The 72089-nt window shown below is 36.3% G+C and overlaps 2 protein-coding genes and 1 pseudogene across 2 annotated transcripts; 1 reads left to right on the forward strand and 2 right to left on the reverse strand.

The window, feature by feature from the left end:
• Positions 1-17791: 17791 nt before the first annotated feature.
• LOC132104409 (lysophosphatidylcholine acyltransferase 1) lies at positions 17792-39635 on the reverse strand. Its single transcript, XM_059509867.1, has 14 exons — positions 39315-39635; positions 30426-30565; positions 28627-28841; positions 27753-27865; positions 27529-27589; positions 25593-25651; positions 25117-25151; positions 24797-24851; positions 24328-24410; positions 24017-24142; positions 20840-20993; positions 20598-20690; positions 20283-20424; positions 17792-18301 (listed from the first exon to the last, which is right to left on the reverse strand). The coding sequence occupies exons 1-14, from the start codon at positions 39432-39434 to the stop codon at positions 18105-18107; spliced, it is 1593 nt and encodes a 530-aa protein (XP_059365850.1). The 5' UTR covers positions 39435-39635; the 3' UTR covers positions 17792-18104.
• A 3791-nt stretch (positions 39636-43426) lies between these two features.
• On the forward strand, positions 43427-47782 carry LOC132104410 (NADH dehydrogenase [ubiquinone] iron-sulfur protein 6, mitochondrial-like; annotated as a pseudogene).
• Positions 47783-51627: 3845 nt separating this feature from the next.
• LOC132104751 (iroquois-class homeodomain protein irx-4-B-like) lies at positions 51628-55820 on the reverse strand. Its single transcript, XM_059510301.1, has 5 exons — positions 55346-55820; positions 53745-53984; positions 53497-53609; positions 53055-53374; positions 51628-52719 (listed from the first exon to the last, which is right to left on the reverse strand). The coding sequence occupies exons 1-5, from the start codon at positions 55388-55390 to the stop codon at positions 52115-52117; spliced, it is 1323 nt and encodes a 440-aa protein (XP_059366284.1). The 5' UTR covers positions 55391-55820; the 3' UTR covers positions 51628-52114.
• Between the last annotated feature and the right edge of the window lie 16269 nt (positions 55821-72089).

Consider the following 72089-nt stretch of genomic DNA (forward strand, 5'->3'; position numbering starts at 1 on the left):
AAGGCCTTGGCATCCCAGAATCTCACGGTTTTGTAGCAAAGTCCATCACATCTGACACAAAGTTGTTGATGTTGTTTTTTTTTGCCACACATTTTGACATTTTTCTTGGAAATTATAAAAAATGAATGATGACCTCAATAGTCTTTTACATCTGCGTGAAGATCAATACGTTGTGGGCGAGTAGGTTATGAGGTCTCCAGAGGTTGTTGGGAGAGAAGGAGGGGGCTCCTCCAAAGCGCTCTGCTTGTACACGAGCTGCCGGATTCACTAAGTACTGTGTTTAATTGGATGCCCGAGTTGAGGCAGGCAGATGGGGTGCTGAGCAGGGCTGTCAGTGCCGAGTGGTACAGCAGAGCGGCAGCAACGCAGGAGCTCCTCTCCATAGAGAGCCCGGGAGTCCCATACATTATTGATTGCTCCTGAGATAAAAGTGGATGCAATGCCATGCACCCTGCTTCTCAAGGAGGAAAATGAAAAAGGGAGACACAGGGAGGGAGGCAAAGTGAGAGAGTGATGCCCTGGCTTCCAGCACTGTGTCGAGGATGAAAAACAAGACCTTGAGAATTTGATTCTTTTCCTTTTACAGTGTTAGAGTATCAAAGTGCTTCTAATATTCATTATTCATAGGTAGGCTCATCACAAACGGTATTCTTTCACAATGCTGCATCTTTTGAAGCATTTCTTGTACATACCACAAAAGAATAGCAATTCCCGCAAGACATTTTTAGGCATAATGAAAAATTACAAGTGTTGGGTTGTGAAAATAAATGGCAAAAATAAAAACAGGAAGTCATTTGATGGAGCCAGTGTTAAGCAATGTTGGGCTTGTTGCTTATAGATCTGGTCAGTTGAGGGTTTTTGGGGCTTATTTTTAGAATTTTTGGGCTTGTTAATGGTTGACACCCACATGACAAAACGTATGACTGCATTATCATTATTTATGTGGACTATATTAGGTTAATGTTACATTAGATTACATTTAAAGACTACTTAACTGAACCCTCAAATTGACTGTCTTACAAAAGGATATTTTGACATTTGAAATCATTTGATTCAGCATCAGCCCTTAAACTTGTTTTTGATGCAGCAGTAAGAAATTACTTCAGTAAGGTCAAATTGACCTTACAGCCTAACAATCAAGGCAAATGGCACAAAACGCCTTCCACCCTTCACCCAGAGGAGTGTGAGCGGTGATCGCTGACATGGGTCATGCTCTCAGACACCACTATGATTTAGCAGAGAGACAATAGTACCCTGCCGCATGGTGTGGCTGCCGGCCTATGCTGCTGTTCCCTGGGACCCAGGGGGCCTCTGCATCCGTGCAGCCCACGGAAGCAGCAGATGTCAGGACTGCTGTGCCGCCGCACCCCCTGCTCCTGCCCTGGGGCTGTGTGCAGAGCGAGCTGCGTGTGTAGGACACTGGGACAGATGGCAGGGGGTGCAGGCAGGGCTGAGTAAGGATGCGAGCAGTCCGCCGTGCCAACACTGGATTCATAGGCAAGTATGACATGTTTACCTCTGTGGATTGAAACCTATAAATGTGCCCTTTGTTGGTGATGAGTTTTACGCTTCTGGACTGTTAATGTGGCACTGCAAGCATTCGACTGATAGTCAAATCCTGTCTGAGAAGAATGTTTTTAGGAGTTAAAATAGTAAAAGTAATAGGAATGTTTGTTATATAGTATGACAAACAACATTTGTTCACATACTGTACATTCCAGAGGACTTGTCTGCAAAATGTAACTGTACCATCAGGCACTTCTAGATGACTGTGTCTCGTGGACAAAACAAAGCCAAGAGCTGCTCTGTCAGTCTGGGATGATAGCGCCATCTAGCGTTCAGGTGATTTAAAACTTTAACTCAACACATCCCCCCAAGTTGTGCAAGCAGCATCACTCAGACACAAATCACCATGTGTGAAATCTAGGCCACTGTGTCTGGAAAAGAGACAGAAAAAGAGAGAAAACAATATCCTTATGTAACCAGCAATGAGAAAAATGGTGAAGGATTAGTGAATATAAAATCTTAAGACTGAAAGAAAACAACATTATCTTGGCAATAAACTTGAATCATACGTTTTTTTCCTACTTGTTTATTTATGGGTAAAAAAACAACTTTCCATAGTTTGAACAAAGCAGACACTTAAACATTGCAGAATATACAGAATTAAAGAGTTTTTTGACCATTGGTGAAAAACATTCAGTATTCCCCACCATGCTGGCACTGACATTTGACACATATGTTCTTTTTTCCTTTTTTTAAGGAAGATATTTGCATGTAATTAATAAATATTTTTTTTATACAGTGAGAAAAATTGTGGTTTTATAAAGACAAAATGTATCCAGAAAATGTTATTGTCATTATACAAAAGCCTAAAAAAGAATGATTGAACCATTACTTTGTATTAAGTTAACACCGTTTTATTTATTATTTTTTTCAGTCCACTGTTACAGTAATGTTAGATGTAACCCTGAAGAAAATGTTTTAAATTTATTTGCATACCGATTTACATAATAAATACTGTTCTAAAGCGCCACAGTGAGCAAGAGAAAGGCATTGGTTGCAAGGTGAAACTCTATACACGACACAAGTGCAAACGATTCATATTCACTATTTACTATTAATTATAATTAAAATCACAATAATCTCTTGGTTTCCAACCAGCCTTTAGAAAGCAGAATGAAGCTGCAATAATGTCAAGTTTGCAAATGTGTTAATAAAAGAGTGCACAACACATATTTCATTTATATTGGTAGTTCACCCAGAAATGAATTCGCTGAAAACGTACTCACCCTCAGGTCATCAAAGACGTAGATGAGTTTGTTTCTCCATCAGAACAGATTTGGAAAAATGTAGCATTACATCACTCACTCACCAATGGATCCTCTGCAGTGAATGGGTGCCGTCAGAATGAGAGACCAAACAGCTGATAAAAACATCCTCCAACTCCTCTCAGAATAAGGAAACAAACTCATCTACATCTTGGATAGCCTGAGGGAGAGTACATTTTCAGAAACGTTTTGGGTGAACTATTCAGTCAATACTTCGAAAGCCTTAATAAATCCATTTTATAAAATATTTTGCAACCCCCAGACCCCAGTTTAAAACTACCTGACTTCTTACACTTAAAAAGAGCTGTCTTCACCATTTTTTTATTTTTTAACTTCTCAAATGTAATGTTTCTCAGCTTCAGTTGCCTCATATAATAGCAAAATTTCCTCTGGTTGCGCACAGGACTGTGCACTAACTGTATCATGACCACTTCGCATTCTGACACCCATTTGACATACTGCTTTTGCATACTATTGCATACTCAGGCGCGGGGTTTACCTCAGCCCTCGTGAAATAGGCTTGGCTTAGGTTGAGATGACATGTATTATTCATCGCAACGCCCCATTGTTTGACCATTAAGATGATGTAACATCGCCATTTTGGCACGCAGGCAAACTGTCTGGGTCCCGCTACATCAGGCGACGCGTCTCTTGACTTTTTGAACTCCGTTGGCTTCTCCACACGACGCCAGCCGTGTAAGCGCATCGTATATCACGGGTGAGAGGGAAACGGTGGCATTGCCATTGATAGTGTTTATGCTTCGCCGCCTCACCGACATAATGAGCACATTATCTGCGCGCTCTAGGACTGCTGTGCTCGCCCCCGCGCTTTAAATATTCATGTCCTATGTGTAGGGGGGAAAAAATATGAGACAGTTGTTGAAGAAAGTTTTTCTCTTCATCAGTGCGCATGTAACAACTCAGAATATGTGTTCATTTTCAATATTTAAATCTGCTTTACCATAGTTCATTAGCGGAAAGTTAGACAGCTGTCATTCTGGAGCTTCAGCACCATGGACAGCTCTAATTATCTTTTCAATATAAAATTTGACATGGTTCTGCCTTTCTCCAGTGTGTTGCATAAAGCTGTACTTTGTACAACAAGACAAACATGCAAAACAAGAAGCAATACTTGGTGAATGGTAAATGGTCTGTGACTGGTTCAAAGACACACACACACACACACACACAGACACACACACACATACACACAAATATATATATTTGTGACATTTTGTCTCATTTGAAAGGAAAGATTTAAATATACATGACAGATGTAAGCTTTTTTTAAAGTACTCTCTCAGAAATAAAGGCACAAAAGCTATCACTGGGGTGGTACACTTTTGTTCATATTAGGTTTTAATATGTACACTTTAAGTACTTATATGTACTAAAGGTTATTAATGTACCAAAATGGACCCTACAAACATGTACATTTTTAAAAGTTACCACCAGTGACAGCTTTTGTACCTTTATTTCTGAGAGTGTACTGAATGCCTCTTTGTAACCTCTGCTTCTCTGCCTCTGCTTGTGTAGCCATGGTAATAACACTTACTGACTGAAGAAGGAAGAGTGTATGTTAAAATGAACATAGTCTGTCATGTGAGGACATGCACTTTTCTAAGCATTCCTGACCACAAAACATATCCCAAGGCTAGTGATAATGAGTTGGCATAGAACTACTTGAAGAGTTTGTGGAATTTCTACAAAAATGCAGTTTCCATCATTCAGAGCCTCATAATAGATGCACAACCTTGAACATGGCTTATGGTGTTGCAAAACTGCTAACAAATGCTCTGAGAGCACTTACAACTTTGATTTTTTTTCTTTCTTTCTTTAAATCACATCTCTCTATATATATGTGTGTATACATGGTTCTCCAAGTTGAAGGCAGAAATCAAAAACCAATCATATTTTCACAACTTTAGGCTTAGATAACTGTGAATGTGTTTTATTGGCACATCCTGTATTAAACATTAAATGGCATAGACAGTCACCACACTATATGAAAAATACAAAATTTTACTATGTTCAAAGTAAAAAAAAAAAAAAAGCCAATAAGTCCATGGTGTATAAATATACTTTTATAAATTTTTTGGTGTGGAAAAAAAGAATATCTGCAGGACATTAAAATAACCTATTTATATTATTTAAAAAAAGAATATATATATATAGATAGATGTAATCGAAAAAGGTGATTACGTATTTACACATTATTTTTCATTACATTAATATTATTTTTTAGAAAGTAGAAGGAAAGTAGAAGGCGAATACTGTGTAAATGCTGATAAGGTCAGCTGTGTATGTGTATTGTGCGCGCTGCAGCAAATGGAAACTTTGGCTGATGAAGACACGGAAACAAGCAACAAGGATAGATTACTCAACATTCGGTAGTGGCCTCATTTATTTGACCAATTTTATATTAAAGGAGCATTGCGTAGGTTCTGAAATTTCTAACCGTTACTGACACCAGTGGCCGTTAGAGGAACTGCAGCCAGTCTCATGCTCATTCTCAGTGCGCACGCTCTTTTTTTTTTTTTTTTTTTACTTACGAGGAGTGTCCGTGGGTGTCTGAATTGTGCTGGAGGCTGGTCGCTTCTTTCCATCCGCAGAGTCTATTTGAAAACACTATTGCCGCTGCTTACTATAATGGCTGGTGTGCCGTACGGTTGTAAGCCCAAGTAGACGAGAACGCGCATGACGTCACATTTTGTGAATTTTCGCGCCAATTTGGGCCCGACTTCTCCACACACAATTGAGCCTATAGGCTGATAGAGGCAACCGTGGTGGACAGTCGATGTGTCATTCTTTTTTTTTTTACATCATGGTTGGCTCATGTACAAATGAAAACTCTATCTTAAAGATTTTTTTTAAGTAAAAACCTCCACATAGCTCCTTTAAAACCAATAAGATACATTTGCACAGAAACGTCGTTTTGCCTGGCGCCGTCAAAACCGACTATGAAAATGAATATATTATGAGGGAAGTCATTTAAATGAGTTTTAATAGCGACGTATCTGCAATATACTTTGTCTGTGGCACTTTAATGTTCCATTGCCATTGTGATTTATATAATAAGGCAGACTCGTTAAATCCTCCTTACTGACTTTGCGTTTATTGACATATTTATTGCTGTCGCCAACATTGCATCTCCCCGCTTGATTTAATGGCAGCAAATTAAATAATTCTGTGCAGCTCTATTTACATAAATGGTGCTTAAAAGACATTGGGTTTGATCGTGTATATATATAAGAAAATAACCAAAGTGTTTTGAATTTCGCGGAAGCAGATTAAGTCGTTTGATTGATATTCGTATAATCATGCAGTGGTGAGTTGAGTTTTTATACACTATCACACTGTAGATGGTTGTGTCTCTAATAAGCGCATGTTAGACATATGTTAGACCAGTTAGTCTGCGAAATATGGACTTTTGTAAAGGCTTAAGGGGAGTCGACTTTTGAAATTAGTACATTTATTTAATTTATTTATTTAATATAAATTTATTAGTATTTTTAAATTGTTTTACCACCCTTAGCACGATTAGACAACGTCAGATTAGACTTTTTAATGGTTTGTGGTATGTGAATTTACTTTATGATAAGTAATGACAGATTTTATGTTCGTTGATTGTCTGATATGACTGCGGTCTGCTGTTGTTGCTATGGCTACCTCCTCAGTCCATCTCCATTTCTAAGCGACTGTTTACCGCCAAATAAGAGCTCTTTGCAATATATTATTAAACACATTTTTCAGTTACAGAAACGTGTGAAAATGCTTTTGAAGCATATGTTTATATGTAAAAACTTTGTAGCTTTGTTTTCTTCCACCACCACCACCAAAAACTCTGCATATTGTGATGGCCGACAACGTGGCCACACAGCAAGGCGGTAACTAAACCACACACACAGACATGCATCTTTTTCTTTCATTTGTTTACATGCTATTTTGGTTGTCCTTTAGTATATTTCATAATTAAACATTTTAGTTGCAGATCACCCTATATATATTTTCATAATAAAGACAGACACAGCTTTGGTTCATTTTCACCACTTTATTTCTAATTTACACTTTTACCATACATGACTAGTTTGGGTGCACACTTTCTAGTTATGAGTGGTATATTGTTATAACAGTTATTTCTTTTGAGTTTAAGTTACCTATGTGTGGAAGGCGGAGGTTTGACGCTGTCTGGGCAAAGCGCTGCACTTCAGTGGAGGTCCGTTCTAATAAAGGACCGGCTGGCGCCAGTGGCCGCCATTTTGTTCCAGTGGTTGAGCCCATGTTGCAGATTAGCTGGGTGGGATGTAGGGTTGTTTGTTTGTTTTTGTTTATTTTAATTGTTTGTGTATATAATTAATTTGTTTATGACCCATTTCTTTATTTTTGAGAATGAATTACAGTATTCATTCTAATTGGATTTAATTGGTGTTTGTTGTTCCTGGTGTGCGTAATGGACTAGTCCTTTGTGTTTATGTTTCCCTATGTGTGGCATTTGGGAAGCCATGTTTTCTTTGTCTGGGTTGTTTGTTTGATTATTGTTCAGTTTTGATTCTCTTTAGTTTAATTTTTTTTATGGGCCCAGACCTGACTTTATTTTCATTCAGTTTTCCAAGTTATTTAATTTGTAACTTTGTTTGGCATTTAATTATTTTTTGGTCGGAAATCCTGTGTTCTTTGCCCTTGACTGCTTGGTCCCTCACACATATGAACGACTAATCTGCAAATGATTAATGAACTAATTTGCATTATTCTCTTTTTAAGCCTTTGTGTTCATTATTCTGATCTTCAGTTTTAGCTAATGAGGCATTTATAGTGCTTCCCGAGTATTCAGAATATGAAGGGCTTGATTAAACTTAATTATAGAGTAAATAAAACATTTGTGTAAACTATGGTGGAAATTATGATTCTTTCAAGAGATTCGTTCATTTTCAGTTCGTTCACCAAAATGATTAGTTCAGAATCGTTCATTGATTTGTTCAGTTCTCATTTATTTGTATTACACAAAATATGCCAGCAGGTGGCAAAAAAGAGTGTATTATGTGTTATGTCTCAAGTCAATGAACGTATTCACTGGTTACAAAAACTGATCTGGCTTTATTAAAATGTGTGCAAAATCGCATTCAATATATAAAGTCTAATTAACTTGTTCAGATGAACAAAGCACGAGGTTTTCTTGCCTAATTAGCATTTTAATTGTTTGGTCAGATGGGTTGTATATTCATAAATCTGGGATTAAACGTGGAGTTCTGTATGCTAAATATCAAAACAAGCGTATGTGCACAGTACCTGTAACTGCGCTTTGCATTTTGCGAGATTGACATGCTAAATGGCAGACTAACCCGGTTTACTCTCATTCATTTCTTTCACGAACAATTTATCCGTTCATTCAACTCTTTCATGGATGTTAAAGTTTCCACGTTCCATGGATGTTAAAGTTTCTTCACAGAACCATCAATGCAAATGAAGAACCTTTATTTTTTAAGAACATATTTGGTTGTGTTATGCACTTAGCTGTAAAACAAATGCACAATCCTCAATTATATATTGTTTTAACAATTGGCATGTTTGCTTGAGTTCAAAACCAAATTCGAATTGATTCCACTTTGCCCCCTCTGGCCATTCTGAAGGTGTTATGTTTTGAAGCCTGGTACATTTTTAAAACACTTCTATTATTAAAATGAATACCACTGAAGATCTGTATTGCCTAGAATATACATAATCAGCAGCAATTCAATTCACCAACTGTCAATCACATCAAGCAGAAGAAAGAGTCTTGACCCGTCTTTACTGGTCTCTTCATCAGGATCATTAAACGCACAGTATGGAATTTTTGGCCACCAGGGGTCATCAATCAAAATAATAACATAAGACGTACTTTGATGACGTCGGGAAAGAGCGTAGGCTCATGGGAGTTGTTGTTCATTGGAACACGCGCTCTGTCGCTCCCCACATTCCTCACTCATTTTAACTGAGGCCGCGACACACTGGATGCGTGGCGCAAGCGTCTCAGCTGCGTGGCGTGTCAGTTTTTAATTCGGCTCCCATGTTAATAGGTTAGAGCTTGCAGACTGCCTGTGTGAGCCGCGCGTCTCAGGCGCGGCTCAAGGCGCGCGGAAAACGCGTGCTTGCTAGAAATAGAACCGACGCCTATTTTTCACGCGACACGCACGCGTGTTGGAAGCGTTTCCAGGCAAAATATAATAGGAAAATATGTTTATATGTAATTTTGAACACAAATACATATTAATTCATGACATTTTGATGTTTGAAGTCTATAGGTTGACATAAATTCAGATATAAATGTAATTTAAAAAATAAATAAATAATTATCGATTTTCAAATATTGCACCTGTCAAACATCGTCTATTTTGCCGTCAATACTGTTGACGGTGTCCTTTATCAGTAGGCTTTATATTTATGTTCAACATGAAGTATAGATATTGTTGTCATGAAGACAAGAGCCTGGTCTGTCAGCGGTCTCCCTTCACCTACAGCAGGAGCAGCCTAGTATTTTGACAATCACGTCTTTTCGAACGGAGAGATATATGAATTATCAGACCCCTATCAAATCAATATTCCATCTAGCTAGTAGTAATATATGTATAAAACACAATATATGTTTAAAAAAAGCTACTTTATCCAGCTAGATATAGAACACATGTAGATTTACATTATACTCTACATGAGAGCTAGTCCGTCTGCGTTTTACACAAGACATCATCGTTTCACAAAATATACGGATAGATATAGTTAGCTGAATGGATGCATACCTGTTTATTAGAATGCAAACATCTCTCTGTAGTTTCAGCTTGTCACGAAGCTCTCTCTATCTTGGAAATGCAACTCCAATATTTACCCGTGTCTCGTTTCTTCTTCGTCCCAAAACCTTCTCAGGTCATTTATTTCACCCGTACGTTTGCGCTTCACAGAACGTGCAGGCAAAGCATAATCATGATCCATAACTAAGTTATTGATTGAAGTATAAATACGAATATAAACAATATAAATATAAAATATAATAGTCTCGATCAAGACTAGCTACTACTTTTTCTTCTTCGTCTCGTCTTTGCTTCTGTTCACCTTTGTATTTGGAGGTTCCGCAGGAAGTTAGATAAACTAGAGGGGTCAAAGTTTATATGACGCCATAGACGGGCGACAAAACGGAAATAAAGAAACGTGCCACAAGACCCAGTGCTGAATAAGGCTTAATATAACTTTATGAACAATTACACTGACCAGTGTTCACCTGCTCCACATTCTTCAGAGTTGAAACAAACTGTCTATAAGAAATAAAGGTAGTCATTTTCAATGATTTCTGAAGAAGGTTCCAGGCAGAAGGTGCTGCAAACATAAAGGCTATTTTCCCTATTTCTGTTTTGACACGGGGTACCAACAAGTGTAGTACATCATTTGAACGTAATCCATAATGGCCATGATTACTTGTTAAAAGGACACTCAAATAAGTAGGAGCTAGTCCAAGAAGTGCCTTGTAAATGAAACATAGCCAGTGAGTGTACCTTCTTGCATAAAGAGAGGGCCATTTTGCTTTATAATAAAGGATACAATGATGTGTCCTATAACCACAACCAGTAAAAAAACGTTATGCACAATGATACACAACATCCAGTTTCTTCAAACATTGGGCAGAAGCATTCCTATATATCAGATCACCATAATCTAATATGTGTTTGATAATTATATGCTAAGCTAATTAAATTGACGTACTTGTGCCATCTGTTGTCAAGCACTTGCATAATTATTGTCAAAATAGTTTTTGTATTTTTGTATATTACAGTATTGATCAAAGGAAGAGCCAAAGTTCTGAATCGTTTGGGGTCAGTAAGTGTTTTTTTTTTTTTTTTTTTTTTTAAATAATACTTTTATTTATCAAGGATGATTCCAACTGACAGTAAAGACTCTTTACATTCTTAACTTTGTATTTATCAATGTATCACAGTGTCCATGAAAATATGAAGCAGCACAACTGTTTTCAACATTGCTAATAATAATAAATGTTTTTTTGAGCAGCAAATCAGTATGTTAGAATAATTTCTGAAGGATCATGTGACACTGAAGACTAGAGTAATGATGCTGAAAATTCAGCTTTGATCACAGGAATAAATTGCATATGAAGATATTTTCAAATAGCAAACATTAATTTTAAATTGTAATAATATTTCACAGTGTTAGTTTTTACTGTATGTTTGATTAAATAAATGCAGTCTTTGCAAGCAATAAAAATCTTCTAAAAAATCTTACCCAACTTTTGAACAGTAGTGTATGCATATAAAATATTAAAAGTCATAAATAGATAAATATTGAAAGCATCTTCTGTGCCCGGTATGTATCTTTTAAAGTGTAAAGATGATTTCAGAAAGAGAAGACCAGTTACAATTCAGGATGTAAATATGCAATTATAAAACCAATTGGAATTCAGAATGTCATCGCCGTTGGAATCTGAATGCTGAAGGTTCTAAACAAAAGTCTGAATGGAGTCTGATGTTAAGTTGTTCAGGTTGACTTAATTCAGGAAAAGGTTTAAACATTAGCATTATTAGTTTAGAACAAACCCTGTGGAGAATGTTTGAGCAATAATAATACAGCACTGCCTTGCAAACACAAGAAATGCCAGTCATAATAATATACAAGATCTGGCACAAACCTACTCTCACTGTCTCTATTTCTGGATCCCTGGTATCTTTTTAATCAGATATTCAGCTCTTATGCATTACAAATCAGGTAATAGTCTTGTTCTCACACCATTTTTGCTCTTTACTCTTTCATGAGCTGCAGTTGTGTGAAAGTCTAAATGGGATTTACTGTACACAACATCATAATTGTCTAGTCTCATTGTCTCATTATGTTAATGTATATTAATGCTCTTCTCTGAACAAGCCCAATAAATAAATGTCAGCATACTCAATCCACTTGACGTTTTGTGTATTGTTATTATTAATTTATTTCTGAAAGATCATGTTCATTGACACCTTTTCATTCATTGATGATGTGAACGAAAGAAAACCATACCCAGAAAGGTGTGATCTTGTAAAAACAGCAGTCTCTTTTCATATTGTCTGTCAGTAGGCAGTTTGAGTGACTGCAAATAGATGCAGGAAACACGATGAGTCATCCCAGCCTTGTTCCCTGCCGCCACTAAACCACTTTCTCCCTCTTTCGCTCTATCACGAGGGCTCACTGTGAGTCACCTTCCCTCAGATAAGTCATAGCTCACAGTACGTGGGCTGTTAACAATCAATTAACCAGCGCTCCACACGTAGAGCCATCATCAAGAATCATTCACTACTCTGAGGCTACACATATTCAGAAAAGGAAATGTTGTTTGTTTTCAGCTTTAGAAAAGCCACACCAGATGAACACTACAGTGTGTTGAAGTGTGCCTGGTTGTGCTGAAAATATGCCCTAGCCCTCAGGATGACCTGCCTATATGCTTCGATTTAATGTTGGGCATAGGGTTTAGTGGTGAAGGAGTGGGTTAGTCTCGGTATCAGTGGTGACAGTACATCCTAAAATGTTTTTGATGTTCCCGAATGTGTTTGAACGTCATGACAATGTACTAACATTTTCATTCCATTTTTGCAATGGTAGTACTTTTTTCTCCCTAAAGAGATATTTACCCAATGACAAATGACAGCTCATCCAAAATATTAATATTCTGTAATCATTTACTCAACCTCTTCTGATGTACAGATTCAAATGTACTTATCATTCAGACATTGCACTTAAAGACTACATCAGATTTGGCAAACCATGAACATCTTGACATATGGTCATGTGGTGGTCAAGAACCAATGTGGTTTGACATTAAAAGAGTCGTTCACCTAAAGAAGTGAACTATCTTGGAAAAACGCCATCCAAGATGTAGATGAGTTTTTTTCAGAAATGTTGCATTACATCACTTGATCACCAATGAATCCTCTGCAGTGAATGGGTGCCGTCAGAATGAGTGTCCAAACCGTTAATAAAAACATCACATTGATACACAAGTAATCCACATGACTCCATTCCATCAGTTAACGTCTTGTGAAGTGAAAAGATAAATTAAGTGAAAAGACACCAACATTTATTATGAACTGTTTTGACTTGTACACAGTGCTTGATCTGTGCATATTTCGCTCTTGATTCAGACAAGATGACTTTTTAGCAGAGTTGTATTTTAGCCGAAAGCAATGATTTGTGAAGACAGAAACACCTGGATGGATTTGTTTATTACAAACACGCAGCTTTTCATTTCAGAAAGAATTGATGTAGTGGAGTCAATATGGATTACCAAGGACTTCTGTAGTATAAAAAAGGCTATGGCTACCATCAACTGTTTGGGTGCCAATGTTCTTCAAAATATCTCTTTTTGTGTTCAATAGAAGAAAGGAGCTCACATTGAGGGTAAGCAAATAATGACAGAATGTTCATTTTTATGTGAATTATGAGAAATGATATTTTTCAGACCTGGAACAGCCCTGTGCACTTCCTGCCATGCACACACACTACAAGTGACCAAAAATGCGAGTGTTAGTGTAAGGTATTGGGGCAGGCCCATACTTTGGACTTCAGATAAAAACAGCTGAAACATTATTCTTTCTTTGTGTGTGTGTGTGTGTGTGTGTTTGTGTGTGTGTGCTGCAGAGGAAAGAAAACCATGCATGTTTGGAATGACATGAGACTCAGTAAACAAGAACAGAATGTTTATTTAGGTCATCCTGAGAGGGTAGGTCAGTTTTTCAGTACATCCGTCACTCATTACATGTCACTGACCGACAACTCAATGTGTGCGAGTTTGAGTATCTAACCTCAGACTGCATGCAGTAGAGAGCCAGATGGATACATGGAAGGTCTGTGACACCAGAGAGGTCGGTTTGCTGTGTGGTGGGGGTTTGGAGAAATGAGACGAAACTGACACGCTTCATTGACTGAGCTGTGGAAAATGAGTCGCTGCTCTGAGAAACTGCACACAGCAGAAATTCAATCAACCTATGAGCTCTTGCCACTGGTGAGTGATGCTGATACGCTCAAGGTTTCAAACCACAATTAAGAGCTTATTGCTGTTTACCCATGAAAGACTAAAATGCAACATTACTGATTCTTTATTTTTTAAAGAATGTGAGATAATTGAGGTCTCTGACACCTATTATCCAGTAAGTATAACGATTAACTGATGCAATAGCGTGTAATATATTAATAGATACAGTGTTATACTTCATACTTATATTATATTTTTACATTTTTATTACGTTAAATATGGAAAACTGTGAAAAAGCGTTTGTCCTTATTTACTGTACTACAGATTTGTGACTGTCTTTAGTAATTGTGCAAACAGTAATTTGCAGAAGTACCATTTTTGGGCACACAACAGAAATGTATTATTATTACTATTAATTTATTTATTTGTATTTATTTATTTTAATTGGTGGTTACCAGATAGTGAGATAAAACAGCTAACGAATGTGAACCAGGTTTTTTATAGTTAACTAAAAAAAACTATATACATATTATAAAATATATATATATACAATAAAAATGACAAAAACACAGAACAAAATTTAAATTAAACAAACTGAAATTAAAATGTAAAACTGACTTCAAATATGAATCTAAAAAATGTATTTTTATTTATCCTGTGAAAAGCAAAGCTTGGTAACTTTAAAGATTTTTTATTAGAATGTTTTATTAGTAGTTTTCTTTGTTTATTGTTTTTTTGGTCACTACAACATTCCCATATTTTAATTTGTCCCATTTCTGACAACTTTATGTTGTCTATGTGTCAAAATTTTTTACTGGAAGTGTACCTGTTTGTTTTTTTATTTATTTTTTTTTTTTTCATTAACTGTTGTGTTGGACAAAATAGTCTCTTTTGGTTTAATTATAATTTATTTTTATTTTATAGGCTATAATTATAAATAATTGATCATATGATCACATCACACAGAGCACACCTGTCAGCAAGTGTCATAAAGACAAACACTAACTAGACACGTTCTGGCAAGCAATCACTAAAGCTAATTCAATGAATGAAAATCTGACTTCACAATAAGAGCCCTGACATCCACTGTCACCACAAAGATACGGAAACAGTTTTCGGCTTTTGTTTTCTGACAGCCGCATTTGTGTCATTGCGGGCCACATTTAAATCTTGCCTGTCATGAAAAAAAAAAAAAAAGTTTTATTGCAGCAAGTTCAGTATCTTTGAAAGCCCCATTATAAGATTTCACAGTCTCGCAGCCCTATTCCTATTTGCCACCGTTGCAGTTTGTCAAACATATAATGTTAATTGGATTGTTAAGTGAGAAATATCGCATCCAATAGAATCCACCTCCAGTCAAAATATTGGCAAAAAGCAATATTTCAAATGAGATTTTAATTTGGATAATCTTTTGAACTTTAATAGAGCCCAAGCCAGTGGGCATATTGAGATTACCACATCATTATTAAACAAAGGTGACACAAAACCATCAATTCTCAGTCTGTGACAGATAAAACGCTTTCCACTGCACAAATAATATTAGTTCTGCCTACTGACGCCAGCTCTTATCTGCCTCTGGTTTATTAGGTTCACACTGCTGTCAGGTGCTGAGAGATTTGACAGAAATGCTTGCATATGAATTGCGGCACACACATAGGCCTACATGTTGTCAGATCCTTGGAGGAAGCCTGAGGCACGGCGAATGAGACAAGCCCATATCGGCGATTTAATGAAATTCTCCCTGCTCATCAAACACAGGCAGAGAGTCATTATACATGGAAAAGGACACAGACGAGATGAAACGTATGCTTTCCTAATGTCACCCTCCATATTCCATATCATTATCATAATGCATGCCATAAGGATGGACATGTCTTAGGGTCTGACTGATAGGACTACACGCGTGTGTGGATTCAGATGTAGACACAAGCGGTCATTCATTCAGATTGATTGAGAGACAGTCATGTTATTTTATAACCTTTATAGCCCATAATGGGTGACTTTTTTCAGTTTGGAGATTGACTAATTCACATATTGAATCAATAATGTCACACAATCTGTTTTACAATCCCAGAAAGATCATTCATTAGGATCTCAACAAGACTGAAGTACTTCGCATGAACTGGGTGCAAAAGCTCTGAATAGTCCTGAGTCCTCATAAAGGCTACATCTTAATCCACAGATTGTACAAAAACTACCTTGACCATAATGAAGAATATGAAAAAGCCTTACAGAAATCACATTTGACTAAGTCACAATTTCTGTCTATATAGGCGCAATTCAGACCATACAAATGTGACTCCGCTCCATCCATTCATATAAAAGCAAGGCGAAGAACACATAATTAGCCTACGATGGAGGAGAATTTCAAGGGCACTTTGGCTTATTCAGACGACCGGGTTGCATAGCAACTTCATCCATTCAGACCATCCGAGTGTCAAATCCTGCTTTCCATGAGCCATTTCAGATGATGCCATTATCTATTAACAGCTTGGACACAGGTGGCAAAATGCTCCACTTTCAAGAACCCAAGAAGCAATCCTTGGTTTTTTTTTTTTTTTTTACAACGGAGTGATGTAATGCTTTTCCTCACAGTATATCCAGAGGATTCGGGGCATTTTGTTAATGTTATAGCGCCACCCTATGGTGCAGCAATACTATTTTATGTAAGTTTCTCCAACAAATGACATCATGTGTTTACATTGTAGGCTTAGGTGACATCAGAGAGGAGTGGAAGGAAAAGGTGGGTGAGGGAAGAAAAAAACAGAGCAAGAGCAGAAGAAAAAAAATTTAAGAGATTGGGAGGCTGTCCGAGTGAATGTGAAAATCACAAGTCATATTAGAGAATAATGAGCAACAAATCAGGTCAGGTTAAAGTGCTGGAATTTTGTTTTAAAAATCAACACCGATATTTACTCCAATACCTCTCACAAAACCCACCAAAGACTTTATAACGTGTTTAGATAGGTAATACCATATTTAAATCATTAAGATGTACAAAGTACCGTGTCCAATCATTTATTTTTAAATATTCAGTTGTAGGCTAATAATACTCAGGCTCAGTGAGTCTATTTCAGAAAGAGATCCCAAAAGCCACATCATAAAATGTCCTACAAGACCAGAAGCTGAACCGTTCTCTAAAATACCATCACAAACATTTGCCTGAACCAGCACAATGTCCTAAGATGATTCTCTCGATTCTCGTGGCTATAGTGCGCCCCCTTGTGTTGGAGTACTACACTGTTCTGAGATTTACAGGAGAGTTTACTGTAGAAATGTGGTCCGTTCTTCATGTTCTTATTTTTGAGAGTTGTCAATAGATAACTGTGAGAAGTTGCATACTCATCTTTTAATATAAATCACTAACCAAATAAATAAAGAGAAAAGCTATTATTTCCTCCATACAGAAGTGAAATGGCACAGAGTCATAGTAGGAAATATAAACGTATATAAAAGAAACTTGATTTTTTTTTTAAATTATTATTATTATAAATGTTTTATTATATAATAAAAAAATATTTGAAAATATTTGAAAAATTTTTTCTTGTGTCAGAAAATATTTGCTCGTATTTATTTACCTTTTAAAAATTATTTTTAAACACGGTTCTTGTTTTCATGGAAAGGATTTGAGTTAATTGATAACATATAAAAATGGATGTATACTGAATTCTACTGATAACACTAGTGATTTTAAACAGGACAGGCTTATACAGTATTACTGTGATCTTAAACACAAATCCATCACAAATAGTGTGAATTTGTTTGTCAGAGATCTTTAATTGTCTAGCACCACAGAGCATTTTCTGAAAAAATCCTTTCATCTAAAACCCAATCAGAGACTTTCACAGGTTCACTCATTTTCTTTATACTAATAATTTGTGAAGCATGTGGTGGTACGTGTTGAAATATCACTTTAATATTGCACCCCGAAGAACATCAGCCAAGACTTTTGTTGTTTTGCGTATATTAAAACCACACTCTCATGTTATAAAGCAAACAACACTTTATATAGAAAATCTATTAAAATGTAAAAAAAAAAAAAAAAGATAAACATTTTGTCATTGGTTTCTATTTGTAAGAACTGTCAGAAAACTAACTGCCCTGAAGACAGGTTCTTCAAAAGGGCATAAAAAAAAAAAAAAAAAAGGATTTTGAACAGAACTCTGGAAGACTCCCTAGGGTAATGTACCCAGATGCAAATTACAATTCAACTTCAAGATTTCATCTGTCATCATCTCTCCTGCGCACAGAAGTACACACACAATGAGGATGACAGGCCGTGATCGTAAGAGCTGCTTCTAGTTCTGTTTCTTGCTGTGTGCGGCGCTGCGAGTGCTGGGATCTGGAGGGCTGAAGTCAGCACAGAAGCCGTTAGTTGAAGGCTGAGACTCTGAGGGTGATGAGGATTCTCTGGAGGGCTGAGGGATCGGCTCACTGAGACAGTGGTACTGCTCCACCAAATCAGGACAGTTCTCCAGAAACCGGCAAAAATCATCTGCCACAAACACACAAAACGTTTACAAACATACCAAAGATATGAGAAAAAATTAACATTACTACAACTTGATGCAAACTCGTAGTAATCAGGTATCTATTAACTACATTTTTTTTTCTAAGTATATAAATTAATAAATGCCAGTTGTAACTTCAGTGTACTTAAAAAGGTATAATTTCATGATGGTTTCTTAACAGAATTAAAAGCCATTTAAAAATACATTTTAAAATCAAATTAAAAGTTTATTTTAATCATTACTTTAAATAATATTTTGCCATGCTTATTTTGAGGTGCTGCCTAAAATACTAATGCACATGTAAAGCACTTGATTAGAACTGTACAACTGTAGCTAGTTATTCGATATTACATTCAGAGGTAATGCAGTTCAAATATAATTAATAAACTTAGTAATTAGTAAAATTAATTACTACAAGTATGAAAATATTTAAATACATGACATACTAGTTTCAACCGAAATTATATCAAATCATATTTTAATGCTTGTCATTACATTCTGCAGTATACTTTAACCAGATTTCAAAGACAAGAGTTAAACATGAACTGTTCTTATTTAGAAAAAAAGAAGAAGAAAAAAACACTATGCAAATGTGGCCCAAATCCAATTGTTTTGTTTTTTGCTCCCGTTCGACTTCGATCTGCTTTTCTCATGACAGTGTGAACAGCACAAACCACGCAGAATTCCAATATCTTTTACCAAATCCGATACATGTCAGATGTTTTGCAATGCGACCGCAGTGTGAACAGCCATATCAGATTTAATGCGACTTTTATGACACTCTAGATCACATAACGTCATGATTCTGCACTCATGGGAGACACTTCAAAGATTTTACACACCCACATTTATCAATACAGTTGTGAAAGGTAGTCAGTGGAAGTACAGTAAAGTGTCAGAGCTCATAAGTACTGCAGTGGTAAATCTACACACAAGCAAAACATGAGGGCTCGTATCATAAAAGTTTCAAAACTCTGCTCTCTTCAGTCACATCCTAGTCTTTATTTTTCATATTGCCTGCATTTAATTTTGCTGGCTTCAGCGGCAGATCACACTATAAATAAAGGAATAATTGCTTACTTTATGTCCTCCGTGTTTACTGCAGCCCTGTGCAAGTGTTGCCAAGTCCACAGATTTCCCACAGAATTGGGCTACTCTTTCATGATTGCTACGGGTTGTTTTTCAACTCAGTGGGTTATAAACGCAATATATATACCCCCAGAATGCAATTGGGCTAGTTTTGGACTAGGTTTGAGCAGCAATTATGCAAATTGTGTTATGAAAACCTGGCTACCCTGTTTGTATTGTTCTTTTGCGCATGTGGGTCAGATATTGCCCACATTTAAAACAACAATAACAGCTACTGTTAACTCTATACAAAAAAAAAATACTGAATTGAGCATGTAGGCTTGCAGTGTGAACGTTCAGATATCTGCATTTAATATAAATTTAAACTTAAATCCATTTTCATTTAATTGCAATTAATAGGCCATTAAATGTCCAAAAACAATGTTCCACAGCATTATTTTACAATGTTATTATTTTTTTTTTTATTGTTTAACATGGTTTCACAATGTTATTTTACTCAAAATTAATGTGTAAATGAAATCACAGTATATGTTGTCTTAATCAGTGAATTTCATTCTAAAGCACTAAGCCCCATAAAGCTGTGGTTTACAGTGGTTTTAGAACCGCTAAAGAGAGTTGTTAGGCGCAAAAACAAGTGTTTTACAACTATTTCAAATGAGGCTTAGCTAATTATCAAGGACCAGAATGATTCATTTAAATAACTTTTTTAATTTTGGTTACAACAATGAGGAAGTGAAGGTGATCTCAACAGAGCACAAGGTTTATAGAGGTTTCATAGTCACATAGTGGTTTAATTTCCACAGTGGTTTATTATAATGTCAGCACATCTAACAGTTAAATGACATTCAACATGTAAACCAATGTAAATTGACCTACCAGATGTGATCTTTCCTTTGTCTTGACAATCAATGGCCCTGAAGAGATCGCAAACTACAAAATCTCCAATCCCCAGAGCGGTTTTCAGAATAACAGCCAACTCATCTTCTACAACTGCTCCATCCTCCTGTGCTTCAAACATCTGGACAGAAGACAATATTTCAAATGAACATCCATCTCTCCTTCCCATCAAGACCTAAAAAAATCATTAGGTCTAAATAAATATTAAGAACTATAATCTATTAATCATAATATAGCATACAATGAATGTGTGTGAGATTCTGACTCGTATAAACCTGTAGAAACTCAACTCACCCTGAAGGCCACTTTAATGGTCTCCAGATATCTGAAAGGTCTACAGACCACAGACAGGGCGATGACATACTCTCTCACATCCATCTTCCCGTGCTGGAAACAATTCATTCAAATATCATCACTATCAGACAGACATGATAGAAACACATAACTGATTTCAACTGGTGTGTTTGAAAGACAAAGTTAATTTGTTTTCTGTTCCGTCATGCTTTAATAAAAAGATACGTTGAGAAATATGTAACCTCCTCAAAAAGTGAGAAGATGTCCTGGACTGCTTCTGTCAAGGGTTGATTGAGGTACTGAGAAAATCCCTCGGCGTCCAGTCTGCTTCCACACAGTTTACGGGCCCTGGAGGCTTCCTCGTGCAGGACTTCATCAGTGACCCCCGTCTTCAGCCTGACAGACAAGACAAAATAAAATCCAACATTAGTTATTTTCCAAATGTGCAAATGGCTGGTGAAAATATTAAAATATACTAATTTGGCACTTGTGTTTTCTGATGAAATGTAACAAAGTAGTATCTTTGAAAGTATAGAGTAAACTTGCATTTCTTTCAAGAGGTTTCAAAAAAAGAAATTTCTCTAGAAACTTGTTATTGAATTGTTATTTTGAGAGATGAAGGGTGTTCGATGAGCCACTGTCTTGAAAGAAGAAAGCAAACTGAATCGAACCAGCACAGGGAGGGAAGTGGACGGCCCAGAATAACAAGAGGACGAGAACATCAGGGTCTCTAGTTTGAGAAACAGACCCCTGACTGGAGCTCAGCTGGCAGCTGCATTGAACAGTACACACTAAACAGCGGTTTCATCACCAAGAGTACAGAGACGACTCGGAGATGCTGTGCTTTTAAGACTTTCAAAAGAAAGTCCCATCTGACACTGGAAAAAAACAAAACAAAAAAAAGGGCAGAAAGACAATGATACAAGACTACAAAAAAAAAAAAAAAAAAGAGTCTTAAAAATGGATGAATCCAAGTTTGAGATGCTGAGCTGCTGTGGGAACAGTTTGAAGAAGCATCCTACAGACCAATAACACGGGAAACACTGCAGAATACATGATAAAACTTCAGCTAGACACTTAACAAATTGACTGCATAAGAATGCATATGGTCTGCAGAGATGTCATTGTGATAGAGTTTAAAGAAAATCACATTTGAGAATAGAAATGGTAATATTAGCACTAACAGATAAATGTCTGGGGTCTATAACTTTTTTATTGTTATTAATCATTACTTTTATTTAGCAATAATGTATTAAATGTACAAAAGTGACAGTAAAGAAATGTATATTAAAAAGGTTTCTATTTCAAATAAATGCTTTTTTTTTGTTTTTTTACTTTCTATTCATCAAGAATCCTAAAAAAAAAGGAAGAAGGAGGGCACAAATAACAAAGACTGGATGGTACAAGACTACAAAGAGAGTATTCTAGATGGATGAAGCCAAGTGTGAGATGTTCAGCTGCTGTGGGAACAGTCCGGATAAGCATCACAGACCAATAACACGGGAAACACTGCAGAGAAATGATAAAACTTCAGCTAAACTCTTAACAAACTGACATTATAAGAATGCGTAAAGGTCTGTATTGAGACCAGTTTTCAAAATTGATAAGAAATGTTTCTTAATCAAAAGGAAGAAAAAGGATTGTGTGACACTGAACACTGGATTAATGACTGCTGAAAATTTAACTTTACCATCAAAGGAATAAATAGAATTAATCAAAATAAAAGACAAATAAATAACAATTAATTGATCAAAGCATTAGAAACTTCTTTCAAAAACCATAAAAAAAATTATAGGCCTTAAACTTTTGATTATTACTGTACATGGCATCAAAGGCAAATAAGTGTTTCTTTAACATGTCTCTAGTTTTATTTGCTGACTTTACTTGCATCAGATAAAAATAAAAATTGTACATTTTAAAATATAATAATAATAATAAAGTTAGACTTAAAATTTCACCCTGTTGTCACAATATCAAGTGTAGAACCACATGCATTAAGTTGCACTCCTTAAATGAAAAAGGTTACAGAGGGTTTATTCACTGTACTTGACAAAGCCATTTTGCCGCACCTTTGATGCTGACTGGTATTAAATATATATATATATATATATACACACATTCTGATTTTGACTAATCTTTCAAACACTTGCTGCCTGTGTTTCTTCCTCATATTCACTAGAGGGCACCATGTTCACTGTCAGAAGAAGAGCATCAGCTCAAACCAGCTCACTGCTGCAGCAGCAGTGTAAAATCAATCCTCAGCTTCTAATCCAAAGCAAACAAAGGCCATGTTTAACTTCCTCTCATTATGCTGGCAGGCTGAGGGTTGCGTGTGATTTTTCATCAGTCAGCACAGCGCTGCTCATACTACTGAACATAATGATTCTTGGTGTGGCACTGCTGAAGTATCAGAGATCAATACGATGATATGTAGAGGCGATCGGTGCTGACAGATTGATTGGTGGGATGACTGAGTCACCCAGTGACCAAACCAACACCTCGTGTCCCTGGGACCTTCTAAACTGTCCTTCACTGTAATAACCTACTTAATTCAGCTGACCAACAAAAACCGGAGAACCGTTTCTTTCATCCTAAAAAAAAAAAAAATCTAGATCGAGATCAAGGCTGTCATTTCAAAAGACCATCCCAGCCTGCTGGTCTGCAAAACACCCACAGGCTACTCCAAGCTCAAGCTACAGAGATCATCTGAAGTACACCACACAGACAAACGGCAAGAACTCTCTCGGTCTAACAAGTTCTAATCTGACAGAGCGACTTAAAGAAACCACAGGAAAACTTTCCACTGACGGTCTTCCTGTTGTCCTTGTAATGAAGCCTGGTCTGATCAGTGACAGTCACCAGCTCAGGACATCCTCAGATACAAAGTATGTTATCAAAGTTGTGTTTACTGGGCTATTTGGATTGCATTTTCTGCCTTGTTTGCTTTCTCTTCTTTTTGCTTTCTATCTTTGGTAGATAGCCATGTGTATGCATGTATGTATATGTAGTGAAATATTATTCCCATTTAAAATGTTTTATATTGAAATATAATTAACATTTATGCATGTGATATGTGATGGTAAAGCAATTTTTTTAGCATCATTACTCAGGTCTTCAGTGTCACATGATCCTTCAGAAATATTCTAGTATGCTGATTTGGTGTTCAAAAACAAATTTAATAAATAGAAAAAAATAATAATTCTTTAATGAATAGAAAGTTCAAAAGAACAGCATTTATTTGAAACAGATTTTTTTGTTAACATCTTAAATGTCTTTTACTCTTTTCAATCAATTTAATCCATCCCTGGTGAATAAACATTAATTTCTTTAAAAAAAGAAAAAAAGTTCTTACTGACCCCAAACTTTTGAATAGCATACATCATCGTAGACATCATGCTTCAAACTACTGCTCTACTTACCCCAAACGCCGTACCAGTCTGGCAAACTCCAGCAAACAGGTGTGTCTGGGTAAACGCAGAGGCCCTTTGGCCATAGCAAGCTGGCAGTCCTCAAAGGAGTAATCAATAATGGGCAACCCAAGTGCCCTACAGAGAAAACACATACAATGAAAACCTTATATTACTGATTACAGGACACCTGGGCCTTTAAGAAGAAGAAGTGTAAAGCCAAACAAACAGAACCAAATTTATTTTGATCAGTATGAAATAAAAAGTGTTCTTAAAAACTGCCACAACAAAAGCACTTTGTCAAGTCTTTAAAATCCACTCACTTGGCCATGATGCGTCTTACATTGCTGGCGAACAGGGCTGGATCCTTCTTCTCTTCCTCTGATGGGCTGTACGTAGGAAGATACTGGACATACAGAACATTTATCATCATCAAATCGGCTTTGTGCATATTTACCGCTGTTGTTACTGTTAACTAAAACTACAAACTTTAAAAACTATATTAAAACATTTTTTTTACATAGAAATTAAATAGAGGCTGAAAATTTTAAATTGTCTTGGCAAATAACTTTAATTACAAAAAGAAACAAGATTAAAACCGATATTTATAATAATAATGCTAAATAATAATAAAAAAAAACTAGAAATTAAGAACAATGATTAAAACTTTCACTAAAAATAAAAATTAAAAGCTTTTTTTTATACATAAATACATACATAATATTATTATTTAAAATAGCATATATAAAAATACAGAAATAACATGATATTTATAACAAAATGTGATCTCACCTCTATTTCTATGGAGTTATGTAGTTGACATAATGTGAGCCATAGAATCTTAAACCTGAAAAAGATAATGGGATTTGATTTTAATTCACAAATATATACAAGCACATAAATCTTGACCATTAATCTACACCCCCTTAATCACATGGACCCAAAAAACAATGCAAGTAAATGGGAACTGAAACCGTTTGGTTACCAACATTCTTCAAAACATCTTGAAGTTCAGCAGAAAAAAGAAATGCATAAAGGTTTGGAATGACATGCAGGTGAGTAAATAATGACAATTTAAATTTTTGGGTTACTATCCCTTTAAGGCAACTCACGCTCCAGGTCCTTGCCACGTCCATGAGATTGTATCCTGTCAAAGAAATGGGAAGAGAAAGAAGGCAATGAATAGGCTTGGCATCTCAAACAAAAACACATGTCATACAGGCAGTATCCACCTAACCTATTAACTATCCCGCAGACACACACACAAACACACACACACACCACCAACTGGGGCCTAACCACTTGAACATGACCTTGCTCCTCTGAAAGCACAACCTTGGCTCTAAGTGCCCCAAGAGATTGCTGGGCTTGTATTATTTATGAGATAAGCAAACAAAGACATAATAGACAGACAAAAATGTTTTGACAGTGGATAAAAAAGTAAAACATTTGATTGGACTGTGAAAAAAAATTAATTAATCGTCTTCATGAATGGAGGCACATAATGCACAGCTGTAGACAGTAAGTATGAGTGGTTCGACATTGACACTGATGGCACTCCCTGTTTGGGCGTTGAGCTTATTCTTACCATCTCATTAGGATACCGCAACAGCACAGGCTGCACGGGAACTCCAGGGATGAACGCACCTGCAGGAAAGGAGGGACAAAAGGATGAGAAACGTGTGAGAAGGAGGACTTAAGCTTTGACCTCGTTCCACTCGGAGGGACAGGTGTGGCATTAAAATTATGGTCTGTGCTGAAACTTGAGCCTTCTGCTTGACTGTGGCTGTGAACTTAAGTATCTAAATCCACTGATCTCATCAACCTTAATTGTCTTTAATATTCAGATATGACTGCTAACCAATTACTTGCATAGCACTCAAGCTCATTTAGAGGATTAGAATACGCTTTGTTAATACACAACTTTGATGAGCTGAAATATTTTCTTTAAGAACTTCTTAAACTTGAAATTGTCTTTTGTTGAGGCAAGTCGCTAATTATAATTTTAGAAGAAAAAAAAAAAAAGGTACATCCAGTACTTAAACTTTTATTCAGAAAAAGAAATTAAAATGATCATAATGTTACAAAACATTTAGATTAAAATAATAATAAAATAAAAAAAGAATTCCACAAAAATAAAACTGTTTTCAACACTAATAAATGTTTCATATTAGATTGATTTCTGAAGGATCATAAGACACTGAAGACTGAATAAATGATGCTTAAAAATTCAGCTTTGATACAGAAATAAATTACATTAAAAGACATTCAAATAGAACAGGTTAAAATTGTACATTTTAAGAATATTTTTACAATATTATTGCTGTTTTACTGTATTTTTGCAGTCTTGGTGAACACTTTGAACAGTGGTAGAAATAACTTTTTATTTTTGTGTTTTGAACAATCTCTTTAAATTCTCTTTTCAGAACTCCAGAGTAAAGAAAACAACCGCAGTCTCTTTTTCTCTATATTTTGAGCCTCAGTCTCTGTGCCAGTCATATCTCATCACTTCTGGGAAGGTGCAGAGAGATGAAAGATGCCCTTCAGCTTGCAAACAGCTCCTTATTACACGCTGCTAATAGAAACTGGCCAATCCATCCACTAAGACTGAACTCACTTACCTTTGAAAAGTTCAACCCAACTTTCAAACAGAGCAATTTTGTGCTAAATGCACCATGTTTTTGCATACACAGCTCCACTAAAGATCGATGAGTTTCTTTAAAAATCATTATATTTTTATGGAATATTTTCCTATGGACTATGATGTCTTTCTAGTCATTAATATATTAATGGAAGCCATACTTTTTTTTTTTTTTTTTTAATGGAAAGTAATTACAACAGCATATGCTTATAATCGATCACAAAATTTACTGGCAAAAAATATTTTTTTCCCAGCATGAAACTGTACATAATTTCATTTTTTTATTGATTCATATCTAAAGAAACAAATAAAACAAGCAGAACAAACTGGGAAGACAAATCTAATTGCAAATCTAATTTTTTATTATTATTATTGTTATATTATTAATATTACTCAAATCAATGAAAATCTCAATATAATAATAATATTTAACTAAAGTATTTAATAACAATTATTATTATTTGTAGTTACATTTAATAAAAATCTCAATATTTACATATTTATGGTTATTCATCCTTTTATTTTGGCGGAAAACCACAGGGAAACTTCTCTTCTGAAAGATTTGCTTTTGTTGACAAAAGATTTCTGACCCAATCTTTATAAAAGATTTATACAGCAAAGTCTGAGTAATTGGATAACGGCATTAAACCACATCATGTTCTCAGGCATTGCTAGAATACATTTTTTTTAGTTAGTCTCACGGTTTTATATACATGCAGATGCTGATATTAACTGATAGGGCACAAAGAGAGCGCAAACACCAAAGTGTACACATACAAAATATTAGTGAACTTTCCTCAAAAATGTTTCCTAATATTTCTTATAGACTCAAAAAAAAAAACATGGGCATGGGAAGTGTGTTTAGTCAGAGGTGGGCACATACCGGGCTTAAATGCGATGAGACAGGATCTATTGGTGCATGTGCCCTCCGGGAATATCATGATCTGAAAACAGGCCACAGCCAGACGGAAATAACTCAGCACTGCACTCATGGCACAAATCATGATATAAAGTAGTTCAAATGTGTGTTTGCACACTTATATTGTGTGAACGTCAATACATTAGATAATGATATAATATCAATAAGTGTGTGTGTTTGGGTGATACCTGAGGCCATTCGCCATCAGAACAAGCTCTGCGTTTGATCTCCTCCACGGTCTTCCTCCGAGAGTCCTGATCCGAGCGGGACACAAACACAGGCCGGATAAATTTGATAAGAGCTATAAATGGAGAAACAGTGAAGGGTGAGGTAAAAGAGAGAATTGAGAGGGATGGACAGAGAGAGCGCAAAAAATCATTTTTAAGATTATTATCAGATCATGAATTTTATTCATCATGGGCCAATGTACGAGTACGCCACGCTGAGTTATACATGACCACACAGCAATGAACATGCTTTTAAAGACAAGTTAGATTATTTACTACTGGAAAAGTTCAAAAGTTTGGGATCAGTACGATATACTTTTATTAGTAAAGATGCACTAAATTGATCAAAAGTAAAAGTAAGGGCATTTATAATGTTATACAAGATTTCCATTTGCAATAAATGCTGTTCTTTTGAACCTTTTATTCTGTTTTACACAAATATTAAGCTGCTCAACTGTTTTCAACACTTATAATAAATGTTTCTTCAGCAGCAAAATCAACATATCAGAAAAAATTATGAATAATCATGCTCCACTGAAGACTGGAGTAATCATGCTGAAAATTTGTTAAAATAGATAAAATTATTTTGAAATGTAATATTTCACAACATTCCTGCTTTTAATGGATTTTTGGACAAGTAAATGCAGCCTTGATGAACATAAGATACTTCTTTCAAAAACATTTTAAAAATCTTACCAACCCCAAACTTTTGAACAACAGCGTATCGCTTACCATAAAGATGAACAAATAAAAATCACTATCGGAGCACAGCTCAAAGTTGAACTAAGCTGAAGAATTTAAATGTTTGTATATTGATAGATTTTTAAAAACTCACTGCCCCAGACTGGAATGTCTTTACTCTCAGCCTTCATCACTATAGAGGCCATGGTCATGGTGACAGGGATGGCGTCAAAGTAGGAGGAGTGAGGGGCCATTGTGAGGATGGGTGCTTCACTGGGCAGCGCCGGCCGGCCCTTCACACGGACCCAATGAAACCCTCCAGAAAACCACATGGCTCTCATGATGGCCTTTAGGACCAGATCTACCAGCCTGGAGAGACAGAACAAGGGAAACAGAGACAGAGTTAGCAGGAAAATGTCACCTGCTTCCTGACATTCTGTGCCAATTCAATTGCATTCACATCCAACTGACTGTGATCCAGATCATACAGCATTTAAAATCAGCATGAATAGACGCAAACTATTTTCATTCCCTAGCCTGGCGTAAATTGGATATTCAAACGACAAAAAATAAAAGCGGAGCATATAACATTATAATTAATAAAATTACATTTATTTTACTATGTAAAATTCAGTATCTATTTTACTATATGACATCTATGGCATTTGTATCCAGAGACTAGGTAATTGCTGAGATGTCTTTGGAGAATGCTTAAAATTAAGCACTGAACTAGTTAAACCTTAGCTTTCTACATGAACTTCATGCTAAATATTAACTGCACTAGAAAATATGTTTTTAAACCCTGCTGGCTCCCGATCACACAGTGAAACACCCTCTCAAACATGCACAGAAGCAAAAAGAAAAGTAGTTTGGTGAGCTGTGCCTCTTCAGTGTTGGTAACTGAGCGTGTCTGTTCAAATTTACACAAGACAAAAACCTCTTCTCTCCACCCTCACATGAACAAACTCATGCACAATTGGATACAGAAAAACACACACGGGGAGACAAATGCACAGTGAGAGAATATGAAAAACCCTGCTGGAAGCGATCAGGTGATAGTGGAATGGAGACACTGTGAATGGAGCAGTGTGATGTGACTCAGTGTGTGTGTGTGTGTGTGTGTGTGGATGGGTGTGCCACACATACAGTACATCAGACACACAATACAGTGCTCTTAAATTTAGCAGGGGAAGAGAGCGAGCTCTCCAATATCTAAGAACATTTAGAATATGGCTTTGTTCCAAAGCACAGTAAACTAACTTAGAATGTTTTAATTCAGAGAATTATTTAAGTGGTCAGCAACTGAGGTAATGCTCACTTGCACGTGCAACATATTGCTCACCACCACATGAAGAGAAAAATCTCCACTCAAATGGGATGCTAAGCTAACAACTCAACATTCTGTTAAATAGGGCTGGGGTTGAAAATATTCATTGATCAATATTCATTTTGAGTTTTTAAATTTCACAAATCAATCTTTTAATATAAAACTAAATCTTAGCATTCCATTTTATCACAACATTTGAGTAATAAATGTGGTATTAACATATAACTTGATAGTTAGCAAGATAAAAAAACTAAAGTTTAGCATGTATGTTTGCATGAAAAGACATTTATAAAAGTTTTTATTGACAGCAATCATGTAAATACGAGTATAAACAATTACATCAGTAAAAAGTTTATATATGTTGGCATACAACAGTTATTTGACTGCTGATCATTATATCTAAAAATAAATAGCAATTCAATTTGGACTCAGCAATTCAATTTGTTAAAGTTGTTAATTTTAACCTTTAATAATAGTAATATGCCAACTGCCAGGGTTCCTGTATTGTGACCGGCTCTGTAGGTCTATTTTAGCGGTGTAACCTCATGCAAAGAGCAGATGTGCAGTGTGGCAGCGTAATGTTCCCAAACTCTCACATCTGATTGACATTTTGATGTGTTACTCACCACCTCCACCAGGATAGAGGTTCAACTGCATCCTCAGAATGGCCAACAGTAGCCACGAATGCAAAGGGCCAGGCCAGCAACATCATGAACGCAGCAAAGAGCAGACGAACAGGGAACAGGGTCATCGTCATCACAGCTATCTATGAGAGAGAGAGAAAGAGTGTGTTATGTAACCAGGGGTTAAACTCGTTTTTTTTTTTTTTTTTATATATAAACAGAAAGCATGTGAGATATGAGGGTCACATACAGAAAGAGATAGGAGGGAAAGAGAAATATGCAGTGAAACCACATTACATTTTGCTACGCCATGCAATACTCAAAGAAAGAAAGAGACAGGTCTGAGAAACATTAACATTTAGATTACTCCGTCCTAGAGAATTTCTAGACGAGCAAATATATCCAAACTCACATTCGGCTCTTGTAAGCAGAACCCTCTAGGTTTAAAATAAAGACGGCTGATGTAATGTCTACATTAAAGGCTTAGTGTTTGAAATGCTTGAAGAAAATGATCAAGATTTAAGTTATATGACTCGGAGAGATTTAAATCTCGGTAGTCAATGATCTAAAGTTTACTTCAAAGCTGACTATAAAAGAATTAAGAACCCTGGGGCTTTATTTATAAAATGCATGTATGAACGGATCATAAATTCCATGGATTTGACTTGGCAAAAAAAATCTGATGACTTTGCAAATACGGAGTGAAACTGTTGAAATTAATCACAAGAACAACTTGATTCTGTAACAAAATAGTGTTTATACAACATACAACCCAGAAGTTGTTCAAACTGAACATAGATCAACATTACAACACATTTAATAGGGCCTTATTGTAAAAAAGTTTTTGGGTTTTTTTTTTTTTTTTTTTTAAACATGAATATAGGGACATTTTTTGGTTATACATATGTTTTATAAATAGCACACAGAAATATTTTGGCAATTTACATCTAGGATGATTTTACACTATAGAGGCTTCTGGTTTCAAGTTCAACTAAATAACAGAAAATCCAATTATGCTTTAGCGCTGCCAGAATTAGATACATATGGTAAGCCATTTGTTACTGTACTAAGAGAGCCATTAGCTCGGAGCACAAGGACATCACATGTCAAGATTCTATAGGCTTCTACAGGAAAAACAAGATCACATAAGATGGACAATAAGAGGGAACAGGAAATAAAATTAAAATAAAATAAAAAGTCAACTGATGTTAGATGCATTTCTTATTCTTCCCGTTGGAGTTGGTTTTTTAAAAGCAAAAGGAAGGGCACTCGTGGTATCTGATATGGACTTTACATGAAAGCATTATACTGTAACAGTTTTTTCTTGCAATAAATATATGGTAATTCAAACTCCATTCAGAATGTCCACAAATTCTGCATCTAAAGTAATCCAGTATACCAGACATGTCTCAATTGTACACCAGTTACTGATGCGTCAAATCATCGAAGGGGAAAGATCAGGTTTGCATCAGTGTATCTCTGATGATCTCTTGACCACAAATATCTCACTTTCCCATCAATGGTTTACAAACTTTACATCTACAGACCTCAATACACATTGCTAAGCTGAATGTTGTGCTGTAACCCTCAGGTTCTCTTGATCTTCTTCATCTAACATTTGGAATCCCAGAGATTGCAATGCTGTAAAATGTTATGTAAAAACCATAATAGCCTAATAATATTGAATTATATTCAAATTCTTTTATGTTCTTCTGACCTTATCAAACCCCAACAGGCAGATACTAGTGAAGCTTTAACACGTTTAACCACAAAACAGTTGCTGTGGCCTTCTAAGAGGTCATTATTATCCTGTACAGAAACGGGACTTCAGTTTAAAGTTCATTTGCCACAAGCATAAATATATTGCGTATTAGGCAACTGGCAAAACATGAATGAGCCTGCATTGTTTAAACATATGGTTAAATAATTATTTTTCAAAGTTGTAAATAAAACAAAGATTATTGGAGTACTTTTTTACTTTTTCTTCCTATAAAATAACATTTAATATGCTAAATAATCTAAATGTTCAATGTGTTACTTGTTCATTTATTTGTAATTTGTAAAATTTACTAGCAATTTCTGAGTGAAAATTGTTTCTATGTATTTATATTATTTTTTTCCATTGGATCCGGTGTAAAAATACTTAATGAAACCTTTAAATGGAGAACTGGTTTTGTTTAATGTAATCCCATTTAAATGGTTTAAAAATTAGAAAATAGATAATTTTCAAACTGATTCTAATCATTTTTTAGCCAGCAAGACCTTGATCTTGAGGTCTTTCGAATCCCAAATAAGAAGGTTAAACTGTTTTCCTGGAAATCTGCTTTCTGATAAAAGTATTTTTCTCATGTTTGCTTTACTTCAAAAATGAACCTACTAAATAAGTAATCTTTCATAAAACAATATAAAAGGTTCAACTTTGTTGATCCCAGCTTAAAGCTAATGAAGATTTCCGGGTAGTTTGTCACAAGAACCCAACGACAAAGCAGAAGACGGGAACGAGCTCACGTTAAGACCAAGATTGGTTAATGAATATTTAATCTGCCTGAGAGTCTGTGCTTCCGATTTCCAAGAAAAATCGACTGACTCATGACACCAATGCTCCATTTGTTGAGCCTAGAATGAGGTTATTCCTCAAAGTTTCTCATTTGACTGGACTGACACCCGTCTTGTTAAATTTACTAGCTGTTTTAACTGCATTAGTTAAGGCTGTCCTCGTAAGATGAGTGCTGGAGCGGAGCATCTCTGACAGCGGTGATTAAATGTGGATGGGTTCACACGACGGCTCCATTAGGAGGAGATGAACTGTGGGTGGAGATGTGTGGTCTGTTTAGTGTTTATTTATTTATCTAGAGCTGCTGTCAACACCTGCGGTCTGCCCTGACAGAAAGATTAAACTGATCTAGAGGCTGAGGCGATGGCTCTCTTGGGAAAGGAGGGAGCGAGAGAGAGCTTGGAGGAGGAGGAGGAGCGCTAATGTAAAATGTATTGAGTGAGGACTACATACAAAATCACTTATTCAATATGAGAAAAAAATAAAATAAAAAAAAAAAAACACCCCTATGCTTTCTGAACAAAGAGAAGGAGCTAAAATAATTTGCTGAGAACAATAATTATGACCTGATCTTGACCTTCCCCACCTCAACACACTGTATATACACACGGTCCTAGGAGTGAGAGGCACAGCCTTGATCTCAGCCTATGGGGTCTCATTAACAGCCTCCCCCTCACACCTAGTCTCTATCTGCCTCAGGCCTGAGGGGGAGGTGCAGGTTAAAAAGTGCTTCTTTAGCCGAACCTGCAGCTGAGGCTTTTAGTAGTGCTGTAAAAGAGGAGGAGGAGGATGGTGCTGGTTTCTTAAGAGCTACTTAGAGAGTCACAACGAAGACCACGCAAGAGTCTGACCTCGAGGTAGCTATGGCTTTTCCAGGGTTCTCTGGGAGTTTTTTTTTTACTGCTACTAACTACCCTTAAAAGCCCAAGTAAAGTTATTTATTCATATGCTAGGATATGCAAACAGAGCACTTGATGTAAATTTCATAATCAGCATACTGTAGTATTAACCCAGGCTGGATTTATGTGATCATGAATACAGTAAAAACAGTAATATTTTAAACCAGCCTGCATCATATTTGCTGAATGAAATCCAATACTTGTTTCTTACTAGTTTTGTTCTAGTATGTCAAAATATGGTGTATTTCATAGCATGATTGCTTTTGCCATCCATGTGTAAGGTGAAGTAGTCTAGTATTATCTCCAAGTCACCAGAAAACTGCCACAAAGACACGATTCCCATCTTTCTCTTAGCCAGATTACAATTTCTTCAATTCTCAGTTAATTGCCATGTGTATGGGTGATGCTGAAGATATTTCAAGGTTAGCTCTATGGCTACTCACAGACAAAAAATGCAAACAGGACCCAGATGCTTTCCACTGCATCCGTGGGTGTTTTACTACATCAAAATGACAAAAGGAATTTTATAGATTTTGTAAAAAAAAACCTTGTTCACAAACTTGTGTCCATGTTAATTTATTAACATTAAACTGAGTATTTGAACATATTTTGCCACTCTTTTGCAGATACATTTACACTAAAGACACTCAAGTTAAATTTTGAATACTTTTTCTTTGAAACTTTTGCCTGTTTTTGTTATTTTAATAATTATTTTGATACATAGTAAATTAATTAAGATGATACATACTGTATGTGTGTGTGTGTGTGTGTGTGTGTGTGCGTGCGCGCTTCCATGCGTTTAATGGAAAGTTTATTTTGCATCCTAAAATCGGTATCAAATTAGGTAATATTATCCCTTTTTTGCTAATCAGCAGAATTTTTTCCCCAAGAAGAAGGGCTCAACTCAACTTAACCTCACATTTAAAAACAACAGTTGAACCAAAGTGCTTTTCAGTACAAATTAATTAAAAATAACTATTAAATAATATAATATAAGCACCAATAAAAGCAAAAAAACAACTAAATATTTAATTTTCATACCTATTTTCATAAATAATTAAAAGCTAAAGACTGGGCTATGGTGTGATAATTTAAAATAACCTCAAAATAACGCTGTGATGCAAAGCTGAATTTTCAGCATCATTATCCCAGTCTTCAATGTCACACGATCCTACAGAAATCATTCTTGTTGCTCAAGAAACATTTCTAATTATTATCCATGTTGAAAACAGTGGTGCTGCTTCATATTTTTCTGGAAACCATTACACTTTTTTTCAGGATTCTTTGATGAACAAAAAGTAAAAAAAAAGAACAGCATTTATTTGATATAGAAATATTTTGTAACCATGTTTTTACTGTCATTTTAGTTTCAATAACTTTCAATAACCAATTTGTAATGACCAATTGATCAATTCAACTTTTACTTGCGGAATAAATAAATTATTTTATTTTGAAAGAAGCACAGCCAAATGAACTGTTGTGAGACTTCACAAGGTATAGTTACATACTGTATGCTCAAACCTGATTATCCACATTCCAACATGCCATGACACTACAGTACATAAAACTTATGTTACTTAAATTACAATATGAAAATGTATGTCTCCAACAGGATTTAAGCATCAGTAGGGCCTGAACATTGTAGCAGCCTGGATGTGATCTTTCCAAACAGAGGTCAATGACTCCCTGATGATCATTTAACCAAGCCAGAACCCAAATCTGCTTTGAAAACTATAAACTAATCTAAGAGCGTGCAGAGAGAAGACAGCAGGAAGCTGTTGGATTAGCCTCGGCCATCCAGAAGACACACGGTTTGTCATGTCATCTCAAATCACACACGTTTACAATTCAAATGAGCATCAGCTAAGAGCCATTGTCGCTGAGAGCACTTCACAGCCTTGTACGTTTGAGAAAATCCTCCTGCTCTTGCTCACTCCACATTCCCTTCGGATCACCATCAATCGTGATCTCCAACAACATAAGCTCTACTCTCACTACAGGGAGCACACGAAGACTGGCAGTGCCTCCTGACAGCATGACGTGACTGCGCAGATGTTACCGCTCCTCAACTGAAGAGCATTTACAGTACAGAAAATTTGAGGAATTTTGCTTGCTTCGGCCATAGTTTCTAAGAGATGTTACGTAACAGTAAAAACCACTAAAGGGATTCTTGTTGTGACACATACAAGAAGTGCATGTCATGAAAAACAACAGAAAAAACCGAGTGAGCAAGAGCGGTTATCTGTGATGAAGCTTCATCCAAAAGTGTGGCTGAAATTTCTCATGATCTCTCCATCAGTCTTCATCGATTTTGCCAGCTTGCTACTTGACTATGATTAAGGCTGATGATGGTTCAGTACCAAGAGCTCTTTAGAATGGAAGTCTTAAAGGAACAGTTCACCAAAAATGAAGATACGCTTAAGATTTACTCTTCCTCAGGCCTTTGAAGATGTAGATGAGTTTGTTTCGTCAACTAAACAGATCTGGAGAAATTTAGCATGATATTACTTGATTACCAGTGGAATCTCTTCAGTGAATGGGTGGGAGTCAAAACGGCTGATAAAAACACAATTTAAATGATAAACCACAAGAAAACCACACTACTCCAGTCCATCAATTAATGTCTAGTAGAGCAAAAAGCTTTGTAAGAAACAAATCCATCAAGATGTTTTTTTTTTTTTTACTTCCAACTGTTGCTTATGGTTTCTGGTCCTGTATCCATAGTATTGCTTTTTCCAGAGGAGAAAAAAAAAATCTTGTCTCAATCAGGAGCAAAATATGCACAGACCAAACACGGTTTAAATTAAAAGGCCTTGACGGATTAAATGAACATCTTTTCATGTTTTTTTTTTAAAGCTTTGATTGTGTTTACAGTGTGCAATATAACGTGTTCATGTTTCGCGTGTAAAAAAAAACACAGTATTTTTCACACAATTCACCTATCTGTATACCGCTGTTTTCGCTGTCATAAAAACGGGCTGATGTCTTCCTTGTTCTATAAAGTTCCTCTTTTAGAAATACGTAACGAGTTCTGATTGTGCCAGCGGTTCCGGTGTTGTGATTCGACAGCAGCTGACCGCACGCTGCCCTCCTGGAAACGCGATTGGACTCGTTTTGAGAAGCAAGTGGGCAGAAGCATGTGCTGGAGATGTACTTATAATCACAGGAGCGTTTTTACTGACGAGATGCGCATGAAAAATCGCATTTGATTTTTTTGCACAGCCCTAACATCTAGTTAACAAAGCTAAACAGCGTTGCCCTTTGTGTAATAAGTTAAAGAAACTGTTAAACGCACCAATTTAAATAATAAAATACACTTACCGGTTGTGGTCCATAAACAACGCCTTCTCCAGACAAAGAGGGAACTGCTCCATCTTTCAAGAATAATATTTGTGCGAATCCGGCATTAAACTGATTGAGATTGAGGAAGCTGTCCTCAGCAAAATGTGCTGCACATAGTTTTACATGTGGATTATAATTTTCGGGAACCGAGTCAAACATAAATTGTAACCATTAATCTCCAAGTACAGCGTCCCTGGGAAGCCCAAACAAAGATGATTGGACTCAGAGATGAAAATAACAGCATTTCGACGACATGGAGACAAACACAAACGCAGCTCTTCCTCCTTCTCCGTCGGAGCGCAACAAGACCACGCCCCCTTTTTGTGTATTCATGTGGACGGAGGTTAGTCAAAAAACGGTTCTAGTGACGTCAGGAACTAGAGGGAACTAAAGGGATGTAGTCCAAACGGGTCATTTTTTGTAGGCAAATTCTTTTAAATAAAATATCTCACTTGGCATTGAACTTTGAGCTTTAGAATTGTACTGATATTATTTATACTCTAACAACAACATTACTCACAAACTAAAGTTTAAAACATGGGATCACGAAGAATGGGACCTTTAAGAAGCTGTTAATTGATGGACTGGAGTCGTGTGGATTATTGTGATGGACTCTCATTCTGACGGCAGAGGATCCACTGGTGAGCAAGTGATATAATACTACATTTCTACAAATCTGTTCCCATGAAGAAACAAACTCATCTACTTCTTTGATGGCCTGAAGGTTCGGAAATGTTCAGCATTATTTTATTTTATTTCTTTATTTATTTTTTGGTGAAAGAAAGAAATCTCTTTAACCAGCTCTTGGAAATGGAAATATTGCTTAAAGAAACGGAATCACCTACTTCTTAAGATTTACAACACGACAAGTAGGTTTAAATGCTATAAATAGAGAATGTTGTGCTTCTTCATATAGTGCTCAGAATGTTGCCCACAGGCCTGAGTGTATTAAAAAGATTTTGCATAATACCAGAAAGGTCCATTTATCTTTGAATCTGATGCATATGGAAATCAGGTGAATCATCACAGCCTACCTTGGATCTTTCAGACTGCTGTTGTGTAAGAAGGCTACATTAGAAAATAACAGTAGTCTAATGGAGCCAAAAAAAAAAAAAAAAAAAAAAGAATAGACACTTGACAACCTTGTCCGGTTTATGAAGGGTGACCATACAGTCTACCCGAAGGGTCTCTCTACCTGCTGAAATGTGAGTGGAACTATTATCAGATCAGTAGCTCTGGTGGATTTCCTGCTTGAGAGCTACTGGAAAAACAACAGGAAAGGCTAGGAAGATTGAGATGACAGTTAAACAGAAGAGCAGGACTTGGAAACTCAGTTTATACTATATAACCCCTGTGAGTGGCATTTCAGTTTCCTCTGAAGTCTCTACAAGTGGAAAGTGATGAAATTTTAGTGCAAGCAGCCCACATATATTTCAAGTTTCATATAAACCTTGATCAGTCTACTTTAAATTACTATAAACTATAAAACATACACACATATATATATATATATATATATATATATATATATATATAAAACATAATAAAAAATTTTGATTGCATGAAATTTAGAATATAAGAGATGTTTGTTTATTTATTAATTTCTATTTTTCATTTAAGTTCCCAGGAACTGCCTCCTTGGTTTGCCCTGATCTCTTGTCAATTTCTAACCTTGTAACAAACCCAAACCTACTATAGCCAGTGTGTCATAGCTATACATTGCCAGTTATGACCTCCACTCAGTGTTTATATTATAACATCAACATCAACAACAACAACAACAACAGACTATTTCACTACACAAAATACATTTGAACAGTCTTTGAAATAATGAAAAACTGAGTTTTAAATCAACACACCTGTATTTTAAACATAGGCCACCCAGATGCTTTTCAGTTCACTTCGAATTGCGCGTCACGCCCAATAAAACACGAGTGGATGCTTTTGAATCTAACAAAACCTAGATGTCACAATACAAACCTGCAAACAATAGTAGCCTTCTACTAACATTAAAATCAAACCGTCTGACATGCAAATGTTTGCATTCTGCAAAGAGTGAGAAATTAAATAGTCATAGAAATTCAAAAGTTCCCTTACCTTGAGTTTCTGCAGAGGTGTAAATCTCAACTCGTGCACGAAAGGGTTTTTGAAGTGCGCAGAAACGCCCGTGTCTTCTCCATCCACCGCCGTGCGTAGTTTTCTGTTAGGGAACCTCATACTGAAAGAGTAAACATGTATCTTCAAAATAAAAAGCAAAAGTCCCCAGTAAAGGCGTCCACGCGGTGCTCCTGTTACACACTACAGATCTTTTCAGCTTCCAGGGACTCACATGCGCTTCTTGGAGCCATCGGTGTTCGCCTTCGTTTTTGTACGCGCCTGTGAATTACGGCGCGAGCAGCATCATGCGCGTTTCCATTGTGCGCATGCGTGATAACACAGATTCTGACATCACATCGGAGGTGTCAAACCTAACCAAGCACTGGATTTTTGTCATGGGCGTAGGTTTAGGGGGGACGCTAGGTACTAGTCCCTATCAATATTTTGAGATGACAAATTTGTCCCCACCAATATTTAGCCATCTCCTTTGAACTGCTATTTGGATCTTTGCACTGCTATTTGGATCGATTTTAATGGACAGAATGACGACAGTACAAGAAACGCCGTAATTTGATTGGCGGCGGGGTATCTGACAGGCTACACGCGCGGCCGGGACTACTTTTGTGCTTGCACTAGCAGCGAGCGGGTGGTGTGTGTGTGTCTGACATACAAAGGCCAGAGTAAAAACATTTTAATATTCCGTTTTTTTGCCCTTTTGTTGTACTTTGTAGATGCCACCCAAGAAAAAGAAAGGGGACATAAGAAGCTTTTTCATAAAGCAGAGTCTAGCTAGCCACAAATATAATATAGCAGTAGTGACTGACCAGGCTTTCAAATGCAGATTATACTGTGGAAAATAGTATTATCTGATAGTATGTGTTATCCAAGATGATCGAATACTACTTTAGCAAGTAACTGAATGTCAATTAGCCTGTACCTTAACATAGAATATTGGAGTCAACATAAACGGTGGATCTGGATTATGCTCCAAAAGTTCTCAAAGTCAGTGTTTTAGAATAAGTATAAATAGGCTACTAACATACATAGTAAATTATGTTTGTTTGTTAATAAACCGTATGGTAACAGTGTACTGGAGGGTAACGTTATTTAGATTTGTTTCCTTATGGCAGAGTACTTTTTTGTTAGTGTAAATACTAATGTACATAATCGTTTATGTTAATAAAACGTTTGGTTGTTCAACATTACACAGTCTCAGGTTTTAATTTTTATTTTTTGAGAGTGCATTTTTTAGATTATACAGTTATACTAGCTCTTTAGGGACAGGGACAGTATACAGGATGGTATATCGGGGTAAGGATGTAATATAATTAGATGAATTAGATTCACTTCTGTATTGGCAAAACAGCTTAAACATGTAAAAACAACTGAGAAATGTCGGCGTTTTTGACAACAGTGTTGGCTGTTTTCCTTTCATATGTACGTTTTCAAACCAGTTTGGATTCATGTTACTCTTTTTAAATAATTGTATATGAAATTCTGAGAATATTGGTTCACGTTACAACAGCCATTATAGACCCACAATAAGAAAAGACAAAAAAACAAAAGTCTTTATAGTTAAAAAGCATTGTTTGACCCAAGACGCCTGAACTCTCAGCAGTGCAGCATCGCCCCCTTCTGTACAAACAGCGAACAGCACGAAGTCATGAAAAAAACAGAAAATGCAAGGTTTTTTTTATTCATTTAAATTTTATTTTATGTATTTACTTTAATTCATGTTATAGAAAAAAAGTCAAATACTTATTTCTCTCTACACACACACACACACACACACATATATATATATATACACCTTAAAACGTGTTTGCAATAACAAGCCAATTTCCAGGTGTCCATGATTCATTAGCAAATCACTCTCAATTGTAATTGTTTTTTTTTTAAATGAGTACCCAGCTAAAAAAAAACCTGAGAACATTATTTCTAAACATTATTTCCATTTGATCAATTTGCAAACAAAGTTACATTTAAATGTTCTCTGATAATTCTGAAAAAAAAAATATAATAATTAAGAACAAATAAACATTTAATTAATGTTTCTGGGACAACATTTGCTCAACTTTAAGACAACCTTTCCAGAGCATTAGCCAAAGTTCTAACAACATCGCACTCACCAAACCAAAAAAAAAAAAGAAGACCAAGAATTATATCATTAGAAATTATTGCATCCCTGTGATTTATAAATTAAATTTAAATTAAATTTTAAATTAAATTTATGCATTTAGCAGACGCTTTTATCCAAAGCAACTTACAGTGCATTCAGGCTATCAAATTTGTACCTATCTATAGATAACCTATTTATAGATAGGTTATTGTTATATTTCAGTTCTAACTGCAAACTGCATTCACTCACAGTTTCATCTTCAAAAGGAGATGCTACACAGATTCATAGGAAGTTTGCACAAAAGCATAAGGATGATTCAAAATGGCCTTTTCAAAAATATTACATTTTAATTCAATGGGTTTACACAAGTTAATAAGGTTTAGTTAACAGCAGTGCTCCTGAACATATATGAAAATATAACTCAATCTTCAAGCATCTTTTCAGATGAGGAGGTAAAAATTTATTAGAAACTCTATGATCTTTACATACTGCTCAGTACACCATTTGAGTGATTCTCAAGTCTCAGTCAGTCTCACATTAAGGTCTCAATTAATTCACCCCTGCCGCTGCTTGTGTCTGGGGTGGGATTTGCAAAAAACAAACAGCCTTCCACGGCGGCGGACGAAAAAGCAGTCTTTGCAGCGTCTTTTGAGAGCGGTTTTAGTCTTCATGCCAGCAGATGGTTGTTCACACAGGAGCTGCGGGCATCGTCCAAGCAGAGGTGAGAGGAATGCCATGGGTGGCTCCCACATTGGGTTGATGGCTCCTCTGAATCTCGCTGCTGCAGCTGTGATGGTGGAGATGCATCTCTGTGCACCTGCTGCAGGTAAGGAGCCGAGAGCAGCACATCTGGCAACACGGGACAACTGGCGTGTCAGGGAACCAACAAGACACGGGAGCAGCAGCGGTGCCATGCTGTCAACACCTAGTCAAGCAGAACATCACAACATTCAGGTGTATGAACGTAGTCCCCCAATTCAGATTCTCACACTCACTACTGTAGTAACTGAACATGTGAATTAATGTAAAATTCAGAATCCAGAATCATTTAAACCAGCTTTACAGCTCTTTCCAGGGAAGTTTTACGACACTGAAAAAAGAACCATATAACGCAATCAGATATGAATTAAAATATCTATATTACTTCCAGGTGTTGGTAGCTGCTAATACGATCTATTTTAAATTAGGAAACATACAGAACATATTGTAAATATTATGGCTGTGATGCAGAAAAAAACTTCTGGATGAATGCTGTCTTTGATATTAAAAAATATTAACAACAATAGGTCTGGACTCATATATTTAATGGTGAACAGACAAATATAGTATGAATATAGTTTCTTTAAAATAGATATTTATTTTCTTTATTTTCTTATTTTAAATTTTATACAGCATTTGGATATGAGGACTTCGTGCAGGGAATTAGAGAAAATTTCATAATTTGGATATAATAGAAAACTAAATGTAAAGAACATTCTAGTGATCATTTCTGATTTATGTATCTATTTATTTATTTAAAAACTAACAGCAGGTAAATGTTTTGTCCCATGTGCTGGGTCACAACTGGCATTCATTTTCATTCTTAATTTTGTTCCTATTCAGAGCTGCAGGCTACAATACTAATCTCATTTCCACATATATGTAAATACTGAGAGTTTATGTAAAAAGCTCCATTAAAAAAATAAAAATAAAACCTTCACGCTAGCCAGCTAGGCTCGCCAATCTGATACATTTCTCATATGAATGTATTCGTTTTAATCCAGTGAGTAAGGCAGACATACAGACAAAAACATGCATCACATACCTGTCTAAAAATGCCACTAAAACGCCTATATTAGCCAATTATTAAATCCAAACCATCAATGTGAAGGCAAAATGCTTCAGTCGGACGGAAAAACCACGAGTTCCGGTGATGTAATGACTTTGATGAAAGTCATAACGCGCGCATGCGCAGTACAATCACTGGATTCAAACTTCTACATATAGATGGTTATCCTGTTACATAAAGTAATACGTGCGTGTTTTAAATAAAGTTGCATAATTTATCGTAAGTGGAAAATGTTTGAACGCACAAATATAGGAAATACAGACGAATTAAGTTGTTCTCGACCAGCAGGGGCCAGCAGAGAGCTTAAGTTATCGTTTTTGCAACGCAAAGACCGTTGGGTAATGATCATGGGTCGGGCAAACATGGCAGCCACCCTTCCACGGATCTTGTCCTTCTGTAAAATTACGAAGGCTTTGCTCAGTGGCTTGAGGTTATCTGCATTTCCAGCCCAGCAATACAGTGTTGTTACTATTTATGGGGAAAAAATTACTCACACGGGCCAGGTGAGGCTTAGTTTTAGTGCATTTAAAGCACGCCTGTTTGTCTATATTAGCATTTGATGTGAGAGTAGACGGTCAGGTCTTGTGGAATAAATCCGTGTTAATAGCAGTACTGTTAGTTTCTGCATTTAGAGGCAACTGATCGATGGAGGATGCTGCTGCTTGATTTGTTGCAGGTCTATGACGAAAATGACGTGAGAAGAGCTAGATTCATCGGCTGACAAAAAGAGGTCTCTCTTAAACTATTTCAACACTGTATTGGGTGCACTAGAAGATAACATTATATAACTGAATCTAACATACTGCCGTGGTTTGCTCACTCTTGGATCTGTTCATATCTGATGCAGGTGAATGAGAACTTTGCCATCAGCTTGGTTGCTGAAGAACCAGTGACATGCGTCGAGTCCAGAGTTGTGTCCTGTGATGGAGGCGGAGGGGCTCTCGGACACCCCAAAGTTTACATCAACTTGGTAAACAAGGCTTTTCTATAAGAACAGCTTCTAAAATTGAAAATATGAGAAAGGTAGATTATAATTTAGCAGCAGATATTCATAATAAGGAATATAATTTAATAAGGAATTTAATTAGGGTTGGAGATAAACAATTGCCCTGTCCAAATACCTACACTTGTGGTCTCGGCCACATGAGAGCACTTGTGTGTGACAGGAAGTAAGTGTGCAAGACTGTCCCAGGTCGCCAAAACACAATGCCCTTAATGCACGCTAAATCCACACTATCTCAAATACCGCTCCGGAGCAGTTTTCAAGGCTTAATGTTTCCATCATGTTCTGGAAATAAATCGTGAGACTTTTTGCAGAGATCTCTTTAGAAGTCATGTAAACCTTTCCAATGTATGTAAAATATTAATAGTAATTAGATATTACATATAATTTGGTAGTAAAACAAAGAATTGCATGTTTTATTGGTGCAAGTGATAAGTGGTGATATTTATTTTGTAAACATTCGCAACTGCTTTGCAGTGCTTGAAAACAAAAACAAAAAAATCAATCAGTTCACTCCGAGAAGAATCGATATTTTAACGTTTCTGTTCCTGCGTTCCTATGAAATTATTACCGTTGCGAAACCGGTTTGGGTGAAAGAAATACCGGTTAATAATGTTATTTTTTTTAAACAACTTTCTTTGCCTATAGTTTGCCAAATAATAGTAATAATAAAGTACAGCGTTTTCTTTACTCAAAAAGAAGAGGAAAAAAGAGAGATCTGGTAACGTTAGCCAATAACCCGCTGAGTTAAGTCACAGCCAACTTCTTCCAGGGTTTCCCATACATTCATTAATTTGTGGCGGCCCGCCACAATATCAACGCTGGCCGCCACGGATTGATTCAGATTTTTAAACTATTTAATATGGGTACAATTGTATTTTATTGTAGAGCTGCGCGCTGCTTGCTCCCTCCCTCTCACAAACTGACAACGGAGGCACGCACGACTAGCCCCTCCTCTTCGAACATGATCTGAATCAAAACATGAGCATGCGTTAGTTAGAGGACGGATTGTTGCCGGTGCTTAATGCTTATTCCCCCAGCGAAGATTCCAGAATCTATCCGGAGTTGAATGGTTAGTAATGAACACTGTTGCTCAACATAACTCTGAGAAGTTAGTCTATGTTAAGCGCTGTCGCGTTTCCATTACAGATTCACGCAAAACTTTTTTTTTTTTTCTAAATATCGATAAACAACTATTGCGAAATGACGGCGTTTCCATTAACCGATGTTATGGGACTAAAACGTCGTTCTTTTCCTCTCGCGATCAGTCCTTCCAAAAATCATGGCAACGGATGTTGGTAGGTTTATATATATATCACAGCCACCAGACTAGACATTATATTATTATTATCTCCAGGTTCAGGTTGGTGTGTGTTGGTTTTTGTCCACCTCAATCTCCAGGTTTGTATGTGTGTGTCAGAATCTGTGTGTGTCCACCTCCAGGTCCAGTTTGGTGTGTGTGTGAGCCTGTGTGTGTGTGTGAGTCTTTTTGAATGTTTGAGTGTGTGAGCCTGTGTTTGAGTGTGTCAGTAAGTTTGTGAGTTTGAGTGTGTGTGTGTGTGTCCATCTCCAGGTCCAGGTTTGTGTGTGTGTGTGAGCAAAATTTGCAACAAGAAGTCTGTGGAGCAGTCATAGCATAGAAAGTGTAGCAATGGCATAGCAATGTAGCAATGTCTTTAAGGTATCTGACACTGTGTTGGCAATGGAAATGTGTACTTGTCACAAAAAATATATGATATATTTATGATATATACATATACATATATATATATATATGATATATTAAACTTACACCCCCCCCCCATAAGTCGCGTCTCACGTTGCATTTTATTAGCACTATTTCTTTCCGAAATAATAAAGGCTAAAATGTATAGGATAAAGCGAATTGTTTAGAAACATTATAAAAACAGTTATTAGTTTCTCTCCAAAACTTCTGAAGTTTAGGCTTTAAAAACGTCAATCCAAAAACAAATTAATTTAAGGTGAAGCTGATGCCTACTTCTTTCATTCGGCACGAATCCAAATGTTTCCATATTCCCGACGTATCTGGATGCTAAAATATGATTTATTGTATAGTGTTAGTATTTTCATCGACATAAAACATCATCCTTCACATCGGCTTTATCAGCACAGTAAGTCACGGTCACGCTGAACGCAATAACTTCTGTACAACTGAGCAGTGTAACGTTTTTATTTGTTTCTTTAACTCTATTTTATTTTGATAATGAACAGGCTTCAATATAGCAAAATTATGTTGTGTGTGCTCGTATAATAAGGCGTCGGCGCGATATCAAAGCTGGTTGGTTATACAGAAGCAAGACATTATTCAAAGCTGTCAAGCTTTTGCAAAATAAAGAAAACTAGGGGCCCACTCTCTGCTGTTTCGTTTTCCTTTCCGAAAATCTTGGAACGTGTCACAATGAACCATAATTTAGCACATTTTTTATTTCGTTTCGTATAAAAAGCGAAATATTTAATGTATATGCCTATATTCCTTTTTATGTAATCCTATAGTTTTTCTGTTTTCTGTCTCCATTCATAGAAGCACTACAGGTGCGTGTGATCTGTTGAATTCATCTCACACTATCCTCAGATAAACTCTAAGGGCAGTGCATTGTGACTTACCTATGATGAGTTTTTGCATATTTGCATATGCCGTACTACTGGAATTTAATATTGGTTGAACAGCAAATTTCAAATATTAAATGAAATGATAAAATAACATTATTAACCGGTTAATGGCCATTTCAAATTTTCGATTCTGTTCGGAACTATAAAATGTGATTTAGTTTCTGTTTCTGGTTCTGTTCCTGCCAAAATTTTGTTCGTTTCTGGTTTTCGTTTTCGTTCCTTGAACCGGTTCAGAGCCCTGCTGCTTTGTATCACTTAATTAGAAGCACCAGAAAATGTATTTGTAGATTAAATTAAATCTGTTATAGGGACTATTGAACAGACATTTAAAATGCAAAGTATTGAAAAAAAAAATAAAGCTCTGTATACTCTTACATTTTTATTACACTATAAGTGTCTCCCAAAGTTTAACACACAGTTGTGGTCTTCATGCTAACTTGAACATTTGGACCAAATACAGGAAATATGTGATATGAGTATTCAAGTGCAAAGACCACAAGTGTGGGTATTTGTACAAGGCCTTCAAGGAACAGGTTTGGACACCCCTGGCTTAAAGCATGGTTCAACTTCTTGACATATTGAAGTGCTTGAGTCAGTTAAACTAACCAAATGTGCAGAATCGTGTCTATCTGTACTTGTTGCACTTAACAATATATATATATATATATATTATAGCATCATGCATTAATTAATTTAACCTTTTCACAGGACAAGAAAACAAAAGTTGGCACGTATAGATACTGTGGGCTGCAGTTTAAGCAGAAGCATCATCACTGAAGAATTGTCTTCTTTTTTTCTTCTTTTTTTTCTGCGTGGCTATACATTATTCACCTTTGAAGATATTTGATTCTATTTTCTGTACAATAAAATATTACTTTAACTTTAAATTGTTGTGGTTTTTCAAACGTGTGTGTGTGCGCTCATGGTTTATTCCAGCATTTACAGACAGGGGGCGCACATGGTCTTTTCAATATTCTATGAACCCTTAAGAGTTACAATGTAAATAGGATGAGTAATGTCAGCATATTCTTTTGAAAACTTTTTGATGTTACCATTTGCATTGAAATCTGTTCGGTTTAAGATTTACTTCACCCTCAATTTTTACACAAATGATTATAAAGAAACAGCAAGTAACACGTGGAATTAAATATCAAATTTAAAAGTAGAAAGGTTGAAACCATATTCTCTTGTAAAACGTACTTAATGAAACTAATGGTTGTGGGTGTTTTTTTATTTATTTTTGGGATGTTTCAGCAGGGGAAGAACCTTTCAGTAAACCGTTATTAAAGGAATATTTTTTTCTTAGTATGAAGAATTCATATTTATGACACGAGTGAGTAATTCCATAAAAGGCCTTTTCAGTTTTGGTTCAGTCAGTTTATATGTGAGAGCATATGTGCAGTACCTTGTGAGAATGTAATGCATATGTGGCCTAAATGATCCGACATATCTCATGTATAATCAAAATCTCTGGTCCTCTTCATCTAAAAGAAGACCTTATAAGACTGGTCAGCTGCATGCTCACATACACAAATTGATATTTCCCTACTCCGACACTCTATAGGATAGAAATGGTGTTCATTTTACTTTCAGCGATGTCTCTGAAGCACTTCTGGGCAGGATGACATGAAAAAAGAGCAAAGGGTGAAAGAACACAGCCACCTGCATCTTTAAGCACCTGTGAGCTGCGTTCCTGCTAAGTTTGGAGAATGTCAATGGGGATTTAGTCTGATAAGAAACACTAGTGCGGAACAATACATGTTTGAGGAAGATCATATATATATTTCATCAAGAGTATTCTCTGCCAGCGTGGCCATGCCAAATTGGCCTTGAGGCAGTGTGGAGGAAGACCGGTCTCTGGTGGTGCATGCAGTGAAACAGAGTTTTCCGGCTGGAGGCCCCTCAGGTTGAGAGAAAGGCAGCCATGCTGCTATAATTGGGGCTGGTGACAGAAGGCAAGAGACAGCGTGATGCCAATTAACCCTCATCTGTGCTGTGTCCTGTTCAGTATGTGTGATAGGTAAGAGGAAGGCTTCATTGTTAAGGGCTGTGGATTTTTTCTTTATCAGGAGGCATCTAAATCGCAGGTAGTTGGCTAGTTTAAACATAGCTCTGAGCAAAATCTTGGGGTGAAACTGAGCAGATGAATTGTGCTGCATAGGAAAGTGCTCTCTATTATTCATGAAGCTACAATGGAGCCAGTAGAGACACAGAAGGATGTTGCAGGTTCTCAGAAAACGTTCTTTCAGTTTTAAATTGCTCCACAGCACTGTTTAACATTTCAAAGTGATCACCATTTTTTCCACCATAATAATTATTGTATTCCATTTAAACTCAACGCAATCAGAATCAAATCAAATTCAAAGCATGTGAACATTTGAGGACAGAACTGTAGCATGAGCTCCTAATAAACACAACGTTCTCGTCCATTGGTGTTCTTGGTGTGAACGGGCCTTTAGAATATACTGAAGGATTATTTTATGTAATTTACAGAACTTTCGCCACACGAATGGACTGGCTGCTTCTCTTTATAATTAGGCTACTCTTCCAAACTGTCAAAAAGAAACTGTAGTGTTCCTTGATATGACCGCTAACTTCACATAATTGTCTGCACTAATTCCCTTCTGCCACATGTACTAGAGTCATGACCTTTACTCAGGGGACTGTGTCATGTTTCTCAAAGCTGGACTCCTCCTATTGCCTCAAGAGAACTCATGTGTGTGCGTACTTAAGATTTAGGACTGAGATCCACCAAAAGAAAGAAAAACTGTTTTGTTAACGTTTAGAAATCTTTTTCATCACATTTATGGTGTTATTTTGTTGTTGTAACATAATGGCTCTGAATGAGACACATCGCTAAAAAACAAGCTGTTCTTTTGATCTGCAATGCATGTGTTTTACTTCACCTCCTGTGTTTAACACTAAATCTTAACACATCCCAATCTTACAATCCAAATCGTGTATAACTAATGGGGCTTGATTGCATTAGATGCTTGGAGGGTTGTGTTAGCATGGTAAAATGCTTTGTGATTCGCACTAAAGTGGAAGTTATACAATTAACTCTGAAATAAATAGTTTCACTTAGACTGAGAAAGTTTACATTTTTTACTTGTCCCCAGAAGTGTAATAACATTTCGTTTCTTTAAGAATGCTTTGAATGGATTGAGATCTCAGAATCAGAATTGAGTTCTCTTTTAACTGTGAATATGAAAATGGATTTTCCCATTTCTGTAGTGTGCATCAAGATTCTTCACTGAACGCCTGGATGTCATTATTTATTACCTTAAATGTAAGTTATTTATAAAGCCGAAAAAGAAAGGAATTCTCGGATGAATTTGTCCTGAATAATTCAGCCTAAAATCGTTAATCCCATACAAGGTTGTGGCAGGTTCTCCTCTGTTCTAATAAATACTTTATCATCATCATCCCGAGCTTCAAACTGGAAAGAATGAACAGAATGAAAAAAAAGAATAAAAATAAATACATCAAGGGCAATCTATCTATCTATCTATCTATCTATCTATCTACCAATGGACCATTTTAAATATCTAAGACAATTTGGTTTTTCTTTTCTTTTTTATCTTTTTTAAATCTTAAGCCGGATACATTTAATGATGGAGAGACACCAGTCTGTGCCACTTATCTGGACCATAGGGATTTCAAATGATCAAAGATGAAAAGAGTGAGAGACCAATCTGTCTACTTCATTTAGAATTTGTTGAATCATAAGTTACTTCACTTCTCTCACCAGGGGTTAGGATTAGACTGTCAAAAGCAATTTGTCTTTATTCCTAGTTGGTTTTAAAAAAGCTAGTATTTAGTTTGACAGGCTGAGTTTGCACATGTCTCGGGTGGCTCTGAATGGCACCAATCCCTTATTGACAGTATGGCAAGCCATTTTAACTATTATATGTTTTTGCTGCTGCTAGTAGTTTTGTAATTACTAGCAAGTAATCCAGTAATGTTTATATCCTTCCCACTTGAAATAGTAAAGTTTAATAAAGCATTATAAGTATTCCAATTGAAATTGGGAATCTTGTGGATCAGATTTCAACTATTCACTTCCTGCTATTCCAGCTGTTTCTGATACCCATTCCAGTTTTACTAGTAATTATTCATAATACTTTTTCTTTAGTATGCAAATAGATACTAGTCTCTATTACTTTTTTATTTTAGTACTCATTGAATATTCATTATTACCCATTTATTAGATGTGTATTGAATTTGTACTAGTGACATTTAAATCTTACTGACAAGATTTTTTGTTCAAATTAATTTGCCATTCTGACTTGTCATTACAAGTAAACAGCAATTAGTTAAATTCAAATAGTGTGATGAGAAATGTTGCTTATAACAATTAGCGTAGACATCTCATACATAAGAATCTAATAAATATGTATATAAAGTGACATTAAAATAGTCGTTAGTCAGTACTGGATTACTATCTGGTAATTAAAAATACGAATAAAACTAATACTAATAAAAACTACTAAATATATTAATAAAATAAAAACAGATAGTACTAAGTTTTAAGGGATAAATGTTAAAACAACTTGCCATATCAGTCACTTAATGAAAAAAAAAAACAATGCTTCACTGGCTCAGACTTGTAGGAGTTAACAGTTTAGCAGGAAGATCCCTTGAGTATTTATATTTGTCATGACTGAGTGACTAAACCTACCAGTCTAAAGGACATTGTGTGGAAGGGTTCAAGTTACTGATGTATGTAAAATCATGTTGTGTGATTCCTCTTGAAAAAACGACATTCAAACAATAAATGCAACCGAATAAATCAATACTAGTGACCAACATGCTCTTGGGAGGATTTCAGCACCATGGACAGTGAACATGTTTTTTTGTTTGTTTGTTTTTTCACAAAATGACTCTTTATTTCTGGGGATGTGGCATCAGCAACTGAGACTTCTGTGTGCGGTGCAATTATACAGCAGTGATCACTTTCTTTTATACAGACAGAACCAGATTTTTTCTTAAGTGAAAAGGTGCCAAACATACTAAATCTACGTTGCCGTGCTGATAATTTCTAAATATAAAGTTCATCAGACTTTTAGGAGGTCTTAAAACAGCTTACAAAATAAAAATAATAATTGAGACATTAGCACGATTAAATTCCAAACTTAGCATGTGACTTTTGTGATGGCTCAACTATTCATTTTGGTGCAACCAAAAAAGTATGAAAAAAAAAAAAAACTTCGACACAGTTATGAAGTATGTTGAGAGGAAGTTATAGTTCCTGAGTGTTCATGATAGTTATTCTGTGAGTTAATGGCTTCAGTCCATAACCCCGTAGAGTTGCTGAAAGTTTGGTTTAAGTTGGTGTGCCCAAATAAAGGATCGTGAAACACACCGTCAACCCAGTTTCTAAGAGTGGCCACTGGAGACTCTTGTTTCCTCTTTGTTATGTCTGAGTCTGAGTCACAGTTTGAAGAAGAGCACGACGTTCTTTTATGCATGCATGATGAGTAATCGGCTTGGTTTAAGGACGTAGCAGTCTGTGCAAGCGACCAGATTTTTGGCTTGGTCTCAATGGTCTTTTGGCCTTGTTGAAGGTAGAACTTTGTTGTCTGGTTGTCTTCAGAGGCAATTTTTAAGCGGTCTTCACTAAATTCATGGACATCTCTTGGGAGCTCAGTAACAGATTCATGAAAAGCCTCTTTAAAATGGTTATCTGGACATTCGCTGGTCTCTGAACGAACGTGCATGACAAAGGATGGTTTCGATTCACACTCTGAGCCATCTGATTCCACTAGATCGAAGTCTTCCAGATCGCTGTGAAGTTGATCTCCATCATCATTTCCATGGTTGTCTGGAGTTATGAAACAAATATTTAAACAGAATATAAAAACATATATATATAACATGACACCAAAGGACGGTAACTATAATGATTACTACAAAGTTTTAATTGTAATACTATGAGAACAGGGAAGTTGATGAGTCACATTCTGAACTTTCGAAGGTTATCATTCTTGGTGTGAACGGGCCTCTAGCTCTAACTCTAACTGCAGCGCATACAGAAGTGGCATTTGTGTACTATAACCAATCAACAACAGTTTGCTGAAGTTCTTTATGTAACGCTAGAGGCTTTATGCACAATCTGCATTTCAAACCAAGAGTAATATCAGAAAGCTTTCAACAAACCATTGAATTCTTGTTCGGTTTTTATTGGCTCCTCCTGCGATCCATCCATATCTTCTTGGTCATCATCACACTCTTTCTCATCTGAGGTCTTGTTGCGTGGTGACCACGTCATCTTGTTTTCCTTCTTTAGTCTTCGCCGTGCGTTGGCGAACCAGGTGGACACCTGTGTAAGGGTCATCTTAGTGATGATGGCCAGCATGATCTTTTCACCCTTGGTGGGATACGGGTTCTTTTTATGCTCCTGCAGCCACGCTTTCAGTGTGCTGGTGGTCTCTCTGGTAGCATTTTTCCTTCTTGTGGCCACATCTACAGATCTATATCTAAACAACATGAGAAGTAGAGTATTTGTTTAAAAACTGGATACAGAATTTTCAAATACTGCTTTTGTGCAAACAGTCCATTGATGCAACCAGAATAACAATAAGGAGGGGATCATTCTTACCCATATCTGTCATACTGGTACTGTCCAACTGGGTAGTCATACGGGTAGTATGCAGGGCTTTGCGTGACTCTTGAATGTCCTGTTGCCACTCCATCTTTCTCACCGAGTTTACCCTAATATGAAAAAATGAAAAATGAAATAATTACAAAAGAGCTCTGTGGCGTCGCTGGACAGTGCAGGTAATGTTCACCCCTAAGAAATAGCATTTTTTTTTTTTTTTTATTGAAACAAACAAATGAAATGCATACCAGTGGATAATACGAGGCTGAATCTGGACCATAAGTGCTGCAGGTATCATAACCGTGACTCTTTGAACAGGAGTTGCCATAGACAGCAGTAGGGATCAGGTCATGACGGCTGGAGGCCACAAACCTACTTTCATATACAGGGCAATAAAGCGAGTTTTGAGGAGAAGCTGCCACTCCAGAGTCCAGCAGGGAACCACTAGACTCGTAGCAAGCGCTCAGAGTGTTAGAAGACATTAAAAGCTGCCAAAGAAAGGACAAAGATGCTTTAGCATGTTCTTGAAAAGTATGGAACACTTATTTCTGCATTTAGACTATTAATGACTTTAAATTAGTTAAAAGAACATTAGTCCACAGTGCAATCCCCATTTACGGTCAATGTAGTTAAAGAGTTAACAACAACAAAAAACATTTGGTTTGATGTTACGGAGTTACTGCTTCAATGCACTTGGGTGATTCTTCAATTAGGGACACTTCTGACTACATGACATTTTGTAAAATACTCTTCTATAGAATAATTGTAATTAATAAAGTCATGGAATAAAGATCTGATCATGGCCTTGATGTGGATTTTGGAATAATATGATATGGTGTAGATTAAAAAAATTGAGGGTAATGATGTATGATAGTAATTAATTTTTTCTGTTTTTTTTTTTTTTTTGACAAAGAGTTTAGTCTTTCACCAGCTGATTTAATATGTTAGCTAGCAGTAAAATTATTATGTTTAAAAATGATTTAAAGAAATAACACAAAATTGATTGTTTATAAATTAAGATGTCAAATACATCACTGATCGTTTTGGTAATGATGTCTACTAGATGACAGGTAAAAATGGTTAGCCTGAATGCACTGTAAGTCGCTTTGGATAAAAGCGTCTACTAAATGCAATAATTGAATTGAATTGAATTGAATTGAATTGAATTGAATTAAATTTAATTGAATTTAATTGAATTTAATTGAATTTAATTTAATTTACTAAACCTATGTTAAGAATTTTGATCTTGCAATCCCTATGAATTACATTTATAATCTTCAGATCTGTCATTCTGCTGTTCTGGCAAAAAATATGCCACCCTGTCACTTTTGTTTCATCATAAATATATATAAAAATAAGAACAACTTTTTTTATAATATAAAAAATTATACATAGTTCATAAGTGAAAAGTTAAATCTCTTAGAATTTCCATGATTTTAACACTTTTTTATAAATTAAGCATTAAGGGAAAGTTAATAGATCTAAGTTAATAATCATTTATTGTTGTTGTTGTTATTATTATTATTATTATTAAGTTGTCAAGTCCAAAATATAGAAATTCTGGCAATTTTATCCTTTCAACACTAAAAACAAGTAAAAAGTATATATATTTTTTAAGTAATTAGAAATATAAATGAATAACAATATAAAAGTTTAAAGCTTTTCTAATCTATACTTAACAAAACATATGATTAAATAATTTCTTTAAAATCAATTTAGAAGTCAGAATACTTCCCCTAATTGAAGAATCGCTTAATTATATTTAACTAATATAGCTAGAGTATTCACAATTAATCATATTAACATCTAGCAGTGTAGAGCGAAGTGTGAAAGTGTTCAATAAAGTTACCTGTGGTGCTGCAGGATATGAATAGCCAAACTGAGTAAATGACATGATGAGAGTCCAGCACAGAGGAGGCTGTGGTCCCGCTGCGGGTCATCAGTTCAGCAGCAAAATCTGCCATCAACTGGAGCTAAACGTCCCGTTCTTCTTTCTGTTCGTCTCTTGTACAGCCAACAATACAAATGGCAAAAAAGCGCAGTATGACACAGGTTCAACGTGGTGCAGCGCTGTACTTGAAGCTGAAAAAAAAAAAACATAACAAATGTTGGCTCAGTTGCACGTTGTTTTAAACGCTGGAGACTCTGACGTCACAGCGTCAGATTTAAAGCTCCAGATAACAAACGCGAATTGTCGCGAATCACGCCAAAAGTTGTTGTTCACATAGCGGGACACTTTATATAGCCGCTGTTTAAGTTCAGAGTCAGACGATGCGCCTGTGTCCTCGTGAAGAGCCCACTGGGGTCTCTCACATTAATGAGGATGTGTTCAGTTTCCTGCCCGCCAGCAGCCAATCACAGATCTGACTCCAGCACAGACAGCTCGATCGCACATGATTGATGACCGCCCAGAAACCATTACCATAATTGCCTTTCTATGTAGTTATCAAACACTTTTGTACCATTAAATAACACTGAATTGGTTGTGGGTGAATAAAACCTACAATAAAAAATACATACATTCTTAGATCGATATCTATCTATAAAAAAAAAAAAAAATACAAAATAAAAATTGCACAGTGCTGTGTAAAATACGCCTTACATCAATAATAACAGACTTGGTAATTACAGTAACTTATGTTGTGGATGTACCTGCATTAAAATGTAGGCCTATTATATGTGTGTGTGTGTGTGTGTGTGTGTGTGTGTGTGTGTGTGTGTGTGTGTGTGTGTGTGTGTGTGTGCTCTTGTTTTTGTGACATATCAGGACACAACTCTGTATAATGACATGGGTATGACACAGGTATTACAAGGAGAGGGTGACTTATGAGGACATAACCCATGTCCCCATTTTTCAAAACGCTTATAAATCATACAGAATGAGGTTTTTTTTTGAGAAAGTAAAAATGCACAAAGTTTCCTGTGAGGGTTAGGGTTAGGGGAAGGGTTGTTGTGGGGCCATAGAATATACAGTTTGTACAGTATAAAAACCATTACGCCTATGGGTTGTCCCCACTTATATATATATTGAAAAGCAGGTGCTCAACTAAATGTTGAGGAGGTTCAGTTAAAAAAGTGCTACTTTTATTCTACAAACATAAATTAAACTATATTCCCTCATTATCAACATCATGCCAGCAACAACAAAGATTAGCATTAACTTCCAAAACTAACCAACAACACCATTCAGAAAACATTCAAAAATTATATTAATACGACTTTAGAAAAATAACTCCAATTTCTTTAAATCACAGATCAAAATGTATTTTAACTGCTTTATAATATATATATATATAACATTGTTCTGTGTATGTGTGTGTGTGTGTATGTGAATTATAGCCTAGTGAAAATATGAGAAAATATTAAAGACTTTATTAGGCAGTGAGGCATGAAAATGTTTACTTTCAATATAGCAAAGAGGTTCATGAGACATCTTTAAATAAAGTTATCTCGTCTGTTTCCACAGATTTAAAAAAATATCTGAAAAAAAGAAAACCCATAAAAAATAAAGTGAAAAAAGAGTTTTATATTTCACTTTATATTTCAAACCTTTATATTTCAAAGCAGTGCAGCTTAAAACAACCTTATGTGTTATTTAGTTAGAAATGAGTTCCATAGAAATATATAAATAAATATTCCATTAAAATCTATTTTAAAGCATCCTTGTTACAGTGCAATTGTACATTTAGGTACTGAGAAATATTAATTAATAACATGTACTTAGATTTGGATTTGGTTTAGGGTTATAATTATGCTTAATTTTTTGTTATTACTATAGTGAGTACATGTAACTTCTAAAACAAAGACACTGTAAAATGAAGTGTCACCAAACAACATGTAATATGACATATGTAATATGTCGGGTTACCTTAAAAATATTAATTCTGACTGAATCAATCAGACAAAAATACAAAATAAATAAATATATAAGGGTGAGTTCATATAGTTCCTTACTGGACAGCTTGGTGGATTTAAGAAGTCAAATCAAAAAGTGAGTAAGAGTAATATTTTGGACCTTTATAGATATGTTCGGACATCAATCAATCCTTTATCACATTCAGTACTTTAAATGTGTCTCTCAGCCCACCTCTGGACTCCCTCTTTATTGTGGCTGAGAGGTTTGGCCTGCTAGAATTCATTTTATATGTATAATGCATGATGGTACTACAGTGCATTTGCTTAACACTTTGTTACTGCTGTCCAGAAGTCTTTTCATTAGAGACTGAAATGCTGATAGACATCCCCGGTTTGAAAGCACTGTACCCACCTAATTCATTTTAGGGACTCACAGCACATGTAACACGACTGATTACAATGTTGATAGGTGCAGCATCCGTGGAAAAAAAAAGTCATGACTACATATTTGTTCCTGCATCCAGTGAACCAGTTTATTGTATGTTTTTACATGATTGTGACTCAACTTTCATTTACTCTTCCATTCAGTCAAGAAAGAAAGAAAGAAAGAAAGAAAGAAAGAAAGAAAGAAAGAAAGAAAGAAAGAAAAGGCAGGCAACACACAAGAAGGAGAGTGAATGGACAAAACATGTTTGGATCTCTCTCATGCCCCTGTCTGATGCAGATCAGAATGAAACCGACAGGCTGTGGGACGTCCCATCACTGCTAAATGGAGCTCCTGGATGGACAGCTGCTTGATAGAGTTACATCATAATCTACTGAAATGTTTGTCTCAGTGATTGAAGCAGTGGAAGATGAATGTGTGGAAACGGATGTGTTTACACAGATGAAGAGACCATCATTCATTGTTACAGGCAAATACAAATTGCCAGTCCTTTGACTGACAGGTTTTTTTGTTGGACTGGAGAAGCAGCACATGAGCGAAAGCTTTATTTCCATTCCAAACTCCAAACACAGACAACAGTGCTTGTTCAATTTATGAGCACTCTTTTCATGAAACAAATTAAATGTCATTCATGTGAGTGAACACTCTTTCTTCAGTCTCCAGGGACGGTGACAGTGGGGCTCTGCTGTCTAAAACTGACTTACCTTCAAAACAAGAAAGGTATAAATCTCCATACGATTGACCTTCAACCTCCGGCCACTTCCTTCTACTCTTCATCTTTCTGGTTTTAGAACACTTAGCCGTTTCCAAAACCTTTCCTCTTCCCCTTCTCCATCTATGTCCTCCTCTCTCTTGTGCTTTTTTTGCTCCGGATGGTCCAGGTGGGACCTACTGCAAGCTCTCAGGCAGACTATTGGTTCATCCAGGCAGAAAATGGAGGGTTTGGAGGGGAGGACAGGAAATGTAGTGGGAGTTGACTCTCTTCTCACACACTTTAGCCCTGAAGAGCTGCACCTTGGGGGCCACTGTCAAGTGATCTCTGACACTTCATTCCCTCTCTACACAGGAACCCTCTCTGACAGACACGAGCAGGGACGAGCTCGACTTATTGCTGGAGTCTAAGCAGTTCAGCATAGAAACACTGCTCGAAGAGGAGAGCTGCAAGAGCTGTAACATCTAAGAGATCTTTTGTGAGATCAGTGGAGGACTTCCTTGCATTTCTAAACTTCTTAGTTAAGTTCCATACACAAAACATCAGAATATGTGTTGTTTTAGAGCAACTGACTCAAAGTTACTAAAAGCTTTTCTACAAATAAGAGACAACTTTTTTATTTTTTATTTCCATCATCCCAAACACTCCTATCAACACTGGAAATTAAAATTCATTCAAGTGAATCGGTTTGCTATAAATGGCTGTCTCTTTCATATGTAGCACTGGAAAGTTCAATTATTTCAGAGAATCCGTTCATCATAAACGGCTCTCTATATTATGTAGCACTTTAAAGTTCAATTCATTGTACTGAATCGTTTCATCCTAAATGGCTCTCTTTCATAAGTTTGATTCATTCTAATAAGTTGCTTCATCCAAAATGGTCTCTTACATAATAAAAAATATAACACTTACAGTCTAATTCATCTTTTTACAATTATAATTATTATAAATTTAAATTCATATGTTTGATTTTGTCACTCTAAAAAATAAATTTTTCTGCCAGAAAACTATCCTCTGGTTAAACTGTAAATCGTATCATTGGATGTTTATGAAGCAAACATTGTTGGGCTTTTCTTTAAAAAGGTCTGGACTTGAATAGTCTGTTTTGATCTTAAGATCATTCAACAACAAAACTATTTGTTTTTGGCCTTGGTTTCTGAGTTAACATTGGCTTAACGTGATTCACCCACATAAGAACTGGGATCAACATCTATGTAAGTGCTGCAAAAAAAAAAAAAAATATATATATATATATATACAAATCCTTTCAGCCTATCAAATTTAGAGTTTGAAGAGCTTTAAACAACACTGTTATCAAGCAACCATTTCCTTCTTGTTTTAGAAAAAGGATGGCATTATGTTAACGCTAGGCCTCGGATTATTTTAGAATATCCAAATAGGATGCTGATTAAAACCATGCCTACTTACATATTTACATTACAATAATGCATCTATTAATTTAAATATGCCAAAATGATGTGTGATGGAGTTTAGTTTTTATAGTTATTTGGTGTGTTACCACAATAAAAGTAAGAAGAAATGACACAGCCTTCACTGACTTCACACTATCAATCTGAAAAGAGTACTTTATAAAATTCAGTTCAGTCATGTTACAACCAGCCACTGAATGTTATATCTAGTTAACATATTACTAGATTAATATGTTGTGTGTCTTTTGACATGTTATGAAATTAATCTGTTTTTGTCTTTGATTTGAGTGTCACCGAATATTTAGACCTAAATGTAAGCTTTATATACAAACCCGATTCCAAAAAAGTTGGGACACTGTACAAATTGTGAGTAAAAAAGGAATGGAATAATTTACAAATCTCATTAACTTATATTTTATTCACAATAAAATATAGATAACATATCAAATGTTGAAAGTGAGATATTTTGAAATGTCATGTCAAATATTGGCTCATTTTGGATTTCATGAGAGCTACACATTCCAAAAAAGTTGGGACAGGCAGCAATAAGAGTCCGGAAAAGTTAAATGTACAAATAAGGAACAGCTGGAGGACCAATTTGCAACTTATTAGGTCAATTGGCAACATGATTGGGTATAAAAAGACCCTCTCTGAGTGGTAGTGTTTCTCAGAAGTCAAGATGGGCAAAGGATCACCAATTCCCCCAATGCTGTGGCGAATATCAGAAAGGAGTTTCTCAGGAGTTTCTCAAAAGAGTTTGAAGTTATCATCATCTACAATGCATAATATCATCCAAAGATTCAGAGAATCTGGAACAATCTCTGTGTGTAAGGCTCATTTAAAATGGACTGTGGCAAAGTGGAAAACTGTTATGTGGTCAGATGAATCAAAATTTGAAGTTCTTTTTGGAAAACTGGGACACCATGTCATCTGGACTAACGAGGACAAGGACAACCAAAATTGTTATCAGCACTCAGTTCAGAAGCCTGCATCTCTGATGGTATGGGGTTGCATGAGTGTGTGTGGCATGGGCAGCTTACACATCTGGAAAGGCACCATCAATGCTGAAAGGTATATCCAAGTTCTAGAACAACATATGCTTCCATCCAGACGTCGTCTCTTCCAGGGAAGACCTTGCATTTTCCAACATGACAATGCCAGACCACATACTGCATCAATTACAACATTATAGCTGCGTAGAAGAAGGTTCAGGGTACTGAAATGGCCAGCCTGCAGTCCAGATCTTTCACCCACAGAAAACATTTGGTGCATCATAAAGAGTAAGATGCGACAATAAAGACCTAAGACAGTTGATCAACTAGAAGCCTGTATTAGACAAGAATGGGACCACATTCCTATTCCTTAACTTGAGCAACTTGTCTCCTCAGTCCCCAGACGTTTGCAAACTGTTATAAAAAGAAGAGGGGATGCCACACAGTGGTAAACATGGTCTTTTCTCAACTTTTTTGAGATGTGTTGATGCCATGAAATTTAAAATCAACTTATTTTTAAACAGTTTACACATTTGATATGTCATCTATGTTGTATTCTGAATAAAATATTGAAATCTGAAACTTCCACATCATTCTGTTTTTATTCACAATTTGTACAGTGTCCCAACTTTTTTGGAATCAGGTTTGTATTTCAATTTACATATACATTTTCATCCATTTGGATTACACCGTTTTACATAAACTAATAAACTTAAAGGGTTAGTTCACCCAATAATCAAAATTATGTCATTAATAACTCACCCTCATGTTGTTCCAAACCAGTAAGACCTCCATTTATCTTCGGGACACAGTTTAAGATATTTTAGATTTAGTCCAAGAGCTCTCAGTCCCTCCATTGAAACTGTGTGTACGGTATACTGTCCATGTCCAGAAAGGTAAGAAAAACATCATCAAAGTAGTCCATGCAGGGTTCGAATTACGGGGGAGCTAAGGGGAGCTCGGCTCCCCTGAAAAGGACCTGGGCTCCCCTGAAAGCCTACTTTGAGACATTTAGGGGGAGCTCTAAAACACTGTCCATTTTTTGTGTAGCATATAGATTTTGATTTTTTGTACATTAAGGTTCCTGAAATAAATGATGATATTAAAAATGTGTCAATGTTGTGTGTTTATTCGCTCATTACATTACTATTTCCGAACACTATTATCCGCTGTGTCTCCTGCTGTGACCATCCCTGCGTGGCGGCGCTGCACTGAAATTACTACGTTTACGTCACCACTTGAACTTCTCACTGAGTTGGTATTTGAATGTTAGCTTAACTTCAAGTTCAAAACATACTTTATTAGTTTTTTTTGTAACACTCTGTGGATACTAATAAGAATGTCAAAAAGAAAGCAGCCAAACCTCAGTCAATTTGGATTTACAAAACAAACGAAGAGGAGTGATGACAGCGCACCAGCTACAACTAGCTTGCCGGTGATACCGCCGCTAAAAGTTGCTGCTAGTGACAGCACCAGCACCGAGGACAGCGAGACTTTGGCACCAGAAACCACCGCTGCGACCTGCAGCGGACCAGGCGATCATGCAACACCTTTCAACTGGACAACAAAGCAATGGAGTGAGTGGAGAATCAGGAATACATGGCTCTAATCCAAAAATCTGAAGTTAGGATGTACAGTATGCATGGAGGCAAAAAGCCTGTTGCTTGCCGAAAGAGCAACGGGAGTACATCTGTCAGAGGAATGGATGAATGGAGAGGTCAGCAGCGAGTCACAGAATAACCTGCGGAAAAAGATTTACAAGCATCGGGACAGTTTGGCACACAAAAGAGCGGTTGAGATTTCGGAGATGAAGGAAAAGGATGTGCTCCCAAACAAGGTACTTGAAGTAAATGCTAATTTAATGCAAGAAACAGCTACGTCTTTCAGATCTGCTTATATGGTGGCCAAGGAAAAAATGGCCTACAGAAAGCTCCCTGCTGTAATGTCCCTTCAAAAACTTAATGGTGCAAACGTGGGAAATGTGCACAAATCAGACCATGCTTGTGCTGAAATAATCGGACATATCGGCAGTGAAATGAGAGCTAAATTTGTTTCAGAAATAAAAGAACTGGGATCACGAATCAGTATCACGATAGATGAGAGCACAGTTCATGGCCTGGCTTATATGATCATTTATGTGCGGTGTGACATGACAGGAACGGGGGAAGTGGGTAATGTTTTTTTAGATATCGTTGAGCTTTCAGAAGGCCCGGATGCCGAAGATTTCCCCAAAGTTCAGTCAATACACTGTCTAGCTCACCGACTTGAGTTAGCTGTCAAAGACTCACTTAAGGAAGTCGCTGGATGTAACCAATTTGAGTTTTTTATCTCAAAACTTTCCACCCTCTATAACCAGTCATCAAAAAACGCCCGTTTGCTCCAGGAGGCAGCTACAGGTTTGAACATGCAAATCCTAAAAATAGGTCAAATCTTTACAATTCGTTGGGTGGCTAGTAGTTTTCGCACTGTGAAGGCAGTATGGAATGATTATCCTGCACTGTCGCAACAATTCAGAACAGCAATGGAAGACACATCCCGCTGCGACACAGAGAGGCAGAAATTCAGGGGCCTGCACAAACTCCTTACAAGCACAGGTTTTTTGGCTGATTTGGCATGTATGAAGGATGTCCTGCGAGAACTACAAAATCTGTTTCTAAAACTGCAACGCAAACAAACATCTTTAGTTGATGCAAGTTGCCACATTCAGCAGACCATTGACGTCTTGACAGCCATGAAAGAAAGTGGAGGAAAATCCACACAAAAAGCCGAACAACGCATATCGACTGGCCTGTTCAAAGATGTTGAGCTTTCAGAGAGCAGGCCGAAGATAAACCGTCTTCAGTTCAATCAGTCTATTATCAACAGCCTAAAGAAGAGACTGCCCGAACCGGACCTTGTCCAGATGCTGAAACCGCTGGATAAATGCTTTTGGCCACAGCAACATAGCGCCCGTATTCTATATGGGGAAACTGAGGTTCGAGCATTGGCAAAAACACTGGGAGAACCGGCCCGAGAGGCTGTCGAGGAGTTCCGGGACTTTAAATTGCAAAACAGAGCACCAGGGAAAACGCTTGTCAAACTTCAAACAGCAAGTCTGACCTACTTGCTGTCCTCAGCTGAGTGTGAGAGGGGATTTTCTGCCGTGAATTCTACTGACAGCAAGTATCGCAACAAGTTGCGTGAACAAAGCCTCTCCTCGCTTCTCTTCGTGGATCTGAATGGACCCCCTTTGGAGCAATTTGACCCTCTGCCTTTTGTATCATCTTGGATTAAAGCCGGTCACCGACCCTCAACATCCTGGGTTACAGGACGGAAAGCAAAGACAGAAGACCCCAGGCCTCTGTGGTCACTTCTGATTTAAGGTAAGAATCATGGAATTACTTACTTGATCTGTGCGTTTGTGAGGATTGGCCCTAATCCTATTTAATATTGATGTATTTTTTTATGATTGTTATGTGAGTTATTCTGTTTTTATCATGATTTGCATGATATAGGCCTAAGCGCGGTTGATTCAGAACCATGGACAGAGCTGTTTGCCCTAACACTGACAACACTGACTGACGCTTGCATTTTAAAGTAAACGGTTTACTAAGTAAACAATAGGTAAACCTATTGTTTTAAATGCCCTAACATGCACCAAAAGTGTTAAAGTCAGTCAGGGAGGAAATAGGGCTCCCATGAAAGCCACTTTGTAATTCGAACCCTGAGTCCATGTGACATCAGAGGGTCAGTTAGAATATTTTGAAGCATCGAAAATACATTTTGGTCCAAAAATAGCAAAAACTACGACTTTATTCAGTATTGTCTTCTCTTCCGTGTCTGTTGTGAGAGAGTTCAAAACAAAGCAGTTTGTCATATCCGGTTCGCGAATGAATCATTCGATGTAACCGGATCTTTTTGAACCAGTTCACCAAATCGAACTGAATCGTTTTAAACAGTTCGCGTCTCCAATACGCATTAATCCACAAATGACTTAAGCTGTTAACTTTTTTAATGTGGCTGACACTCCCTCTGAGTTCAAACAAACCAATATCCCGGAGTAATGCATGCACTCAAACAGTACACTGACTGAACTGATGTGAAGAGAGAAATGAACACCGAGCCGAGCCAGATAATGACTTGTTCACTTGGGCGAACCAACACTTTAATGTGATGTGTAATTGTCAGTCATACATAAATGAAACAGTTAAGAATCAGGTAAGATTTGTGTTTTAAATACATTTTACATCAACAAGTCCAATTTACTTCATTCTCATAACTAAATATTCCAAGCCATATTTTCTCCATGTTCTTACTAAAATCAAATCAGGAACCTAAGGATCACACTTGACTCATACTATTAATACACCATTTTTGTCTAAATGAGCATGGAATCATGTTGTTTCCACAACAGGAAGTCTAAAATGGAGCTCAAAATGGTGAATGTATGGAAAAAGTTTTTAATCTTCTCTAGAGGTAGTCTTTGTGTCTGTAATTCCCACATTTATATAAAGACCTTAGACCAATTTCTTGTGGATTTCATTTAAAAAGGATGTTGTACATGGTATTACTATAGTAATTTGAAGTACCTTGGAGTGCCATATACATACCATAATCATTCAGTATATGGTATAGTACTACTCATATATATGGCATATTTTTTAGGCATTACCATGCTGTTAAAGGTCTCCAAAATGACAGCCAGAAAGCATTAAATGCATTGATCTGAAGTAAATTCTAACAGCTAAACTGGCAATGCACTCAAGCATGCTTAACAGATCTGCTACATGTCTACATTCATATATATATTTGTCAGTGCCTAATCTCTGTTGTTTAGTTTCATTATGCACTCCGTGTCAAGGCGATGCTCACTGAACGCTGAAGACCAGCACAGCAGCGTCAAGCCTGATGGTGAAACAATATGAGCAGCGGATGTCTGAGTGAAGCTACAAACACAATCCGGACAGCTGCTTGAAGATCCAGAGGAACGGCTGTGGGAGAGTATGTGCGTCTGCTTGGCTTGTTTTCCAGGCCAGTGCCACGGAGAGAGCGAGAGCTCTTTAAAGTATGCATTTCCCCATCCCACTGAGAGCAGCATATTCCTCCCCATCACTTCCACTTCATTACTCCCTCACCAGCCATGTATTATTCACCCACAGTCAATCCATCCTCCACTGGGACCAATGTTAGCTGAAAAACGTTTTAGCCTCTTTTACTATCTAAAGTCTGTCCCGCGTTCACTTGCTCTATCTTGCTCCCTGCCTCTCTCTCTCTCTCTCTCTCTCTCTCTCTCTCTCTCTCGCTTTCTCCATATTTCTTTATCTTTTGGCCAGCCTAAAAACCATATAACAAAAGTTTATTTTTCTTTTTAAAATGATAAAAACTGGAATAAATTGTGGTTCATGCTCCGTTCATGGTTTGGATATATTATGGGAGACCAGTGTTGGTTGGTAGATGGCTAACTTATGATTCATACATGGTCTCATTAATTCTTTTAAGATAACATTAATACATGTTGATATTGATAACTTTACTATTTTTCTGTTAGAATAAACAATAATATATACCACTAGTTTAGTAGTTAAGAGTGTTAAAGCTACTGTAAAATATTTCAAAGATGGTCAAATTATATTAAATTCATCATACATCACAAATATCAGATCATACATATAAGATAAATGTGTTAGTGGAGTAGTGTTTAAAATAAAATGCTCAGTTTGTGCCAACCATCCACATGCTGGAGTTGCCTGGCATACAACAAAACAAACCTCATGAATAAACACAATCTGTGAATTGTTTTGCAGCATATATGTGCATTTTTATTTAACTTTGAACTTTAGTCCACTAGAGCTACTTAACAAAGAGCAAAAACTTTTCAGATCAGCCCCGGTCTCCTCTAAAATATACTTTTATATAAAAACAAACCTCGTTTGCAGTACTGCTGCTGGTAGTTTACTGATAAGAATACCTTAACCAGAAAACTGAATGTGTTTTCTTGAGTAGTGGAGGAGAAGAGATGGAAAGAGTAAAATATCACATGCTGAATTCAAGCGCCACCGTCTGGCCAGTTTGAGCAATGTTCGAGTTCATAACACTGGAAATGATAATCGACATCGTTTGACCATCCTGCCATTAACTGTGTAATGTGATTATAGGTTAAACAGGTTATACAGTTCATTATAAGCTATAAACCATGTAATGGAGAGGAAATATGTAATGACAGCTTCAGTAAGGCAGAGTAACACCACAAACTTCCTTCGGAACAAGAGCAGTGCACTGAAGAACCAATGGGAGTTCATGTGGCATGTGACATATGATCAATATCACTGTTTAATAGGCTACATCTACACTAATGTAATCAGCATTTGAATCACACATTCCCTCTTTCCCTCTCTCCAGCACATACACACTCAGTGACATGGCAGTATTATTCTCAGTGTCATTTTGAGAGAGATGTCAAAGTCTGAATTCTGTAGTGTTGTCGCTGATGTGCACCTTGTGTACCACAGTCATTGGTCATTGAAAGTATGTTTGAAAAATTAGGTGTAAAAATGCAAAAATCAAACAAAGCCAAAACAAACAAATAAAAGCCATAAATTAACTTAATATTTTACACGGGAAATGATTTTAAAGGCCCTTTTATATCTTTATGAGGACATAAGTGTTTTTAAACGCACGATGCATCCATGTATGCCAACAGTTTAACTTAATCAACCGTTCATCATTTAAAATCATCAATTAAATGCTCTTTAAATGAAATCTTAACAAAATATAAAAGCAACCTCAAATACAACAGTAACCGGAAAGATATCAAAGCAATAATCACTCTTCTAGATTGTATTTTATTTAATTTCATTTATTATATTGCAGTTGTGTTTTTCGAACAGCTTTTTTTTCATCAAAACCCATTTCGTATTACCTACATATTTAAACAACAGTTAATACAGATGTTAGACTGCTACTATAACCATAACTATGTATAGACAGGCCTAAATCAGATTGTTATGAATTATATGAAATGTTACACAACAGGTAAATATACCAGAAGAACGCACCACTGAGCCTCCACAAATTAAACGATCACTTTTTGACATTTTGACCCAGTTCTGCTTCAATTCTGACCCTGTCAATAGAGATGCAACTTCCTGAGCACATTTACTAAAGGTACTGAAGAGGAGCCTGACATAAAACCCCCCAGACACAGACCACCAAAGTCTAGACATCCGTCCCACACACTCTCAATGCTTCAACCTCAATTTGGTCATCCTTCTCCTCACTCACGGTGTATCCCATGACACAAATGATTCTCAAATTATTCGGACAACTAGCGGACAGCTTGTCAGCACACCATTTGATCCCAGCATCGCTTTTAGACCGCCCAGTTATACATCTGTTAGCCTGTGATAAGAAAATGTCCTGTAAACTTGCAGCAGCGATGCGTTCTGTGGTGCTTTTCTTTTCTTTCTTTCTTTTTTTTTATGCAGTACTGAGTCACTGATGGGTGGATAAATTATCTGGTGTTTGTCTATTGACCTCCCTCAGAGACAGACAGCAGTCAATACCACTCCACTTCTCTCTATTCCCAGGAGGGTCACTATGATTCGAGAGTAGCGTTCCTCTGAGAATGAGCTGATATCTAGTATTCTTTATCCATGTCGCACCCCTAGAGCGCATCGAGAATCTGCCAAAGAGAAACAGGACACCCGCCAACTGTTTATGTGACTAGTGACTGGGGCAGTCTCAAGCTGGCCGGGGTTAATATGGCCCTCTTGACTCAATTACATAAAGCACTGACTGGGGAAGAGATGAAAGGATGATCAAATGACACTCTTTCACTCCGAAACCTAGAGATAGCAGCATTTTAAGGCATCACATATGCATTCACGATGCAAAATCAGCTCCAAAAGCAATACCATGATGCAAACATATATATATATACAAGTTATCCTGTGCTGTTTGTATGAGAAATGGAGATGCTGTTTATGTAGACTGTTCCAAATACTTAAAACATGTTACCAGTGAGAAATTCATATATATATATAAAACACAAAATATAGCAAATATATGAAACGATGACTTTAATGTAAAAACTAAAACAAAAACATTACTATTATTCTAATGGTTATTCTGAGAAAACATTTACTGTTCTAGCTGCCTATTTTTAACCTGGCACCTGGCACAGGTTACCTGACATTTTTAAAGAGAAAAAGAGTACTTATTATGGAAATAATATTTAACATACTTAACTTAAATGTTATATTAAATGCAACTTGCTGAACTTGACCCACTTAAATAGGACTCAAGTACACCTTTATATGTATTTTCATAATTAAGTATACAACCAAATGGATTGACAATAATTTATTGTAAACTAAAATGTAATGTAATTTCTATTAAAACTTGTATATTATGTGTTTAAATATATTTGACACATTTGCAATTTAGTACATATAAAATATGTTCACTTTAAATGTAATAATATCTAAATAAGTTCAAATTAGCTAAAATTATAATCAAATATATCTGCTTTAGTTTGTTAGTCAAAATAAATAAAAATAAGTATATTTTAGAGTACAACAATAGATAAAAAAATACTTAAAATGTACTTTAAAGTAAAACTTTAATTTTACATGATTACTTTTTAAAGTGTTTAAAAGTGTACTTAAGAAAAATCATTATTTTAATAAAATATTAAATAATTAACATACGCTGAGTACATTTAACTGACCTTTTATTTGATTATTATTTTATCTGCAAGTACAGTTGGCCAAATATTGAGTCTTTGATATATTATAATTTTGCTGTCATATAGATATCAATCTATATGATTACATCCATATAAATGTATCTCATAAAAGAAAAATTCCCATGAATATTCCCATTTGATTAATAAGGATGACGAATACAACATATGCTGACACGACACCCATATAAGAATAATCATAGTCTTTGTGGTCAGTGAGCTCTGTGACAGCTTTCGTACAGATGGACATACTGACAGCCGTCAGATAATTCCCACCCTCTCTTTGTAAAGAGCAGAATAATGGCTGGTTTAAACACAGAACCCAAACAGATGAGAGCCATTTACATTAAAGCACAATCCCATTAGTCTCCCTTTAATAAATGACCTATTCCTGTACGGCGTGGGGGGGCCGGCGAGGGTGCGTGCATCTTCTGCTGATAGGGGCAGAGCTTAATGAAATGGTCTTTTGTGCGCTTGGTTGAACTCATTTGATTTTTTTTCTCCCAGCAGACTTCCTGTATCCTGTGATAAGTCCTCAAACCACTGAAGCCTATAATGACTCCATTACCGAGATCCCCGCCAGACTGTGTGTGTGCGAGAGAGACGGAGAGAGAAAAATATAATGTGTGTGTGTGTGTGTGTATCCCATTATCAAGTGTAATCATTTTGCAGTCAAGCTGGTAATGAGGTGTATTATTGGCCAACATGATAACATACACACACAGACACCTCCCACATTTAAACTCACACCAAAACATACATTTAAATATATAGTCCTACACACACACACACACACACACACACACACTTATATAGGTTAAATACTAGTAATTCTGCTAAGGCCAAGTCTCCATCTTCTACAGTGGAAGACACAGAAGGTAAATTGCTGGTTAATTTTCTTTTTGCCTCCTGAAGCATGAAACATGCATATGCAAACACTTACTCCCAAACACACACACACACACACACACACACTAATGAATTCATCCAAGTCCTCTCTAGCAATGACTTGTCACTACCAACCTTGTTTTGTGCAATTGCAATTAACGCACGGTGAGGAGTTTCTGCAGCCTCAGGGAAAAATCCATACTCTATTTCAAAAGCATCAAACTGGAGGTGCATTAATCTTTAACACTTTATGTCCAACAGACATTTATTTTTCCACTTAATTCCCACATTTATGACTTAAAACATCTACATGATAAGCACTGCAATACAAATCGTTCCAGTTGCTGCATAGTGACTCAAGGGATGTCAAACTGGGGTCAGGGGACCCCTGGGGCCATAAGAAAATATGGGAATACATTTTACTAAATGTATTTTATAGCACTATCAAAGTTAAAACTTTAAAAATTAAAAAATTTTCTCACTACATATATATTGTCATATATATGACAATTATAGTTATAGTTATAGTTAGTAAAATAATACAAAGTCAACAATTTCCCACTTTTTTGTGCCCACACAGAATAAGCAGTACTTTAGACATTTTTTTTTATTATTATTATTATAATAAAAAACAATATCATTATAATTTAAAAACAAGGTTTAAACAATGTAGTTAATTTTTTTTAGAACAGGTTAAAAAACAATAATAAATAAATAAATAAACGGTGGTATTTGTTATAAAAACGCCCATTTTAAAATAAATATCTGTCCGTTTTATTTTGTATAACTTTGCACTTTTTCACAACTATAAAGGGTTCTTTGCACATTAAAAATATACTATTACATTTACATTTCAGAAAGAGAATCATCATGTTTTGGCTTTTCAACATTTCCAATAAAGTTTTGAAAAAATAATATATTTTTCAATTAATTAAATTAATATAATTTATATCTTACATATAGTTTACATAGCCCCATAGGCTATTTATGATTGCTAGCTAAGCAATATAACAATTTGACACATTAATATGGATTACCTTTAAAAGTGTATGATTCTCTGCCTTTTACAACATAGTGAAACATGACTTATTCAATAAGAATGAAAAGACTTGAATGTCTGCCAAATAGTTAGAACAGCTTATGTTTCTACACTCTCAGTAAAATGATACAAAGCTGTCACTGGGGCTGTATCCTTAGGTGCAAAAACTACAATGTATATCTTTTGACCTAATTTACCCCTAAATTGTACATATTATTACTTTAAGTACCCCAGTAACAGTTTATAGTGTATAGTAAAACTATTAGAACTTATAGTGCAATATTTACTCCTCAGATTGAGTCTCGTGGCATAAGCTCAGCTTCAGATCTACAGCAGCACCATTAAAAGAAGGAATCCTAGAAGGACGGCAGAAACTCAACCACATGCTGCAAGCACTGGGGACGAGGATTAGGATCTCACCAGCCTTGTTAGCATTGAATGTAAATCTTTTGTTTGTTTTATTTTGACCTTCTTTGCCATCTAGTTGCAGCTTGATTGGACCGCGTGTCA

Source organism: Carassius carassius, chromosome 25, assembly GCF_963082965.1.
Source record: "Carassius carassius chromosome 25, fCarCar2.1, whole genome shotgun sequence".
Lineage (NCBI taxonomy): Eukaryota > Metazoa > Chordata > Actinopteri > Cypriniformes > Cyprinidae > Carassius > Carassius carassius.

What these genes read in the sequence shown, in the direction of transcription:
- LOC132104751 (XM_059510301.1), bottom strand. Translation starts at nt 55,390, where the DNA reads ATGTCATTTACTCAGTTTGGCTATTCATATCCTGCAGCACCACAG. An exon ending in CAGCCTCGTATTATCCACTG is followed by an intron (nt 53,610 to 53,744) that starts GTATGCATTTCA and finishes TTTTCATATTAG; the next exon opens with GGTAAACTCGGTGAGAAAGA. An exon ending in TACCAGTATGACAGATATGG is followed by an intron (nt 53,375 to 53,496) that starts GTAAGAATGATC and finishes CATGTTGTTTAG; the next exon opens with ATATAGATCTGTAGATGTGG.
- LOC132104409 (XM_059509867.1), bottom strand. Translation starts at nt 39,434, where the DNA reads ATGAGGTTCCCTAACAGAAAACTACGCACGGCGGTGGATGGAGAAGAC. An exon ending in CCTCTATCCTGGTGGAGGTG is followed by an intron (nt 28,842 to 30,425) that starts GTGAGTAACACA and finishes CTGTCTCTCCAG; the next exon opens with GCTGGTAGATCTGGTCCTAA. An exon ending in AGACATTCCAGTCTGGGGCA is followed by an intron (nt 27,866 to 28,626) that starts GTGAGTTTTTAA and finishes CTCCATTTATAG; the next exon opens with CTCTTATCAAATTTATCCGG.